Source organism: Leucoraja erinacea, unplaced genomic scaffold (assembly GCF_028641065.1).
Source record: "Leucoraja erinacea ecotype New England unplaced genomic scaffold, Leri_hhj_1 Leri_976S, whole genome shotgun sequence".
Lineage (NCBI taxonomy): Eukaryota > Metazoa > Chordata > Chondrichthyes > Rajiformes > Rajidae > Leucoraja > Leucoraja erinaceus.
This window is the reverse complement of record NW_026576923.1, coordinates 1-60,764: the sequence shown is the minus strand read 5'-3', so window position 1 is coordinate 60,764 and position 60,764 is coordinate 1. Positions and strand designations below refer to the sequence as shown.

Sequence of the window (60,764 nt, the reverse complement as noted above, 5' to 3'; positions counted from 1 at the left end):
CCACCACCAATCCACACTGGGGGGCTTTCCACCTCCAATCCACACTGGGGCCTATCCACCACCAATCCACACAGGGGGCCTATCCACTACCAATCCACACTGGGGGCCTTTCCACCTCCAATCCACACTGGGGACTATCCACCTCCAATCCACACTGGGGGCCTACACACCTCCAATCCGCACTGGGCCCTATCCACATTCAATCCGCACTGGGGGCCTATCCACCAATCCGCACTGGGGCCTACACACCTCCAATCCACACTGGGGCCTATCCACCACCAATCCGCACTGGGGCCTATCCACCAATCCGCACTGGGGCCTATCCACCTCCAATCCGCCTACACACCTCCAATCCGCACTGGGGCCTATCCACCTCCAATCCACACTGGGGGCCTACACACCTCCAATCCACACAGGGGGCCTATCCACCAATCCACACTGGGGCCTACACACCTCCACTCCGCACTGGGGCCTATCCACCTCCAATCCGCACTGGGGGACTACACACCTCCAATCCACACAGGGGGCCTATCCACATCCAATCCGCACTGAGGGACTATCCACCTCGCATCCGCACTGGGGACCTATCCTCCTCCAATCCACACTGGGGCCTATCCACCTCTATTCCACACTGGGGCCTATCCACCAATCGAAACTGGGGCCTATCCACCAATCCACACTGGGGCCTACAAACCGCCAATCCGCACTGGGGGCCTATCCACCTTTACACACTGGCGGCCTATCCACCTCTAATCCACACTGGGGCCTATCCACCTCGAATCAGCACTGTGGGCCTATCCACCTCCAATCCACACAGTGGGCCGATCCACCTCCAATATGCACTGGGGCCTATCCACCTCCAATCCACCCTGGGGCCTACACACCTCCAATCCACACAGGAAGCCTATCCACCAATCCGCACTGGGGCCTACACACCTCCAATCCGCACTGGGGCCTATCCACTTCCAATCCACACTGGGGTCCTACACACTTCCAATCCACACAGGGGGCCTATCCACCTCGCATCCGCACTGAGGGACTATCCACCTCGCATCCGCACAGAGGGCCTATCCACGTCCAATCCACCAGTCCGCACTGGGGCCTATCCACCAATCCACACTGGGGCCTACACACCTCCAATTCACACTGGGGACTACCCACCTCCAATCCGCACTGGGGGCCTATCCACCTCCAATCCGCACTGGGGGCCTATCCACCTCCAATCCACACTGGGGCCTATCCACCTCTAATCCACACTGGGGCCTATCCACCAATCCAAACTGGGGCCTATCCACCAATGCACACTGGGGCCTACAAAGCTCCAATCTGCAGTGGGGGCCTATCCACCTTTCCACACTGGGGGCTTATCCACCTCCAAACCACACTGGGGGCCTACCCACCTCCAATCCGCATTGGGGCATATCCACTAATCCACAGTGGGGCCTTTCCACCAATCCGCACTGGGGCCTACACACCTCCAATCCGCACTGGGGCCTACACACCTCCAATCCGCACAGGGGGCCTATCCATCTCCTATCCACACAGGGGGCCTATCAACCTCCATTCCGCACTGGGGGCCTATCAACCTCTAATCCGCACTGGGGCCTACCCACCTCCAATCCACACAGTAGGCCTATCCACCTGCAATATGCACTGGGGGCCTTTCCACTTCCAATCCACACTGGGGACCTACACACCTCCAATCTGCACTGTGGCTTATCCACATCCAATCCGCATGGGGGCCTATCCACCAATCCACACTGGGGGCCTACAAACCTCCAATCGACACAGTGGGCCTATCCACCACCAATCCCACACTGGGGGGCTTTCCACCTCCAATCCACACTGGGGGCCTACACACCTCCAATCCGCACTGGGGCCTATCCACCTCCAATCCGCACTGGGGCCTATCCACCAATCCACACTGGGGCCTACACACCTCCAATCCACACAGGGGGCCTATCCACCTCCAATCCACACTGGGGGCCTATCCACCTCCAATCCACACTGGGGGCCTCCGCACCTCCAATCCACACTGGGGGCCTACACACCTCCAATCCGCACTGGGGGCCTCCACACCTCCAATCCACACTGGGGGCCTATCCACCTCCAATCAGCACAGTGGGCCAATCCACCTCCAATCCACACAGTGGGCCTATCCACCTCCAATATGCACTGGGGGCCTTTCCACCTCCAATCCGCACTGGGGGCCTTTCCACCTCCAATCCGCACTGGGGGCCTACCACCAATCCGCACTGGGGGCCTACACACCTCCAATCCACACTGAGGGACTACCTCCACCTCGCATCCGCACTGAGGGCCTATCCACCACTAATCCGCACTGAGGCCTATCCACCTCCAATCCGCACTGGGCCCTACCCACCAATCCGCACTGGGGGCCTACACACCTCGAATCCGCACTATGGCCTATCCACCAACAATCCGTACTGGGGCCTATCCACCAATCCGTACTGGGGCCTACACACCTCCAATCCACACTGGGGGCCTATCCACCACACTGGGGGCCTACACACCTCCAATCCACACTGGGGGCCTATCCACCTCCAATCCGCACTGGGGCCTACACACCTCCAATCCACACTGGGGCCTACACACCTCCAATCCACACTGGGGCCTATCCACCTCCAATCCGCACTGGGGCCTACACCTCCAATCCACCTCCCGCACTGGGGGCCTACACACCTCCAATCCGCACTGGGGCCTATCCACCTCCAATCCGCACTGGGGCCTATCCACCAATCCGCACTGGGGGCTACACACCTCCAATCTACACTGGGGCCTATCAACCTCTAATCCGTACTGGGGGCCTACACACCTCCAATCTGCACTGGGGCCTATCCACATCCAAGCCGCACTGGGGGCCTATCCACCAATCCACACTGGGGGCCTACACACCTCCAATCCACACTGGGGCCTATCCACCTCCAATCCGCACTGGGGCCTATCCACCAATCCGCACTGGGGCCTATCAACCTCCAATCCGCACTGTGGCCTATCAACCTCCAAACCGCACTGGGGGCCTACACACCTCCAATCCACACAGGGGGCCTATCCACCAATCCACACTGGGGCCTATCCACCAATCCACACTGGGGCCTACACACCTCCAATCCGCACTGGGGCCTATCCACCTCCAATCCGCACTGGGGGCCTACACACCTCCAATCTACACAGGGGGCCTATCCACCTCTAATCCACAATGGGGCATATCCACCAAGCCACACTGGGGCCTACATACCTCCAATCCGCACTGGGCGCCTATCCACCATTCCACACTGGGGGCCTATCCACCTGCAATCCACACTGGGTCCTACCCACCTCCAATCCACACAGGGGGCCTATCCACCTCCAATCCACACTGGGAGACTATCCACCTCCAATCCACACTGGGTCCTATCCACCTCCAATCCACACTGGGAGACTTTTCACCTCCAATCCACACTGGGGGCCTACACACCTCCAATCCGCACTGGGGGCCTACACACCTCCAATCCGCACTGGGGCCTACAAACCTCCAATCCACACAGGGGGACTATCCACCAATCCACACAGGAGGCCTATCCACCAATCCGCACAGGGGGCTTATCCACCTCCAATCCGTACTGGGGGCCTATCCATCTCTAATCCACACTGGGGCCCATCCACCTCTAACTCACTCTGGGGCCTAACCACCAATCCACACTGGAGGCCCATTCACCTCCAATCCACACTGGAGGCCTATCCACCTCCAATCCACATGGGGGCCTACACACCTCCAATCCACACAGGGGGCCTACTATCCACCAATCCGCACTGGGGCCTATCCACCAATCCACACTGGGGGCCTACACACCTCCAATCCACACTGGGGCCTATCCATATCCAATCCGTACTGGGGGCCTACCCACCTCCAATCCACACTGGGGCCTATCCACCTCCAATCCGCGCTGGGGCCTATCCAACTCCAATCCGCACTGGGGCCTACACACCTCCAATCCGCACTGTGGCCTACCAACCTCCAATCCGCACTGGGGGCCTACACACCTCCAATCCACACAGGGGGCCTATCCACCTCCAATCCACACTGGGGCCTACGCACCTCCAATCCACACTGGGGCCTATCCACCTCCAATCCACACAGGGGGCCTATCCACCTCCAATCCACACTGAGGCCTACCACCACATCGCATCCGCACTGGGGGCCTATCCACCTCCAATCCACTTTGGGGCCTATCCACCTCCAATCCACACTGGGGCCTATCCACCTCCAATCCACACTGGGGCCTATTCACCTCCAATCCACACTGGGGCCTATCCACCTCCAATCCACACTGGGGCCTATATCCCACCTCCAATCCACACTGGGGCCTACCCACCTCCAATCCACACTGGGGCCTATCCACCTCCAATCCACACTGGGGCGTATCCACCACCAATCCGCACTGGGGGCCTACACACCTCCAATCTACGCTGGGGCCGATCAACCTCCAATCCGCACTGGGGGCCTACACACCTCCAATCTGCACTGGGGCCTATCCACCCAATCCGCACTGGGGGCCTATCCACCTCCAATCCGCACTGTGGCCTATCAACCTCCAAACTGCACTGGGGCCTACACACCTCCAATCCACACAGGGGGCCTATCCACCAATCCACACTGGGGCCCACACACCTCCAATCCGCACTGGGGGCCTACACACCTCCAATCCACACAGGGGGCTTATCCACCTCCAAATCACACTGGGGCCTATCCACCTCTAATCCACACTGGGGCCTACATACCTCCAATCCGCACTGGGGGCCTATCCACCATTCCACACTGGGGGCCTATCCGCCTGCATTCCACACTGGGGGCCTATCCGCCTGCAATCCACACTGGGGCCTACCCACGTCCAATCCACACTGGGAGCCTATCCAACTCCAAGACGTAGCAAATAATATCGAACCAATATCATAAGGCATACAATCTTCCTTTTCCATTTTTAACCAGTCTGGTTGCTGGTCTATTTCTCCCAACCAGAAATTCATATTTTTAATATTAACTGCCCAGAAATAAAACAAAAAGTTAGGTAAAACCAAGCCTCCATTACTTTTTGATTTACACAGGTGTCTTTTGCTTATCCTATGATTCTTATAATCCCAGATAAAATCATTAACAATAGAGTCCAATTTTTTAAAGAAGTTTTTTGCCAGGTATATCGGAATCGTCTGAAAAAGGTATAATAATTGCGGTAAAAAAATCATTTTTATGGCATTAATTTTGCCAACCATTGAAATAGGTAATGTTTTCCAGTATTGGATATTCTTATGTAATTTATTCAATAATGGGGGGAAATTTGCTTTAAATAATGATGTATATATCTTAGTTACATAGATACCTAGATATTTAAATTTTTCATTTACTACTTTAAATGGGAATTGTTGTATTATCTGTTTGTTATATTCCCTTATTGGCATAATTTCACTTTTATTCCAATTTATTCTGTATCCTGAAAGTGCACCGAATTGGTTTATTAGTTTTAATAGGTTTGGGATACTAATTTCTGGTTTTGTGATGTAAATTAATACGTCATCTGCGTATAGAGAAATTTTATTCACTGTGTCTTTAGTGTTATACCCATATATTTCCGGATGCCCCCTAATTCTTTCTGCAAGTGGCTCAATAGCAAGTGCAAATAGTAATGGAGATAACGGGCATCCTTGTCTACAACCTCTAGCTAGACTAAATTTAGATGACAGTCTTTGGTTGGTAAGTATTCTAGCCGTAGGATTTGTGTATAGCAGTTTTATCCATGTGCAAAATTTCTCCCCTAGCTGCATCTTTTCCATCACCGAAAATAAATAAGGCCATTCGACCTGATCAAATGCTTTTTCAGCGTCAAGTGAGATTATTGCTAAATCTTCATTAATAATTCTCTTGGTATATATAATATTAAATAATCTTCTTAGATTATAATATGAATACCGTTTCTGAATAAAGCCTGTTTGGTCAGGGTGTATTAATTTATTCATCACTGTACTTAATCTACGTGCTAGTATTTTAGTTAGTATTTTCTGGTCTGTATTCAGAAGTGCAATTGCTCTGTATGATCCCGGATCTTCCGGATCTTTATCAGCTTTAGGAATAAGCGTTATTATAGATTCATTTAAGGTGTCTGGAAGTTTCTGTTGGGTGTAGATATAATCATATAGTCTTTGCAAGCGTGGGGACAGCCAATCATGAAATTTTTTGTAAAATTCGGAACCTAGACCATCTGGCCCTACTGCCTTACCATTTTTTAGAGAGCCAATAGACTCCTCAATATCCTTTATCGTAATTTCCCTTTCTAATAATTCTCTATCGTTTGAATCTAAACCTTTTAAATTACATTTTGTTAAATAATCTGCTATTCCTTCTGATTGTGCTACAGTTTTAGTTGAATAAAGGTTATGATAGTATTGTAGAAATCTATCATTTATATCCTTGGGCATTTTTATTAATTCTCCTGTCTCTGTTCTAATTTTATGAATTATTTTTTCCCCTTCCATTTTTCGCAGCTGGCGTGCTAATAGTTTTTGTGGTTTGTCTCCAAATTCAAACTGTAATTGTTTGGTTTTTTGATAAAGTTTTATTACTTGTTCTGAGTACATTTTATTTAATTTATATTTCAGTACAGCAATTTTATTATGTTTTAACGTAGATGGCGTTCTCGCATTTTCTATATCTAGTTGCTTAATTTCACTTTCCAGTGCTTGTTGTTTAATCCTGTTTTCTTTATTATAAAATGCTTGGGCAGAGATTAATGTACCTCGAACATACGCTTTAAACGTCTCCCACATAAGAGAAGCAGGTGTGTCAGGGTTGTCATTTACCTCAAAAAATATTTGGATTTGTTTAATAATATATTCCTGGCATGATCTTTCGTTCAAGATTTGTGGGTTAAGTCTCCAATATATTTGTTTCTCGGACATTCCATTTAATTTAATCATGAATGTTACCGGTGCGTGATCTGAGATTATGATGTTATGGTATTTTGAATTATAAGTAAATGGGATAAGCGTAGAGTCAACTAAAAAGTAATCTATTCTTGAGTATGTTTTGTGTACTGGTGAGTAAAATGAATATTCCCGTCCGGTTGGGTTTTCTATTCTCCAGATATCCTTAATATTAGTGGTATTAATAAATGAATTTAAAAATACACTTGAATTGGATGTTGCTTTTTTTTGCCTTGATGATCTATCTAAGTATGGGTCTAATGTACAATTGAAGTCTCCTCCAATTATTAATTTGTATTGTGCAAATTCAGGAATTTTATTAAATGTTTTGTTAAAAAAAGTGGGGTTATCAAAGTTAGGCCCATAAACATTTAGAAGGATCACTTTTTCTCCATTTAACTCTCCAACCACTATAATATATCTGCCATCAATATCCACTATTATTGAGGAGGTCGCAAAAGGTATTCCTTTACGAATTACTATTGCAACTCCTCTTGACTTGTGGGAAAAAGAGGAATGATATGATTCAGCAATCCACTTAGCTTTAAGTCTGTGTTGAGATTCCTTTTTAAGATGTGTCTCTTGAAGAAATATTATATCTGTTTTGATTAGATTTAGGTGTGCCAAAACTTTACTTCTCTTAATTGGTTCATTGATTCCCTTGACATTCCAACTACAAAATGTTATTCCCTGACCCCTTCTTGTCACGTTAGCATCTTGCATATTGCTTCTGAGGTGGTCTATAACCGGGCAGAAGGAACAACACATAGAACCTGACCCTGCTCCCAAACCTCAGATAGATGAATTTAAATTCGAATACATCATTCTTCCGATCATATCTCCTTGCCTTGGTCTTATTTTTCCATTCAAACCTTGAGTTAGAGAAATATTTAAAGAAAGAAAAGTGATAGGGTTGGTTAGTGTAGGGTGAAGAAAAAAGAACTACATCTACAATTAGTGTAGTTAGTGATAGCCACACTAACGTGGCTAGAATTCTAAGGACTTCCGTAGCCTTTGTAAAGCTTCCGGGAGTTTTACTCGAGTCAAAGGAGCGGATGGAGCCAGTCAGCTCCTCTAGGGTCAGTGGTTGGTCCAGACTCTCCCGCTTGCTGTCCTCCAACACCTCCGTGATAGAGGACAGGAAGTTCTGGGAGGCGGTGCTGTCTGTGGCCTTTCTGTCATACAATTCCGTGTAAAAGGATTTGCAGACCCACAGCATGTCTGTCTGTCTGCGAGGATGCTACCAAGCCGTCCTCCTCCCTAAGGCTGTTGATCACAGAGCTCCCCCTGTGAACCTTATGGAAGAAGAAACGTGAGCACGTCTCATCCTGCTCCACATGGCGGACCCTGGATCGGAAGATGATCTTGGAGGATTCAGAGGTAAAGAGCCGAGCTTGCCGGTCCTTCACCTCTCTAAGTTCCTCCCTCACATCCACCCCCTCGACTGCAGAAGGAGCAGTTGTTGCAAATCTGTCTGGAGTTGGCACAATTCCCTCTGACTCTGTCTTGCTTTCTGAACCCCTTTGGCTATGAAGAACCTCTTAATGTTCTCCTTGGTTGCTTCCCACCAGAGTGTCGGGGAGTCAAAGAGAGGCCTCACCGTTCTCCAACATGCGTAGTCCCTCTTTAGCTCCTCAACGTTCTCTGGGGTCAACAGCTTCACGTTTAACTTCCACGTCCCTCTGCCTGCCTTCCGGTCCTCCTGTAGGTGACAGGAAGCCTGAAGGAGGCAGTGGTCAGAGAAGAACACCGGCGTGAGGTCGGTGTGTCTCACCGTGACGGCCTAACCCTAACCCTAACCTACCATCGGTGGATCTGTGCTTGCGATTCCGGAGGCTTTGGTGGGCGGTATTAAATTGCAGGTGAGGTTTATACCAAAGATCCTATAGCGGAGCAAGATGGGTTACTCTCACGCAAACGTGAGGTACGCTCATGGGCAGATTCATGGGTGATTATAGGACACATTTTATCAACCTGACTCCGCCATCTTGGTCCGCCATCTTGCCCCGCTTTCTTGCTCCCGCCTTCTTGCTTCCGGCCAAAGATTGGATCCACAGCGGGGAGAAGGAGTGCGGGGCCCGGGGCAGCGGGGAGAGAGAGTGGGGAGAGAGAGTGTGGGGCCCGGGGCAGCGGGGAGAAGGTGCGGGGAGAGAGAGTGTGGGGCCCGGGGCAGCGGGGAGAGAGAGTGTGGGGCCCGGGGCAGCGGGGAGAAGGAGTGCAGGGCCCGAGAGAGAGTGCGGGGCCCGGGGCAGCGGGGAGAGGAAGTGCGGGGCCTGGGGCAGCGGGGAGAGAGAGTGCGGGGCCCGGGGCAGCGGGGAGAGAGAGTGCGCGGGGCACGGGGCAGCGGGGAGAGAGAGGGTGGGGGGCCCGGGGCAGCGGGGAGAGAGAGTGTGGGGCCCGGGGCAGCGGGAGAGAGAGAGTGGGGCCCGGGGCAGAGGGAGAGGAGAGTGGGGGCCCGGGGGGAGGGAGTGTGGGCCCGGGAGAGAGAGGGGGGCCGGGGCAGGGGGGAGAGAGAGTGCAGGGCCCGTGGCAGTGAGGAGAGAGAGTGAGAGGGGGGGGAGGGAGAGGGTGTGCGGGGCAGGGGGGAGAGAGAGTGTGGGGTCCGGGGCAGCGGGGAGAGAGAGTGTGGGGTCCGGGGCAGCGGAGGGAGGGGGCCCGGGGCAGGAGGGTGGGGTGTGGGGCGGGGAGAGCGGGGGGGAGGGGAGAGGAGTGCGGGGCCCGGGGCAGCGGGGAGAGAGAGAGTGGGGGGAGGGCCGGGGGGAGTGGGGAGAGGGGTGTGTGTGAGGCCCGGGGCGGGGGGGAGAGGAGTGTGGGGCCCGGGGCAGCGAGGAGAGAGAGTGCGGGCCCAGGGCAGTGAGGAGAGAGAGTGCGGGGCCCGGGGCAGCGGGGAGAAGGAGTGTGGGGCCCGGGGCAGCGGGCAGAGAGGGTGCGGGGCAGCGGGGAGAGGGAGTGCGGGGCCCGGGGCAGCGGGGAGGGAGTGTGGGGTCCGGGGCAGCGGGGAGAAGGAGTGTGGGGTCCGGGGCAGCGAGGAGAGAAGTGCGGGGCCCGGGGCGGCGATGGAGAGGGGCGTAGGAGGGGGGCCATTGTAGTAAGGGGGCAGGAGAGATAGTGCCGGGGGGGATAAGGCCTAGTGTGTGTGAAGTTGCAGGGAGGTTTACAATGTTTCTTATTTACAATATTTCTTATTTAATGTCCCTTGTCTAGTCTGAAATAAAGTTCATTATTGGATTAGAAGAAATATAATTGTGTGTGTTATATACATTTATATAATTTTCATGTATGTGTGTTTATAAACATTTTATTCTTGAACAAGAATCAACAGAATTATGAACTAACAGAATTATGAATCTAACCCTATAATCACGCACAAAAAGTCCCCCCCCTGTCAATCACCCTGCGAGTCGGGTCGGTTCCGGTTACTACAAAATCAACTCAAACACTGCTTGTGAGCCATTTAAAAAGAAATGATTTAAAAAACATTAAAAAAGACAATTACCAGAATCAAATTTTATTCTTGACAAGAAGTTTGAACTGACAGATTTATGAATCTGACCCACACAAACTGTTGCCCCGCAACATTGATTACAGTGCGAGTCGGGTCGGGTTAGGTGGGCTCAGGTTGCTAAAATGGGCATGGAAAAATGCCCATGATCCCCTCCATAGCGTACTACACGTCAGTCCATTGCATTTAGCAGGAGTAGCCTATCTTGCTCCGCTATAGGATCTTTGGTTTATACCTCGCATCCACCTCACATCCGCACTGGGGCCTACACACCTGGTCACCGCACCTGACCGACCCACCTCGCATCAGCACTGGGGCCTATCAACCTCACATCCGCACTGGGGCCTATCCACCTCACATCCGCACTGGGGCCTATCCACCTCACATCCGCACTGGGGCCTATCCACCTCACATCCGCACTGGGGCCTATCCACCTCACATCCACACTGGGGCCTATCCACCTCACATCCACACTGGGGCCTATCCACCTCACATCCGCACTGGGGCCTATCCACCTCACATCCACACTGGGGCCTATCCACCTCACATCCACACTGGGGCCTATCCACCTCACATCCGCACTGGGGCCTATCCACCTCACATCCACACTGGGGCCTATCCACCTCACATCCACACTGGGGCCTATCCACCTCACATCCGCACTGGGGCCTATCCACCTCGCATCCAGTCTGGGGGGCCTATCCACCTCACATCCGCACTGGGGCCTATCCACCTCACATCCGCACTGGGGCCTATCCACCTCACATCCACTCTGGGGCCTATCCACCTGGTCGCCGCACTGGGGCCTATCCACCTCACATCCAGTCTGGGGGCCTATCCACCTCCAGTCCACACTGGGGCCTATCCACCTCCAATCCGCACTGGGGCCTACACACCTCCAATCCACACTGGGGCCTATCCACCTCCAATCCGCACTGGGGCCTATCCACCTCCAATCCGCACTGGGGCCTATCCACCTCCAATCCGCACTGGGGCCTACACACCTCCAATCCGCACTGGGGCCTATCCACCTCCAATCCGCACTGGGGCCTATCCACCTCCAATCCACACTGGGCCCTATCCACCTCCAATCCACACTGGGGCCTATCCACCTCCAATCCACACTGGGGCCTATCCACCTCCATCCACACTGGGGCCTATCCACCTCCAATCCACACTGGGGCCTATCCACCTCCAATCCACCTCTGGGGCCTATCCACCTCCAATCCACACTGGGGCCTATCCACCTCCAATCCACACTGGGGCCTATCCACCTCCAATCCACACTGGGGCCTATCCACCTCCAATCCACACTGGGGCCTATCCACCTCCAATCCACACTGGGGCCTATCCACCTCCAATCCACACTGGGGCACTGGGGCCTATCCTCACATCCGCACTGGGGCCTATCCACCTCACATCCACTCTGGGGCCTATCCACCTCCAATCCACACTGGGGCCTATCCACCTCCAATCCACACTGGGGCCTATCCACCTCCAATCCACACTGGGGCCTATCCACCTCCAATCCACACTGGGGCCTATCCACCTCCAATCCACACTGGGGCCTATCCACCTCCAATCCACACTGGGGCCTATCCACCTCCAATCCACACTGGGGCCTATCCACCTCCAATCCACACTGGGGCCTATCCACCTCCAATCCACACTGGGGCCTATCCACCCTCATCCGCTCTGGGGCCTATCCACCTCCAATCCGCTCTGGGGCCTATCCACCTCCAATCCACACTGGGGCCTATCCACCTCCAATCCACACTGGGGCCTATCCACCTCCAATCCACACTGGGGCCTATCCACCTCCAATCCACACTGGGGCCTATCCACCTCCAATCCACTCTATCCACCTCCAATCTGCTCTGGGGCCTATCCACCTGCCTCACCTGGCCGACCCACGTGGCACTGGGCCCACCCAACAATGCCACCTCACCGGGCCCATCCAACATCACCGCCGGATCAGACCTACCGAACATTGCCATCGGACCGGTGCTCTCCGAACATGGCTGCCGCACCGCGCCCTACTCACTTCGTCGCCTCACCTGGCTGGCCGATCCGCGCCGCCCCACCGACCATCCACCCACCTGGACCTCCCACGCATCACCCGTCGACCCCGACTCTACTGCCCGCAGACTCCTACCATCGGGTCCACCGCCGACCCTCGCCACTCCACTGCCCTCCAGCAGCCCGCAGCCATCGCCTTACCTGGAGACTGGGCCTGAAGCCTTCACGCTGCTAACTCCCACTCCCCTGGGTTTGACTGCACTGCGTCCTAGTGCCAGTCTCCCCAACACTGGTAACCTCAGTGGCTGGTCCCTGCTTTTCCCCGCCCATAATACAGTCCTCATAGCTCCCTACCCCTCTGCCCAACCGCCCCCCCCCCCCCATCAGATATCGCCTCGGTCTCAGTTTACTCACCTGCCTTCCTCCGGCCCCAACTCCCATCCCCGCCGTGTGTTCACCATCCCCCCTGTCCTCCCCCTCTCTGACACCGAGCGGTCGGTCCTCAGCAGAGGCATTAACCTTGTCCCCCTCCGTCCCCGCCTCAATGAGTTCCGCGCCCACCACGACTTGGAGCGCTTCTACCGTCGCCTCTGCCTCACAGCGTTCTTCCATGGGAAAGAGTTCTCACCCCCTATTGATGATCCCTTTTCCCGTCTCCAACGAACCTCCTTCTCGTGGACCGCCCCCCATGGCCATCTTCCGTCTTTAGACCTTTGTATCCAAAACTGCCGGTGGGCATCAACCACCTCAACTTCTCTACTCCCCTATCTCACTCCAATCTCTCCCCCCCTGAACGTACAGGTATGAACTCACTCCGCAACATCCCAGACTGGGTGATCAAACCCACCGACAAGGGAGGTGCCATGGTAGTCTGGCGCGTCGATCTCTACAAAGCTGAGGCCACGCGCCAACTCTCGGACACCTCCTCCTACTTACCTCTGGACCATGGGATGGGGGCTCACGAGCGAAATAGCTTAGGGCCTCTCTTTATCTAAATCCGGCCCTGATTATGGGCAATTTTACAAAGGCAATAAACCATCAAAGCAGCAACTCTTTGGGATATGGGAAGAAAGCAGTGCCCAGAGGAAACCTAAGTGGTAATGGGAGAACGTGAAAACTCCACACAGACAGTATCTGAGGTCAAGATTGAACTCTGGTCTTTGACACCATGAGACAACTGCACTAATGTGCTGACCACGTTGGCATATTGGGACAGTTCCATTTGGCCCATCCTAAACCCTTCATATTCATATTAGATAAAACAAAACATATTTTTGTTTTGTTTTTCTGAAAGTGCAGGTGATGAATTTATAAGACATGACATTAGGTGACCTTTCCTGGATTTATTTACCTATGTATGTTGCATTTGAAATGTAGTTCCCATATGGTAGTTTGGATTCCACAGGGTTTAGGTTTATGATTGTCACATGTTCTAAGGTCCAGTTAAATGCAAATGAAATCAGATAATATACATGAATACAATCAAACCAGACACGAGTACAAAAGGTAGCACAAATATTGTTGGTTCTCTTTGAAAGCAAGTCTATCCATTTGCAAATGAAAGATACATATCCTAGAAACATAGAAACATAGACAATAGGTGCAGGAGGAGGCCATTCGGGCCTTCGAGCCAGCACCGCCATTCATTGTGATCATGGCTGATCATCCCCAATCAATAACCCGTGCCTGCCTTCTCCCCATATCCCTTGACACCACTAGCCCCCAGAGCTCTATCTAACTCTCTCTTAAATCCACCCAGTGACTTGGCCTCCACTGCCCTCTGTGGCAGGGAATTCCATAAATTCACAATTCTCTGGGTGAAAACGTTTTTTTTCTCACCTCAGTCTTAAATTACCTTCCCTTTATTGCAACTTGATCAATGAGGTAAATGATGTTAAAGGCGGAGAGGCAAGGAATCTATGGTTGGGATTACAGAGATCTGAGTTTAAGTAGTTCAACTGGTCATCAGTGGCGTGGTGGGGGTCACTTGACATTGAGTTTAGTTTAATTTAGAGACAGTGCAGAGACAGTCTTTTTGGTCTACCTAGTCCACACCGACCAGAGCTCCCCGCACACACCAGGGATCATTTTCAAATGGTTTTACCACAGCCAACCTGTACATCTTTGGAATGTGGGAGGAAACCCATGCAGGTCACGGGAAGAAAGTACAAACTCAGTACAGGCTGTGCCGGTACTCTCGGAATCCTCGGATGTGTTGGAGGTTTGCCGGATCAGCGTAAGAGGCACGTCCATTGGGAGATACGGAAATAAGTTAGGTCTTTATTCTCTGGAGCGCCGAAGGTTAAGGGGGGACTTGATAGAGGTCTTTAAAATGATGAGAGGGATAGACAGAGTTGACGTGTATAAGCTTTTCCCATTGAGAGTAGGGAAGATTCAAACAAGGGGACATGACTTGAGAATTAAGGGACAGAAGTTTAGGGGTAACATGAGGGGAACTTCTTTACTCAGAGAGTGGTAGCAGTGTGGAATGAGCTTCCATGTTCCCTACAACTCACACCAACTTCAACAGATGCACCATAGAAAGCATTTTATCAGGATGCATCACAGCTTGGTTTGGGAACAACTCCATCCAAGAGTGCAAGAAATTGTAGCAAATTGTGGACGCAGCCCAGACCATCACACAAACCAACCTCCCTTCCATCGACTCTATTTATGCCTCGCGCAAGGCCAGCAGCATAATCAAGGATGAGTCACACACTGGCCACTCCCTCTTCTCCCCTCTTCCATCAGGCAAATGGTATAGAAGTGGGAAAACGCACACCTCCAGATTCGGGGACAGTTTCTTCCCAGCTGTTATCGGGCAACTGAATCATCCTGCCATAACCAGAGGGCAGTGCTGAACTACTATCTACCTCTTTGGTGACCCTCAGATTATCCTTGGTTGGAGTTGCTAGCTTTATCTTGCACTAAATGTTATTCTATTTTTTTGTATCTCTACACTGTAAATGGATTGATTGTAATCATGTATTATCTACCTTTCATTCATTACCTTTCCATATCACACGGTTCCCTCTCCCCTGGCTCTCAGTCCGAAGAAGGATCTCGACCCAAAATGTCACCGATTCCTTTTCTCCAGAGATGCTGCCTGACCCGCTGAGTTACTCCAACATTTTGTATCTTATCTTCAAGTTCAAGTTCAAGTTCAAGTGAGTTTATTGTCATGTGTCCCTGTATAGGACAATGAAATTCTTGCTTTGCTTAAGCACACAGAAAATAGTAGGCATTTACTACAAAACTGATAAATGTGTCCATATACCCTGATCTAAATATATACACACATGAATAAATAAACTGATAAAGTGCAAATAACAGAAAGTGGTTATTAATAATCAGAGTTTTGTCCGAGCCAGGTTTAATAGCCTAATGGCTGTGGGGAAGTAGCTATTCCTGAACCTGGTTGTTGCAGTCTTCAGGCTCCTGTACCTTCTACCTGAAGGTAGCAGGGAGATGAGTGTGTGGCCAGGATGGTGTGGGTCTTTCATGATACTGCCAGCCTTTTTGAGGCAGCGACTGCGATAAATCCCTTCGATGGAAGGAAGATCAGAGCCGATGATGGACTGGGCAGTGTTTACTACCATCTTTGGTGTAAACCAGCACCTGCAGATCCTTCCTGTAGAAATGTAGGATTGTTTTTCCATGGCAAGAATATGGATTTTCACTGCTCCTAAAGTAGTTGGATCTGAACAACACCTATATTCTACCACTGGTAAGAGGGATGTTGGGGGTAATGCGGAGAAGGCAGGAGAATGGGGTTGGGAAGGAGATATAAATCAGCCATGATTGAATGGCAGAGTAGACTTGATGGGCCAAATGGTCCTATCACATGACCTTATGAAGTCTTTAATCCCAAATGTAAGACTTTTCAATTGCTCTAATAAAATAAATATATATTGTTGCATCCAAATATATAGAAACATATATATATATATATGTCACATTAGACTGTCATTGCAATAACTCATTCAAAGTTAGTTCAGACATGTATATGAGGGAGTGTTGTATCGCTAGTAGACTGAACTTGAAAGAACATTCATTTTGGATCGGTCACTAGAAAGATACTCTAGAGGAAAATGCAGTGTATTTTAGAAAATTCATTTTTGTGTCATTTCTAAAATTAATTCTGGGCATTGCTGGCAGGGACTATACCATGCTGCTTGTCCTTGGGCAAGATGCTGGCAGGGTCAAGGTCTTCAACTGTTGCCATTGTTGCTGTGCAACTGGGTGGTTTCATAGGTCAGTTCAGTTTAGGACAATTTGCATTGATACAAAAAGGAGCGGCATTTGGGTTATTCCATGTACGGATGAAGACCTTCCTTTCAAAATTAACTAGATTTGGTCGCTTTCACCAATTTTCAAACCTAAAATGATGAAGTCACAAAGTGCTGGACTAACTCAACGAGTCAGCAGCATCTCTGGAGGACATGGATAGGTGACATTTTGGATTGGGTCCCTTCTGCTGTAGTAACTCTGGAGGACATGGATTGACAAAGTTATGGTCTGAAGAAGTCCTGACCCAAAATGTCACCCATCCATGTTCTCCAGAGATACTACAAAATGAAGGGACCCAACGTGATCTGCTCAGCACATGATGTCTTATTTTGGTAAACCAGCATCTGCAGTAACTTGTGTCTTAAAATGAAGAAGTGTTTGATTGGTTGGCAACTCAAACAATGCTGGAAAGAAGTGGACAAAATGGAGGGAGATGTTGTATTATGCGTTGAGTTATAGTTTTAAAACACTTTCAACAACATTCAATGGGGAAAGCTGCTGTAAGGGAAAGAGATACTTAGCTGTGGGAAAAGAATGATGTGTGACACTATCTAACGTGTGAGGTGGCGCAGCGGGTAGAGCCACTGCCTCACATCGCCAGAGACCGGGTTCGATCCTGACCTCGGGCACTGTCTGTGTGGAGTTTGCAGGTTCTCCTGGTGACTGTATGCGTTTCTTCCAGGTGCTCCCGTTTCCTCTCATGTCCCAAAGTCTTGTGGGTTTGTAGGTTTAATCCATCTCTGTAAAATGTCCACAAAGAGAGAGGAGCAGAATTAGGCCATTCAGCCCATCAAGTCTATTCTGTTATTCAAACATGGCTGATCTATTTTAACCTAATTTGAGGAAAGACATTCTTGCCATAGAGGGAGTATAGAGAAGGTTCACCAGAATGATTCCTGGGATGGCAGGACTTGCATATGAAGAAAGACTGGATAGACTCGGCTTGTACTCGCTAGATTTTAGAAGATTGATGTGAGATCTTATAGAAACTTACAAAATTCTTAGTGGGTTGGACAGGCTAGATGCAGGAAGATTGTTCCCGATGTTGGGGAAGTTCAGAACAAGGAGACACACACAGTTTAAAGATAAGAGGGAAGTTTTTTAGGACCGAGATGAGAAAATCATTTTTTACGCAGAGTGGTGAATCTGTGGAATTCTCTCCCACAGAAGGTGGTTGATGCCAGTTCATTGGTTATATTTAAGAGGGAGTTAGATGAGTTAAATAACATTCAACGCACGTCTACTCCACGGTGAGTCCCCTCGATGCGGCTGTAAAGTGGCTGCAGCCCAATTGTTTGCCTTGGCTTGGCTATTGAAATCATTGCAACAGTTGGATACCAGCACAAGAATCCATATGGCTCACAATGTCTATACTACCCCTCTGGAAACCAGTACCTTTGGCCCGCAACACCCATACTAGCGCAACAGAAAGAACCCCCCCCCCCCCCCCCCCCCACCTCACTGGTGAGCATTATTGTAATTGGTGGAGAGATGGAATATTGCGTTGGTGACCAGCCCTCCCGTGTGATGCTGGGACCCAACGGGTCCCACTTAGTCTAGTAAGTACTAAACCATGACTCTTGAACACCTTTCAACGTATTTTGAATTTCTTTTTGCAGCAAGTAAACATGCAACGACTAACGGGAAGAAAGTAAAATGTGATTGATTCCTGTTCTGCCTGCCAACCAATCAATTTCTAACAAATTACAGGTTCTACTTAAAACCTTCCTGGTTATTGACAATCCAGCAAAATAACATCTTACAAAACTGTCACATGGATTGTAAGATTGAAATTCAACGATGAGTTTCACGACACACTCCTGCGCTGGGCGGTCCACGTTGATATTGGTGACCTCATCAGTAATTCAAAGCGCAGGGAGATTGAACAGCGCCACCCAATAAAAATGGTGACATTTCATTGTTGTTTGTCAGGTATCACTTGTGGAAGTTGATTGACTTCATCCTAGAATCGTATAGCACAGAAACGGGCCCTTCACCCCAGCTCATCCATGCCGATCAATATGTTCCATCTAAGCTGGTCCCATTTGCCTGCGTTTGGCCCATGTCCATCTAAACCTTTCCTATACATGTCCCTGTTCAGGTGGCATTGAAGTGATGAGTCTGACCCCTGACAAGGGAAGATCTATTACCCAGGGGGACAACTTGAGTGGTTTGTGTGAAGGTGGGTGTGAACACTACTGAGTATGATGCTTAGCTAATGTGGGGAATGACAAGACATTTAGTTGATTGACAGGTAATGCTTTACAGACATGTTTACCTCTACAGCAATGGTGACATCATGTCAGGGTTTTTTTATAATGACACATTTGAAATGTTCATAACCATATAACCATATAACAATTTACAGCACGGAAACAGGCCATCTCGACCCTTCTAGTCCGTGCCGAACACGTATTCTCCCCTAGTCCCATATACCTCCGCTCAGACCATAACCTTCCATTCTTTTCCCGTCCATATAACTATCCAATTTATTTTAAAATGATAAAATCGAACCTGCCACCACCACCTTCACTGGAAGCTCATTCCACACAGCTACCACTCTCTGAGTAAAGAAGTTCCCCCTCATGTTAGCCCTAAACTTCAGTCCCTTAATTCTCAAGTCATGTCCCCTTGTTTGAATCTTCCCTACTCTCAGTGGGAAAAGCTTATCCACATCAACTCTGTCTATCCCTCTCATCATTTTAAGGACTTCTATCAAGTCCCCCCTTAACCTTCTGCGCTCCAAAGAATAAAGCCTTAACTTGTTCAACCTTTCTCTGTAACTTAGTTGCTGAAACCCAGGCAACATTCTAGTAAATCTCCTCTGTACTCTCTCTATTTTGTTGACATCCTTCCTATAATTAAGCAACCAATATTGTACACCATACTCCAGAATTGGCCTCACTAATGCCTTGCACAATTTTAACATTACATCCCAACTTCTATACTCAATGCTCTGATTTATAAAGGCCAGCACACCAAACGCTTTCTTTACCACCCTATCTACATGAGATTCCACTTTCAGGGAACTGTGCACAGTTATTCCCAAATCCCTCTGTTCACCTGCATTCTTCAATTCGCTACCATTTACCATGTACGTCCTATTTTGATTTGTTCTGCCAAGATGTAGCACCTCACATTTGTCAGCATTAAACTCCATCTGCCATCTTTCAGCCCATTCTTCCAACTGGCATAAATCTCTCTGTATACTTTGAAAATCTACTTCATTATCCACAACCCCGTCTATCTTAGTATCATCTGCACACTTACAAATCCAATTTACCACACCATCTTCCAGATCATTGATGTACATGACAAACAACAGTGGACCCAACACAGATCCCCGTGGCACCCCACTAGTCACCGGCCTCCAACCTGACAAACAACCATCCACCATTACTCTCTGGCATCTTCCATTCAGCCACTGTTGAATCCATCTTGCTACTCCACCATTAATACCCAACAATTGAACCTTCTGAACCAACCTTCCGTGAGGAACCTTGTCAAAGGCCTTACTGAAGTCCATATATACAACATCCACTGCTTTACCCTCATCAATGTCCCGAGTAACCTCTTCAAAAAATTCAATAAGATTAGTCAAACATGACCTTCCAGGCACAAATCCATGTTGACTGTTCCTAATCAGACCCTGTTTATCCAGATGCTTATATCTATTATCTCTAAGTATCTTTTCCATTAATTTGCCCACCACTGAAGTCAAACTAACAGGTCTATAATTGCTAGGTTTACTCTTAGAACCCTTTTTAAACAATGGAACAACATGCGCAGTACGCCAATCCTCCGGCACTATTCCCGTTTCTAATGACATTTGAAATATTTCTGTCATAGCCCCGGCTATTTCTACACTAACTTCCCTCAATAAGAACATTGATCTCTTGGAGGTTTTTAAAATCATGGGAGGAATAGATCTTAGATGTACAGAGGCACTTGCTCAGACTAGTGGAATCAAGAGCCACAGGGCATAGGTTTAAGGGGAAAAGATTTAATAGAAACCTGAGGGGTAACTTTTTCACACAAAGCGTGGTGGGTGTATGGAACGAGCTGTTAGAGGAAGTAGTTGAGGCTGGAACTATCGCAACGCTCAAGAAACATTTAGACAGGCACATGGATAGGACAGGTTTAGAGAAACATGGGACAAATGGTAGGTTATTTTGCCTCTGTAAATTGCCACTAGTGTGCAGGGAGTGGATGTGAAAGTGGAATAACTTAGAACTGTGTGTGTGTGTGTGTGTGTGATCAATAGTCTGCGTGGACTTGGTGGGCGGCATCTGTCAATGAATCAAACCCTCTATCTCTGCTCCTCTAAGATGACCCTCAAAAAGCAGTAGTAATCATCTCTGCCATTTGCTGTCATATCTCCTTAACAAGACTTGGTGTTAAATCATGTTTGCCGGGTTCCTGTGAAATGCCTTTGGATGCTGATGTAAGTCGGGGCCGTGAAAATGCCATGTCAGCAGTGGTGCAGTGCACATTCTGTCAAGGCAGCACTTTGAGACGGTAATCCACGCCTTTATTACCACTCGGCTGGATTAATGCAATGCACTGTATGTGGGGGTTAGTGGGTCCTCCATCGCCCGTCTCCAGATGGTACAGAATAATAATAATAATAATAATATTTATTTATATAGCACTTTTCAACAAAACCAGTATTTGAACCAAAGTGCTTTACAGAGATTGATTAAATTAATTGAACAGATCAATGCAATAAATCCATACAAATCAAAAAAAGAGAAAAAAGAGAAAAAGAAAAAAGACACAGAAACAGTACACTATAGAAATCAACATGAAACGTCCCCCCACAGCAGAATTCACTGTGAGGGAAGGCACCAAAAATATCCAGTTCTCCCCCTCATAGTCCACCCGAGGTCGGGGCCTATATCTGGCCTCCTCAGCCAGCCCGGTGTCTTCAGGCCCTCCTGCCGTGAAGCTGGACCATCGGCGTCGGTGAACATCCATCAGCGGCTGGACTGAAGCGGCCGCTTCCCCCCCGAAGACTGCAACGACCAAAGGTTCACAGGCCGCGCCGGCCGAACCCCCGACACTGGCGATCTCGGATCCCAGGCTCCGTGGTGCTGTCGACGGCCCCAGTGCCCCGGAGATTACCGCAAGGCGACCCGGTAAGGCATCGCCCGCTCCTTGTAGATGTCCCAGCATCTACACCGCCGTCGAAGCTGCAGTCCCCGCAGGAAACGCCGCTCAGCGCTGCTCCAGTTCGACTAGGCCGCACAGAGAGGACGAAGATGCGGTTCGGAGAAAAACCGCATCTCCGACCAGGTAGGACTGGGGTTAAAAATAATTTCCCCCTTCCCCTCCCCCACCCACCACATAAAAGAAGACCTCCAATAAAGACCTGATATGAACAGGACTAAAAATAAAAATAAATAAGGGTGAAAGGACGGACAGCAGGAGGAGCGGCCATACACAACGGCGCATCACCCCCGCAGTCCGCCATCTTGAATGCAGCTGTACGTCTTTTAACTGGCACACGTAAACATGAGCACATTTTGCACATTTTAGCCTCACTCCATTGGTTGCCTATTCAGTTTAGGATCCATTTTAAAATTCTTTTATTTGCTTTTAAATCCCTGAATGGTCTTGCCCTGCCCTACCTATCTGAGCTTCTACACCCTTATACACCCGCCCGCTCTCTCAGGTCAGATAATCAGCTGCTCCTGAGTGGGCCTAAAACTAAGCTGAAGCTCAGAGGGGACCGTGCCTTTGCTGTGTCGGCACCCAAATTATGGAACGATCTGCCTCTCCACATTGAACAGGCCTCTTCTCTGTCTGTTTTTAAATCACTTCTTAAAACCCATCTCTTCTCCGTGGCCTTTGATACCCAGTAAGATGTCGACTTTATTTACTTGATTTAATTTCTTATTTTGATTGCTTTATTGCGTGGTTATTATTTTTACTCATGTTTTATGTCTTTTAATTTATTGTTGTATTTCATACGTAATCTTTGCGCTTTATGTGAGCTGTTATGTTATGTTCTGTTATGTTGTCTGTTTATGATGTCTTGTTTATTCGTCTGTACAGCACTTTGGTCAACATTGGTTGTCTTATAAAGTGCTTAACAAATAAAGTTGGATTGGATTGGATTGGATTCATCTCTGTGATACACATTTGGCATTCTCCCAGCTTCGACAAGGTCATCGAAATGTAGACTGGCCCAAAAGACATAAAAATGCTCTTCAACATTACTTTGACCACCTCCGGTCATCTATTGTGGTATTCAGCAAAATGACCTTCACAGATAAACAATGTGATTTGGAAACTTTTTGTTGTTGAATTAGTGTAGAATAAAAATAAGTCAATACTGGAAGATCAGTGCTTCAGGTTCTACAGTAGGCTCAATCGAGGATGCTACAAAGTGAAACCTAATTCATTACATATGTCATTCAACGGGTTAGACACAGAGTGCTGGAGTAACTCAGCAGGTCGGGCAGCATCTCCGGAGAAAAGGAATAGGTGACGTTTTGGGCGCTAGGTACAGCAGGTGTTCAAGGGCTGTGCATTCTTGCCCTTTATCATTTGTACACACAATTTCAAGGGTTCTGGAGCATATTAGATGTATAATCTCCCATGTTGATGGAATCCTTCAATAGGATTGATTTACACAGCATGTTTCCAATGTATAATTAACATAGAAACATAGACAATAGGTGCAGGAGTAGGCCATTCAGCCCTTCGAGCCTGCACCGCCATTCAATATGATCATGGCTAATCATTCAACTCAGTATCCTGTACCTGCCTTCTCTCCATACCCCCTGATCCCTTTAGCCACAAGGGCCACATCTAACTCCCTCTTAAATATAGCCAATGAACTGGACTCAACTACCTTCTGTGGCAGGGAGTTCCAGAGATTCACCACTCTCTGTGTGAAGAATGTTTTCCTCATCTCGGTCCTAAAAGATTTCCCCCTTATCCTTAAACTGTGACCCCTTGTTCTGGACTTCCCCAACATCGGAAACAATCTTCCTGCATCTAGCCTGTCCAACTCCTTCAGAATTTTGTAAGTTTCTATAAGATCCCCCATCAATCTTCTAAATACTAGCTAGTACAAACCGAGTCTATCCAGTCTTTCCTCATATGAAAGTCCTGACATCCCAGGAATCAGTCTGGTGAACCTTCTCTGTACTCCCTCTATGGCAAGAATGTATTTCCTCAGATTAGGAGACCAAAACTGTACGCAATACTCCTGGTTTGGTCTCACCAAGACCCTGTACAACTGCAGTAGAACCTCCCTGCTCCTATACTCAAATCCTTTTGCTATGAATGCTAACATACCATTCGTTTTCTTCACTGCGTGTTGCACCTGCATGCCTACTTTTAACATCCTTGTTCAATACGTACCTGGGCCCCATCCCCGACCTCTACCTCCGTTACATTGACGACTGCTTTGGGGCCACCTCCTGCACCCACACACAACTGACTGACTTCATCCACTTCACTACCAACTTCCATCCGGCACTCAAATACACCTGGACCATTTCCGACACTTCCCTACCATTCCTTGACCTCACCATCTCCATCGCAGGGGATATACTTCTGACCGACATACACTACAAACCCACTGACTCCCATGGCTATCTGGACTACACGTCTTCCCACTTTGCCTCCTGTAAGGACTCCATCCCCTACTCCCAATTCCACTGCCTACGCCACAGCTGTTCCCAGGATGAGACTTCCACACCAGGGCATCGGAAATATCCTCGCTCTTCAGGGAACGGGGATTCCCCTCCTCCACCATAGCTGAGGCTGTACCAAGGTCTCTTCCATACCCCGCAACACTACTCTCTCTCCCCATCCCCGCACTCGCAACAAGGGCAGAGTCCCCCTAGTCCTCACTTTTCACCCCACCAGCCGGCAAATACAACAAATCATCCTCCGCCATTTTCGCCACCTCCAGCGTGACCCCAACACTCGCCACATCTTCCCATCTCCCCCCATGTCTGCCTTCCGCAAAGACAGCTCCCTCCGCAACTCCCTAGCCAACTCTTCCCCTTCCCTCCCGTACCACACATTCCCTGGGCACTTTCCGGTGCAACCGCAGGAAATGCAACACCTGTCCCTTCACCTCCCCCCTCGACTCCATTCAAGGACCCGAGCAGTCGTTCCAGGTGCGACATAGGTTCACCTGTATCTCCTCCAACCTCATCTACTGCATCCGCTGCTCTAGATGTCAGCTGTTTTACATCGGTGAGACCAAGCGCAGGTTGGGCGATCGTTTCGCCGAACAGCTCCACTTAGTCCGCAATAACCTACCTGATGTCCCGGTGGCTCAGCACTTCAACTCCCCCTCCCATTCCCAATCCGACCTCTCTGTCCTGGGTCTCCTCCATTGCCAGAGCGAGCAACACCGGAAATTGGAGGAACAGCATCTCATATTCCGTCTGGGTTGCTTGCGGCCCAATGGCATGAACATTGAATTCTCCCAATTTTGCTAGCCCTTGCTGTCTCCTCCCCTTCATTAACCCTCGAGCTGTCTCTTCCCATCCCCCCGCCCTCGGGCTCCTCCTCCTCCCTCTTTCCTTCCTTCTCCCCCCCACCCCCTATCAGTCAGAAGAAGGGTTTCGGCCCGAAACGTCACCCATTTCCTTCGCTCCATAGATGCTGCTGCACCCGCTGAGTTTCTCCAGCATTTTTGTGTGCCTACTTTTAATGACTGGTGTACCATGACACCCAGGTCTCGTTGCATCTCCCCCTTTCCTAATTCAGATAATAGTCTACTTTCCTGTTTTTGTCATTTTTCCTGTAATTGAATTTAGTGATGTGGGAGGAAACCTGGAGGAAACCCACACGGTCACTGGGAGAACATTGAACACCCATTCACACTAATGTTATGTTATACCACTCCCATCCATTCTTACACATTTGGGGCAATTTACGGAGTTCAATTAATCTACAAACCCGCAAGTCTTTGGGATGTGGGAGGAAAAGGGAGTTCCCGGCCAAAACTCATGCAGTCACGGGAAGAACATGCGAACTCCTCGCGGACAGCTGCTGCGATGTGGGTCTCTGGAGCCGTGAGCAGAAGCTCTACCAGCTGTCCCACTGTGCTATCCTGGAGCATGATGCCGCAACTGAGAAACAATGGGAACATTGGTGAGGCTTGGGACCCTTTACCACCCACCTTACCCTCTATCGAAATAAGTCCTTACATTTGTGCATGGGTATACTGCTTCAGAATGGTTCGTAGTGTGAAAGGACAAAATAAAAAGACACAGCTGGAGTAACTCAGTGGGTCAGGCAACATCCCTGGGGAATGTGGCTAGGTCTGTGGAATTCTCTGCCTCAGAGGGCGGTGGAGGCAGGTTCTCTGGATGCTTTCAAGAGAGAGCTAGATAGGGCTCTTAAAAATAGTGGAGTCAGGGGATATGGGGAGAAGGCAGGAACGGGGTACTGATTGGGGATGATCAGCCATGATCATATTGAATGGTGGTGCTGGCTCTATGGGACGAATGGCCTCCTCCTGCACTTATTGTCTATTGTTTATTGTGATGTTTTGGGTTGGGACAAACTTCTTCAGACTTCAGATGTTTCTACGTTGATGATCCAGTGGTGCATTCCCCAATAGCAGTTCAGGTAAGGTTGCATCTTTAATCTTACACCACTGTGAATAAATATCATTTCATTCAGGCTGGTTCTTGGCTTGAGGCTATTAAATGTTGTTATAGATCATTTGATTCTGATTCTGAGTTGGATGGGTACATGGATAATTCTGTTGAAATATACAGTGCAGAAATGGGCCCTTTGGACCAGTGATCCCCGTACACTACATGTGTAGGAAGTTGCTGGTTTAAACTGCTGGATAAATGCTGGAATAACTCAGCACGACAGGCAGCATCTCCAAAGAGAAGGAATGGGAAACATTTTGGGTCAAGACCCTTCTTCAGATTGGCTACTCAACCCAAAATGTCACCCATTCCTTCTGTCCAGAGATGCTGCCTTTCATCACAGTGGATGTTTGTGTTAATTGTTATGTAGTGTGTCTTGTTGCTTTTCTGGTATGACTATATGGGAAATCAAATTCCTTGTTTGTTTTTACATACTTGGCTAATAAATTAATTACAATTACAATGTGAGGGCCTCATCTACGAGAGAAGAGGAGAACTCTGTTCATTAAAGAATGAGGATATCTCGGATGTCTGGGTGTGGATCTCCTCATCTTGGGATAAATTTTAAAAGCTGGAGTAACTCAGTGGAAGAGGCATCATCTCTGGAGAGAAGGAATGGGTGACATTTCAGGGTCAGTCCCTTCTATCTTCGGTTTAAACTAGCATCAGCAGCTCTTTCCTGCACACTTCATCTCGTGAGCAGATGCGGCGTGGACTGAGGTATTGGGAGTAGGGGATAGAGTCTTTGCGGGAGGCAGAGTGGGAAGAAGTGTGGTCCAGGTGAAGCAGGGTCCCGACCTGAAACATCACCCAGCCCTTTTTCTCCAGAGATGCTGCCTGACTTGCTGAGTTACTCCAGCACTTTGTGTCTCATCTCTGGTATTTACAGTAGCAGCATCTGCTGTTCCGTTGTACACCACTCCAATATTGGTTCAGCAATTATACACCACTATTTTGACAATGAGAGGTTGAGCAATTGAAAGCTATTTCTGGACAGCACATCAGAGGCATTGCCTGTCCTTGGACCTGCTGATGGAAACTCTGTGATGATGTTTCTCATTTGTCAATTTAGAGACGGCTTGTGTTTGCCACCTGCACCTTCCATTACAAATTATGCTTTGGAAGAACATTGTGACATGTCTTGTTAGTTCTCTATCTGGCCATCAGCAATTAAACTGAGTGTAAATGTTGAAGCCTATTCTTTTGCTCCTTGAAACGGAGACCGCAGCATTAGTAAGGTTAATTAACTAGCATTTCTTGTTTTATTTTCTGGCACCTTAGACTGAACTTCAAAGAAATCAAACAAATTCTTCGTAAGTTAAATATTTTGGATCTTTTCCCTGATCAGAACAAATGATGTATAAATACCAATTCTTTTTATTGAGAAGGTCAGCTGAGGACTGTCAATTTAAAATTGCCATCTAATAATAATAATAATAAATTGAATTTATATAGCGCTTTTCAGGGACTCAAAGTCACTTTACAAGGCAAGGCAAAAAAACAAAAACAAAAAAACAAAAACAAAAACCAAAACAAAACAAAACAAAACAAAAACAGAGCAACAATTCAAGCACAGATGAAAAGGGAGGGGGACGTGGGGCTAAGGATAGTCAGAGGTAAAGAGATGGGTCTTGAGGCGGTACTGGAAGATGGCGAGGGACTCAGAATTGCGGATCAGTTGTGCAAAGATATGTCCGATAGATAGAAGCATTTGGGCAAATTGTGAGTGACACAATGAAAGGGGGACAATGGAGCAGTTGGTTGAGCTGCTGCCTCTCAACTCCAGAGACGCTGGTTCGATCCAGCCCTTGGGTGCTGTTTGTGTGGAGTTTGCACGTTCTCCCTGTGACCCCGTGGGTTTCCTCCGGGTGACCCGGTTGCCTCCTACATCCCAAAGACGTGCAGGTTTGTAGGTTAATTGTCCTCTTGTAAATTGTCCCTAGTGTGTCAGGTGGATAAGAATATGGGATCGCACAGAACTGGTATATGAACGAGCGTTGCAAATATGCAAATGTTTAACATACTATTATTTGTCTGTTTTAACATACACTGATTTTTCTGTTGCTGTTTATTATGAGTCCACAGAGTACTATGTTTACATATCTGCTGTGCTGCTGCAAGTAAGAACTTGATTGTCCCGTTTTGGAACATGGGACAATAAAACATTCGTGACTCTTGACTGATCTATATTACTAAATCTCTGATCTTGACCGCTTTTGGCCGACTGTGCTGCGATTTCCGAGGGAATGCCGCCACCTATGGCCGTCATTTTTGGCCACCTCGCTCAGACCCATATGAGTGCAGAGGATTTTTTCCTTCGATGAGAAATGAGAGAGATATCAATGTTTTTACAAAATTCCCCATTCTCTCTGCTGCCCCCGCTGGCGGCAGGGGGAGGGCCTATAAAAGCAGGAAGTGTCGTGCCTCACTTAGTCTCTGCCAGACCCAGGAAGCGAGAGGGTCGCGGATCACTGAGCTGCGAATAACACTGAACGCACGTCTACTCCACGGTGAGTCCCCTCGATGCGGCTGTAAAGTGGCTGCAGCCCATTTTAACAGTTTTTTGTTCACAAAATAAATTTTGGTTGTCGGGTGTCTGCAGCCCAATTGTTTGCCATGGCTTGGCTTTTAAAATCGTTGCAACAGTTGGATGGCAGCCCAAGCATCCATACAGCTCACAATGTCTATACTAGCCCTCTGGAAACCAGTACCTTCAGCCCGCAACACCCATACTAGCGCAACAGACATCCCCCCCCACTTGCGAGCAGTATTGGAATTGGTGGAGAGGTGGAATATTGCATTGGTGACCAGCCCTCCCTTGTGATGCTGGGACCCAACGGGTCCCACTTAGTCTAGTTACTATTAAAAATAGGATAACATAAAATTTGTGAGAACGGATGATCGATGGTCGGCTTGGGCCAAAGGACCTGTTTCTATGCTGTATCATTCTACTAATCAATCATTAAGAAAGCTGGTGGAAGCTGAGACAGAAGATGCTGACATGTTGAAATAATGAGTTAGCGGCAACATTATAATAAAGGACGGCTGATAGCTCAGAGGGCAAACACCAAAGATCAGTGGAAGCAACATAGCGATCTGTAAGCAAAAGACAGTGAGTAACAAATTGACACAAAATAATTGATAAAGTCATGAGCTTATGATCAACAATAGTTCAACCGAACTTTACTTGTCACATATGCAACTGCACAGTGAAGTTCTGATTGCATATTTTATACATGCTGGTGCCGCCATTTTTGGCGCCATTGCGAGTTCGATGTTCCCGCGAACCAATGTCCCTCTCCTCTCCTGGTCATCTTTGTGTCCCTACAATGCTGTCTGCAGCCTAACTTTAAGGCATTTTGGGGTGCTGGCCTTTATAAATCAGAACATTGCGTATAGAAGTTGGGATGTAATGTTAAAATTGTACAAGGCATTGGTGAGGCCAATTCTGGAGTATGGTGTACAATTTTGGTCGCCTAATTATAGGAAGGATGTCAACAAAATAGAGCGAGTAAAGAAGAGATTTACTCGAATGTTGCCTGGGTTTCAGCAACTAAGTTACAGAGAAAGGTTGAACAAGTTAGGTCTTTATTCTTTGGAGTGCAGAAGGTTAAGGGGGGACTTGATGGAGGTTTTTAAAATGATGAGAGGGATAGACAGAGTTGATGTGGATAAGCTTTTCCCACTGAGAGTAGGGAAGATTCAAACAAGGGGACATGATTTGAGAATTAAGGGACAGAAGTTTAGGGGTAACACGAGGGGGGACTTCTTTACTCAGAGAGTGGTAGCTGTGTGAAATGAGCTTTCAGTGAAGGTGGTGGAGGCAGGTTCGATTTTATCATTTAAAAATAAATTGGATAGTTATATGGACGGGAAAGGAATGGAGGGTTATGGTCTGAGTGCAGGTAGATGGGACTAGGGGAGAATACGTGTTTGGCACGGACTAGAAGGGTTGAGATGGCCTGTTTTTGTTGCTGTAATTGTTATATGGTTATATGGTTATTTGAGGCATTATACTGGTTTGCCCTTCTGCCCTCCTCACAACCAACATCTTCAGCTCTGTGCCGACTGATTAGCCATTGGGCAAGTTACCGTTCCAACATCCCTCTCGCTCGCCGACTGCGTCAACTCTTTGTAGAAACTAATGTGAACAAAGTATTTCAGAAGAAAGATTAGTATAACATTGAAACTAATAATGAGGCTTAATGTGGGAAAAATCAAGAGCTACTTAATCTTTATGGGCTGAGACCTAAGATATTACTTCGGAGTCACGTGAGTGACTACGTGAAGAACCCGCTCAGCGTGCATGCGCGTCTTTACGCCAGCAGGGCAACAAGCGGCGGCAGCTGGAGTTAGGCTCTCCCGCTGCAGTTTAAAAAACGGACCATTAGGTAAGTACACTGAGGTGTGGAAAGGAGTCTAACGGAGGAGGAGAGTTGTGTGTGTGTTTTCTGCTTACAGAAATGAGTGCACTTAAGAAAAAACTCTCAAAGAGAACTGCCCCCCGCTCAACTCCACCAGAGGAGCGTTCAATCTCAGGGGGGCAGCAACAGGCGGCAGGACCGCTCATAGAGCGCTCCACCATCCCCGACGCCGAGCCAAGCCCAGTCCCGCTAATGCCTGAACAGCGGACTGGGAAAAAATCCACCAGGAAAACCAACCGGCTGGTGATTTCCGATTCGTCGGACGGGGACATGTCTCCACCTAAACGGAGGAGAGACAGCCGCCTGAGCTGCATACAACAGCTCTTGGAGCAGATGCTCCAGCGGGATGCGCAGAAAGAGCGCTCTCACGGAGGGAGATCAGGCACCTCCTCCACAGTGTCTTGTGCACTACCCTCTGCTCCCTCATCACTGGAGGCTAGCATTGGTGACCAGGGCTGGGCTGGTCTGGAACAGGGGCTATGTAGCAACCCCATGTGCTGGAAGACCACTGGAACGGAAATTGGCGGCCAGCATAAATCATCTTTCGAATAAGCCCTTGCAGGAAAAGGTGCTTTCTTTTTTTTGTTTTTTTTTTTTGTTTATTTTATTAGAAGTTAATACAGTACAAAACAGTACAGTGGAACCTAATTTTAGGTGCCACCTATGTCATACCGTAATCCATTCTATGTACAACCTCTAGTTTTATGTTATGAGAAGGAAGTAAGCAAGACAAGAAAAAGAAAACAATAGAAAGGGGAAAACGTGGCAAAATAGATGGTAGAGAGTAGAAAAACGTGACGTGTGTATATAAAAAAGATAAATAAATAAAAAGTGGAAAGTAGAAATAGAAGAAAAGAGAATTTTTCAAATCTGTATTCGGAGATGTAGATCTATCCACGTCATGAACTGAAATCAGCAATCTTTACCATACCGCTGCATCACATGATTCTAAAAAGTCGATGAAAGGAGACCAACTCCTTACGAATTGGACATATTTCTCTATTAGTCGGAGTCTCATTTCTTCAAGGCGTGCTATGTCCATCATATTCCTAATCCACATTTTAACAGTTGGTATGGTTGTATTTTTCCAAAATGTAAGTATCAATTTCTTTCCAATTTTTAACCCATAATTAAAAAAAACATTTTGGTCTTTATTTAAATTGGTATCTTCTCCTATTATTCCAAATATAATCCATTCCATTTTGAGTTCTATTCTTGACATGAAAAGCTTTGTAAATATATCAAATATATCACTCCAAAATTTATTCAACTTTGTACATCCTACAAATGAATGTGTTATATTAGCGTTTTGAAACAAACATTTATCGCATCTGGGAGAGACATTTGGATAAAATTTATTGAACCTCGTTTTTGAATAATATAGTCTATGTAATAATTTTGAATTGAATTAAATTATGTCTTGCATTAATAGAACAGTTATGTGTATTCATCAAATACTTTTCCCATCTATCCTTCGAGATCTTTATCATTAGCTCATGTTCCCAATCTTCCCTTAGTGCTTCTGTTGAGGGTGATTCTCTATTTAATATTTACATTACTAAAACTCAGTTCTTGACCGCTTTTCCCGATCTGTGCTGCGATTTCCGAGAGAACGCCGCCACCTACGGCCGTCATTTTTGGCCACCTCCCTCAGAGCCCCCCTCTGCCGCATGTGTGCCGAGGATTTTTCCCCTCGATGAAATATGACCGAGATATTAATGTTTTTACATCATTCCCCATTCTCTCTGCTGCCCCCGCTGGCGGCAGGGGAGGGAGGGGCTATAAAACCCGGAAGCGTCCCGCTTCAACTCACTTTCTTGCCGGCCACGAAGTGAAAGGGTCACGGCTCTCTGAGCTGCAGCTCTGCTCCCAGGTGAGTGCTTTTTCACCCAATTGATATGTATGTTATTCACCATGCTCTGAAGTTTCTTGGCATTTTGTTGGAAAGAGTTTGTATATTTGTCTACTATCTATATTGTGTTTGAACTGTGAATTGAAAATAAAAAACATTTGTATATGTCTATATATATTGTGTTTGAACTGTGAATTGAAAATAAAAACCATTTGTATTTGTATATGTCTATCTATATTGTGTTTGAACTGTGAATTGAAAATAAAAACCATTTGTATATGTCTATCTATATTGTGTTTGAACTGTGAATTGAAAATAAAAACCATTTGTATATGTCTATCTATATTGTGTTTGAACTGTGAATTGAAAATAAAAAACATTTTTATATTTGTCTATCTATATTGTGTTTGAACTGTGAAATGAAAATAAAACCATTTGTTATTGATGTAAAGCGTTTTGCAAATTTGTTTCTCTTGGGTTTTAAAATTATTGCACCGGTTTTCAGGTAACTAAAGCATGATGTCTATTGTGTTTGAAATGGTGATGTAAATTGAAATGCATTTGTTGCAACGTTTTCAGGCCAGTAATGCGCGAAAGAACCTTTTTATTTCGATCAGCACTGTGTTTAAATTTAAAATTGGCGGACATTTTGTGATTGTGGCGGTTTGAAGATGGCGACGATGACGTCATTTCCGGCGATCGGTAAGATGGCGGTGATGACGTCATTTCCGGTGATTGGGAAGATGGCGGCGATGACGTCATTTCCGGTCGGAGGCAAGATGGCGCTGAAGACGTGCACGAGGTGTTGAATGATTCTACAGACTGGTAAGTGTTGTTACATCCACAGCGGCAATTGTGTTTCAGCAAAATCTGCAATTGTGAATGTGTGTGTGTGTGTGTGTGTGTGTGTGTGTGTGTGTGTGTGTGACGAATGTGTGTGTGTGTGTGTGTGTGTGTGCGTGTGTGTGTGTAAAAGGAGGAATTGTGTCCGGAAAATAACATATGAGAGTGTGTGAATGTGTGTGTGTGAATATATATGTGTGTGTGTGTGTGAATAGGTGTGTGTGTGTGAATGTGTGAGTGTGTGTGTCTGTGTGAATGTGTGTGTGTGTGTGTGTGAGTGAATATGTCTGTGCGTGTGTGTGTGTGTGTGTGTGAATATATATATATGTGTGTGAGAATATATGTGTGTGTTTGCGTGAGTGTGTGTGTGAATAGGGGGTTGCACGTAAGGTCACAAGGTAATAGGACTTGACGCACGGAGCCGCTCAAACCATCTGAAGACATCCGTCACTTCCAGTATATGTTATTAATGCAAGAAACGCGTACTTTCCTATCTGTTAAAAACCGCCAAAATGTTGAATTTGTGCTCTGAAAAAAAATGTGGAAGTTGGGGTAAGTGTGAGAGACATGTACCCAACATTAGAATTCCAAACGTGAAATGAAATAAAGGTAAAGGGATGCGAGAATTGAAGGGACAACAGCAGCTAAAGTGCTTGGTAAAGATTGGCTGTGCAGATATCGTAATTGAAAATATTGGAATTATCGTGTTTGCTCACTGCATTTCATCAACAGTAAGGCATTATTCGTGTTTTTTCTTGATTCCTTTGGTATTTAAAAATTCTCAGAAGTGATAAATCTGGCTGTAATTTTTTCTTCAGATGCGTTTTCATTTTGTAGGTAAAAACCCACTTGAGAACCATGGGCGATTTATTTTTTAAAAATACAGCCAGATTTATCACTTCTGAAACTTTTTAGATGCCAAAGGAATCAAGAAAAAACACAAATAATGCTTTAGTGTTGATGAAATGTAGTGAGCAAACGGCCAATGTTCGCTAAGCATTCTGTTTGTTGTCCCTTCAGCTCTCACTTCTATCTACTGTCATTTCTCCTCACTGTTGGAATTCTGAAGTAGGCTAAATATCTCACATGCTCATCCCGATTTCCATAATTATTTTCAGCGCAAAAATGGACATTTTCGGCGGGTTTTAACGGATCCGCTACGTTCAGGTTCAGATTCAGATTCAGTTAAACTTTAATTGTCATTGTCAGTGTACAGTACAGAGACAATGAAATTCGGTTAGCATCTCCCTGGAAGATGGAGTTGGAAATGATGGTAAGTGCCTACCTGCAGTTCATCGCATGTAATCCATTTGGTGTAGCGTAGCAACAGTACGGGTCATGGGTCGTGACCCGACTGCCGTGAAACCTCCCTCTCTGTGTGTGTGTGTGAATATATATGTGTGCATGTGAATATGTGTGTGTGTGTGAATATGTGTGTGAGTGAATGTGTGTGTGTGAATATGTGCATGTGTCTATATGTATGTGTGTGTACATGTGTGTCTGAATATGTGTGAGTGAATATTTGTGAGCGATTATATGTGTGTGTGCATATGTGTGTGAGTGCATGTGAATATATATGTGTGTGTGTGAAATAATATAATATTTTGTAGTTCAGAGCTTATTTGTTATGTTTAATAGTGTGATGGCTGTCAGGAAGAAGCTGTTCCTCAATGTAGATGTTACAGTTTTTGGTTTACATAAGTCGGACGTGACTCCAGAAGTCGGGCATCAGTCAGTCCACAAGCTGGAGAGTCAGTCCAAAGGCCATGAGTTAATCCCAGGGCAGTGAGTCCACATGTCATGAGTAAATCGCTCACTGCCCCCTCTACTCCACTGACACCTCAAGACGCTGCCCTCCGCCTGGCTATAGGATGCACCCCCTACTGAAGCCGTCCACAACCCTTGCATGAGGACACCACACCCCCTTCTCATCAGTTCACGACAACCCCCGCCTGAAGCTGCCCTTGGCTGCACGACATTTACCACCCATAGGGCAGTGTCTTGAGGTGGGGGATGAGTCTGTATATATATATGTGTGTGTGATTAAGTCTGTGTGTGTGAGTGAGTCCGTGTGTGTGTGTGTGAGTATGTGTGTATGAGTCTGTGTGTGTGTGTGTGTGTGTGTGTGTGTGTGTGTGTGTGTGTGTGTGTGTGTGTGTGTGTGTGTGTGTGTGTCTGTGTGTGTGTGTGTGTGTGAATGTGTGAATGTGTTTGAGTGTGTGTGTGTGTGTGTGTGTGTGTGTGTGTGTGTGTGTGTGTGTGTGTGTGAATGTGTGTGTGTATGTGTGTGTGTGAATGTGTGTGTGTGTGTGTGTGTGTGAATATGTGTGTCTGTGAATGTGTGTGTGAGAGAGAATATGTGTGTGTATATATATATATGCGTGCGTGTGCGAATACGTGTGTGAATGTGTGTGTGTGTGTGTGTGTGTGTGAATATGAATGTGTGTGTACGTGTGTGTGTGTGAATGTGTGAATATGTGAGTGAATGTGTGTGTGTGTGTGTGAATATATGTGTGAGTGCGTGTGAATATATATGTGTGTGTGTGTGTGAAATAATAGTATTTCGTAGTTCAGAGCTTATTTGTTAAGTTTATTAGTGTGATGGCTGTCAGGAAGAAGCTGTTCCTCAATGTAGATGTTACCGTTTTCAGTTTACAAAAGTCGGATGCGACTCTAGACGTTGGGCATCAGTCAGTCCACAAGCCGTGAGAGTCAATCAGTCTAAAGGGCATGAGTCAATCCCAAGGCAGTGAGTGAGTCCACAGGTCATGAGTAAATCACTCACTGCCCCCTCTCCTCCACTGACATGCCCCACATCCGCCTGGCAATAGATGCACCCCCTACTGAAACCGCCCTCATCCCCTGCATGAGCCCCCCCCCCACATTTCTCATCAGCTCACGAGAACCCCCACCTGAAGCTGTGCCCCTCCCTTGGCAGCACGATGTTTACCACCCCGCACCCCACCCTGACAGCCCCCACCACAAAAAAATGTTTTGCACAAAATCTTCAGTGTTCATTAACAACTGAAATTGTCTTTGGGCTGCTATTTGAACATCATGTCAGGAAATGTTATGTGATGTGGCTATTGCTGTAGTATCCTCTAGGATAGCAGCTACATTTCTGCCTGGTGGAAGAACGACACATTCTCGATTCAAGATACCCATCCAAGTGGCCGAGGATACATTGTGCAACATCGAGAAGAACTCTAAGACGGCACATTTCACGAGGCAAGTGAAAATCATTGTTTGGGATGAATGTCCAATGATTAGGGGTGAATGCTTTGAAGTTGTGGACAGAAGTCTTCAGCAACACCAAGCATGTTGGTGCCCCCTGCCAGTACAGGCCTCAGTGACAGAGCTGCCAGCCCTCAGTGACTGAGCTGCCCACCCAAAAATCCATTCCGCCCACAAACTCCATACTAGCCCTCTGGAAACCAGTACCTTTGGCCCAACATACTAGCTCAACAGAAATATGAAGGGAAATGTCAAAGGTTTCCTGAAGGATGGAACATCGCCCAAGAATGTTGTCATTAGTAGCATGCTTCGTTGAATGATGACTTCTGAGATAAATTCTCAGAATTTCCTTCTTAAAATCTGACCGCTGACTTTCTCTATATTAAAATTGTCTCTTGTTATCAACAGGAAATAGTCATCAAGAGGCAGTGAGCAGCAGAACACAACAAGACGCAACAAGACACAACAAGTAAAAAATTAATAAATCTTATCTTTAAAATTTAAATTGTTCTTATATTTTAAGAGTCATTCACATTTTAAACTTAAAAAAAACCTTTTTGCACTTTTAATGCTGTGTGTTCTTCATCACAATAGAACCTAATAGGCAGGAATGCCTGCTCTGTGGGAGAGCCACTAAGAGCGCATGGGGAGGAGATTGTTGGAGATGCACTGAATGTGTGGGTGGGAGGGGAATGGCAAGGAGCAGAGTGGGGTGGGGGGGTGAAGGTAGGTGGGGTGACTGAGTGAACTGCCAGCGTACAAGGCGTGAGTGACTGCACTGCCAGCCCACGAGCCGTGAGTTAGTGAACTGCCAGCCCACCAGCTGTAAGTGACTGAACTGCCAGCCCAATAATCCATTCAGTCCACCCTCTTCCCCCTTCTCTCTTACAGACTGTCACCTGTTGTGGGCAGAATTTCTGGCAGTTTCTCAGCCGCCAGCCTGCCAGGTCCGAGTGATTGTACTGCCAGGCCTCAGTGACTGAGCTGCCAGCCCTGCCCTCAGTGACTGAGCTGCCAGCCCTCAGTGACTGTGCTGCCAGCCCAAAAATCCATTCCGCCCACAAACTCCATACTAGCCCTCTGGAAACCAGTACCTTTGGCCCAACATACTAGCTCAACAGAAATATGAAGGGAAATGTCAAAGGTTTCCTGAAGGATGGAACATCGCCCAAGAATGTTGTCATTAATAGCGTGCTTCGTTGAATGATGACTTCTGAGATATTCTCAGATTTTCCTTCTTAAAATTTGACCGCTGACTTTCTCTATATTAAAATTGTCTCTTTTTATCAACAGGAAATAGTCATTAAGAGGCAGTGAACAGCAGAACACAATAAGACGCAACAAGACACAACAAGTAAAAACGTAATCAATCACCTCTTTAAAATTTAAATTGTTCTTATATTTTAAGTCATTCACATTTTAAACTTTAATAAAACCTTTTTGCACTTTTAATGCTGTGTGTTCTTCATCACAATAGAACCTAATAGGCAGGAATGGCTGCTCTGTGGGAGAGCCACTAAGAGTGTATGGGGGGGGATTGTTTGGAGATGCACTGAATGTGTGGGTGGGAGGGGAATGGCAAGGAGCAGAGTGGGGGGGGGGGGGGGAAGGTAGGTGGGATGACTGAGTGAACTGCCAGCGTACCAGGCGTGAGTGACTGCACTGCCAGCCCACGAGCCGTGAGTTAGTGAACTGCCAGCCCAATAATCCATTAAGTCCACCCTCTCCCCCTTCTCTCTCTTACTGTCTGTCACCTGTTTTGGGCACAATTTCTGGCAGTTTCTCAGCCGCCAGCCTGCCAGGTCCGAGTGATTGTACTGCCAGGCCTCAGTGACTGAGCTGCCAGCCCAAAAATCCATTCGGCCCACAAACTCCATACTAGCCCTCTGGAAATCAGTACCTTCGGCCCACAAACTCCATACTAGCCCTCTGGAAATCAGTGCCTTCGGCCCACAACACTCATACTAGCGCAACAGAAACCCCCCTTCCCACTGGCCAGCAATATTGGAATTGCTGCAGATGTGGAATATTGTGTTGGGTATCCAGCCCTCCCGTGTGAGGCCGGGACCCAACGGGTCGCACTTAGTCTAGTTCAATATATGGATTGCTGAAATTCATCTTGTTTGGCATCGGCTCTGCTGCTCGCAAATACTGTTCGTAATATGCTCACCGGAGCTGCACACAGTACTTTACTGTATGTGAAGAATTCTCCCGACCAGAAACGTCACCTCTCTTTGGATACGGAGCAACTAATCGCAGCAGAGAGCTTCCCTGGAGAACATGGATGGGCGACCCTTAGTCTGCAAAAGGGTTTATTACGCCCTTGCATGTTCTCCAACGATGCTGCCTCATCCGCTGATTTACGTCATCGTTTTGTATCGCCATTCATTATAAACCAGCACCAGCAGTTCCTTGTTATTACCTCGCCCATCTGTGTCCCCGACCTGCTGCCTGACCTGCTGTGTTACTCCAACACTTTGTTTCTTTTTGGTAAATAAGTATCTACGGGTCGTTGTGTTAAAGTACAGTAATTTACCCGTTGCTAAACTAGATTTATATCCATAATGTCACAGCTGTACAGTAAACGTGTTCTAATTAACACGCAAAGCCATACTTGTCGATGACCGACATCTGCCTGTAGATGATGCACCTACAGACTCCTCCTTCCGATCCTGTTCACTGATGCTGTGTGGATTTCCCATGTTCTCCCTGCCACCACGGAGAATTCCCTCGGGGACTCCAGTTACGTTCCAGGCCCCAAAGACACAAGTAGTTGACAGGGCAAATGGCCTCTATAACATTACCCTGATTCATCTAGGCTGCTGATTCAATAGTGGGCATTTGAGTGGCTCATTAGGGATACATTAAATGGGCATGCGGGGAGGAAATGGAATGCAGACATTACCCTGCCGCCCGGTATTGAACCGATGGTGCAAATGGTATCTAGGAAAGTCAGGAGCAATGATATCATGTAGAAGGTAACGTAATTTAGAAACGAGTTTTCACTTTAAACACTAATATCACAACAAACACTTTATTGAATTGGAAATTAAAACGAACGGGCTCTTATTCACCTTTTTAAATTCCTCCCTGAAATTTTTCTGGGACACCCCATAAATAAACGTATTGATGCAGGCACTCAGAGACCTCAGCATATATCCGGACAGTTCCGCAATGGAGTAAGTGTCCAAAGTTGGCCAGGGCGCGAAGAAATTCCGCCAGTGTATGAGATTGTTAGTAGAGGGACATTAAATGGGTCTCTGTTCGAGGAAGAACTGGAGGGCCTTCAGACCAAGTGGAGGAAGGAGGACTGAAGGGATTGGACTTGCAGGCAAAAATTATCAAATGTTGTCTAGAAACTGAAAGTTATTGAATAAATGAAGGGTGGGTGTGCTGCATTGGGCCTAAGGTGGGAATGGAACGGACAAGGAGGGATGGGATGGAATCGATGTGAGTGGAGACGAGTTCAACGGGGCAGGAGCAGGCAGAAACAATGGGCCTGCCAGGCCAGTCTGCATTGTAGATAATTGGGTGGTGATTAAGGCGAGCTGTGCGGGATTGGGGAAAGGGTTGTAGGCTGTGGAGAGTATATCGTCAGAGGCAGTCTTGGAGTGAATGGCCTGGTGATCGTCTGTGCGTCCATAGGCAAATTAAACCTCTCCCATCAGGAATAAGGTATAGAAGTGTCCAAAAGGCACACCACTATATTCAGGGAGAGATATTTCCCAGCTGTGATCAGGCAACTGAACCAATCTACCACAACGAGAGAGCAATCGTTAACTACTACCCACCTCTTTGATGATTCATGGACTATCCTTGATCGGACGTAGCTGCCTTTACCTTGCATTACACGTTATCCCCTTATCACGTATCTATACACTGTAAATGGATCGAGTGTAATCACGCAGTCTCTTTCTGCAGACTGCTTAGCATGCAACACAAGCTTTTCACTGTTCCTCGGTAAACGTGACAATGAAACATAGAAACATAGAAATTAGGTGCAGGAGTAGGCCATTCGGCCCTTCGAGCCTGCACCGCTATTCAATATGATCATGGCTGATCATCCAACTCAGTATCCCGTACCTGCCTTCTCTCCAAACCCTCTGATCCCCTTAGCCACAAGGGCCACATCTAACTTCCTCTTAAATATAGCCAATGAACTGGCCTCAACTACCGTCTGTGGCAGAGAATTCCAGAGATTCACCACTCTCTGTGTGAAAAAAGTTTTTCTCATCTCAGTGTTAAAGGATTTCCCCCTTATCCTTAAGCTGTGACCCTTTGTCCTGGACTTCCCCAACATCGGGAACAATCTTCCTGCATCTAGCCTGTCCAAACGTTTAAGAATTTTGTAAGTTTCTATAAGACCCCCTCTCAATCTCCTAAATTCTAGAGAGTATAAACCAAGTCTATCCCGTCTTTCTTCATAAGACAGTCCTGACATCCCAGGAATCAGTCTGGTGAACCTTCTCTGCACTCCCTCTATGGCAATAATGTCCTTCCTCAGATTTGGAGAACAAAACTGTACGCAATACTCCAGGTGTGGTCTCACCAAGACCCAGTACAACTGCAGTAGAACCTCCCTGCTCCAATACTCAACTCCTTTTGCTATGAATGCTAACATACCATTCACTTTCTTCACTGCCTGCTGCACCTGCATGCCTATTTTCAATGACTGGTGTACCATGACACCCAAGTCTCGTTGCATCTCCCCTTTTCCTAATCGGCCACCATTTAGATAATAGTCTGATTTCCTGTTTTTGCCACCAAAATGGATAACCTCACATTTGTCCACATTATACTGCATCTGCCAAACATTTGCCCACTCACCCAGCCTACCCAAGTCACCTTGCAGTCTCCTAGCATCCTCCTCACAGCTAACACTGCACCCCAGCTTAGTGTCTTAGAACTAAATTGAACTTGTCGTGGCAAGGAATAAAGAGGTGTCCGAAAGTTGGTGCCTGGAATCCCACAGTCGAGGTCAGCTCGCCATTCAACAAATGCATCTCCGTTGACGGGGGGTTTACTAACAATGTCCGGCTTCTTGATGAGAGGACGGGTGTCGTTGCGACGGGTGAGATCAGCGTGGAGGGCAGTGGATAATTCAAAAAGGTTGATGTCGCGACGGCAGTTCGAAGTAACATAGTCCAATGAGAGTAGAAAGCCGGGAGGATGAGGCCAAGTTGAGGGGAAATGTTGGATACGGGACAATGTTTCATTACTGGAAGTCGAATGGCTTGCCACAGAAAAGAACCGGTGACAGGGAAGCGGATGAGCTCTTCATTATGGCGGAGGTATATGTTGGGGGAGGGAGTGGGGGCTTCCGTTGACATGTAAATGCAGGGGTATGAAGATAAGGCTTCTGTTGTACTGCATGCTAAAGAGGGAGGCTAGGGGAGATGGTAAACACGCGACTATGGTGAGGGTTGTGGGTAGAGGGGAAGGGGGATCCAGGGATGCTCGAGTGAAGTGCATTGGGGAGATGATGGGGGTTGAGACTATGAATTGGAGTGAACGGGTGGCGCCATTACTGAGCTTCCCTGTTGGAAATCGGGAGGGGCTTAGAAGGATGATAGCTATTAATGACTATGATATAGTTGGGATCACGGAGACATGGCTCCAGGGTGACCAAGGCTGGGAGCTGAACATCCAGGGATATTCAATATTCAGGAGGGATAGACAGAAAGTAAAAGGAGGTGGGGTAGCGTTACTGATTAGAGAGGAGATTAATACAATGGAAAGGAAGGACATTAGTTTGGAGGCTGTGGAATCGGTATGGGTAGAACTGCGAAACACTAAGGGGCAGAAAACGCTGGTGGGTGTTGTGTACAGGCCACCTAATAGTAGTAGTGAAGTTGGAGATGGTATCAAACAGGAAATTAGAAATGCGTGCGACAAAGGCAAAACAGTTATAATGGGTGACTTCAATCTACATATAGATTGGGTGAATCAAATTGGCAGGGGTGCTGAGGAAGAGGATTTATTGGAATGTATGCGGGATAGTTATCTAAATCAACATGTAGAGGAACCAACGAGAGAGCAGGCTATTTTAGACTGGGTATTGAGTAATGAGGAAGGGTTAGTTAGCAATCTTGTTGTACGTGGCCCCTTGGGCAAGAGTGACCATAATATGGTTCAGTTATTCATTAGGATGGAGAGTGACATTGTTAATTCAGAAACAATGGTTCTGAACTTAAAGAAAGGTAACTTTGAGGGTATGACACGTGAATTGGCCAAGATTGACTGGCAATTAATTCTAAAAGGGTTGACGGTGGATATGCAATGGAAGACATTTAAACACCGCATGGATGAACTACAAAAATTGTTCATCCCAGTTTGGCAAAAGAATAAATCAGGGAAGGTAGTGCATCCGTGGATAACAAGGGAAATCAGGGATAGTATCAAAGCGAAGGATGATGCGTACAAATTAGCCAGAAAAAGCAGCATACCGGAGGACTGGGAGAAATTCAGAGACCAGCAGAGGAGGACAAAGGGCTTAATTAGGAAAGAAAAAAATAGATTATGAAAGAAAACTGGCAGGGAACATAAAAACTGACTGCAAAAGTTTTTATAGATATGTGAAAAGAAAGAGATTAGTTAACACAAATGTAGGTCCCTTGCAGTCAGAAACAGGCGAGTTGATCATGGGGAACAAGGATATGGCGGACCAATTGAATAACTACTTTGGTTCCGTCTTCACTAAGGAAGACATAACTAATTTGCCGGAAATAGCAGGGGACCGCGGGTCAAAGGAGTTGGAGGAATTTAGTGAAATCCAGGTTAGCCAGGAAGTGGTGTTGGGTAAATTGAATGGATTAAAGGCCGATAAATCCCCAGGGCCAGATAGGCTGCATCCCAGAGTACTTAAGGAAGTAGCTCCAGAAATAGTGGATGCATTAGTAATAATCTTTCAAAACTCTTTAGATTCTGGAGTAGTTCCTGAGGATTGGCGGGTAGCAAATGTAACCCCACTTTTTAAGAAGGGAGGGAGAGAGAAAACGGGGAATTACAGACCAGTTAGTCTAACATCGGTAGTGGGGAAACTGCTAGAGTCTGTTATTAAAGATGGGATAGCAGCACATTTGGAAAGTGGTGAAATCATTGGACAAAGTCAGCATGGATTTACGAAAGGTAAATCATGTCTGACGAATCTTATAGAATGTTTCGAGGTTGTAACTAGTAGCGTGGATAGGGGAGAACAAGTGGATGTGGTGTATCTGGACTTCCAGAAGGCTTTCGACAAGGTCCCACATAAGAGATTAGTATACAAACTTAAAGTACACGGCATTGGGGGTTCAGTATTGATGTGGATAGAGAACTGGCTGGCAAACAGGAAGCAAAGAGTAGGAGTAAACGGGTCCTTTTCACAATGGCAGGCAGTGACTAGTGGGGTACCGCAAGGCTCAGTGCTGGGACCCCAGCTATTTACAATATGTATTAATGATCTGGATGAGGGAATTGAAGGCAATATCTCCAAGTTTGCGGATGACACTAAGCTGGGGGGGCAGTGTTAGCTGTGAGGAGGATGCTAGGAGACTGCAAGGTGACTTGGATAGGCTGGGTGAGTGGGCAAATGTTTGGCAGATGCAGTATATGTGGATAAATGTGAGGTTATCCATTTTGGTGGCAAAAACAGGAAAGCAGACTATTATCTAAATGGTGGCCGACTAGGAAAAGGGGAGATGCAGCGAGACCTGGGTGTCATGGTACACCAGTCATTGAAAGTAGGCATGCAGGTGCAGCAGGCAGTGAAGAAAGCGAATGGCATGTTAGCTTTCATAGCAAAAGGATTTGAGTATAGGAGCAGGGAGGTTCTACTGCAGTTGTACAGGGTCTTGGTTAGACCACACCTGGAGTATTGCGTACAGTTTTGGTCTCCAAATCTGAGGAAGGACATTATTGCCATAGAGGGAGTGCAGAGAAGGTTCACCAGACTGATTCATGGGATGTCAGGACTGTCTTATGAAGAAAGACAGGATAGACTTGGTTTATACTCTCTAGAATTTAGGAGATTGAGAGGGGATCTTATAGAAACTTACAAAATTATTAAGGGGTTGGACAGGCTAGATGCAGGAAGATTGCTCCAGATGTTGGGGAAGTCCAGGACAAGGGGTCATAGCTTAAGGATAAGGGGGAAATCCTCTAAAACCGATATGAGAAGATTTTTTTTCACACAGAGAGTGGTGAATCTCTGGAACTCTCTGCCACAGAGGGTAGGCGAGGCCAGTTCATTGGCTATATTTAAGAGGGAGTTAGATGTGGCCCTTGTGGCTAAGGGGATCCGAGGGTATGGAGAGCAGGCGGGTACGGGATACTGAGTTGGATGATCAGCCATGATCACATTGAATGGCGGTGCAGGCTCGAAGGGCCGAATGGCCTACTCCTGCACTTAATTTCTATGTTTCTATGTTTCTATGAGGGGCGACCTCCTGTTTACTTACTGTTGTATTCCGGTGGCAGAAAGAAGACCAAGACGTGTTGATTATTACCTCTGCTGCCCGCAAGGTGACGACCAGAAACGTCATCTCTCTATCGATAGACACAAAATACTGAGCCAGCCATCGCAGCAGAGAGCTTTTCTGGAGAACATGGACAGGCGACGTTGCGGCCCGGCAAACTTCCTTACTCTGAATAGGGTTTCCGACCCGATACATCGTATATCCATGTTCTCCAACGTCACTGCCTTACTTTATCGTTTTGCCTCGACATTCGGTATAAACCAGCACCTGCAGTTCCCTTATTATTACGCCCCCCAGCGTAAACCTATTGTTACTCCAGCAGTTTGTGCATTTTTTGGTTAACCAGTACCGATGGGTCATTGGGTTAATGAACAGTAATTTACCCCGTGCAAAACTAGTTTTATATCGAATTCTAACACGATACCTATGTTTATAATTTTTCAATTGTGCAAATTGTTTTAGTTAAAACGCAATGCCATACTAGTGCGATGAACGACGTATTTGCCTGTAGATGATACACGTGCAGACTTCTCCTTCCGATCCTGTTCACTGATGCTGTGTGGATTTCTCATGTTCTCCCTGCCACCGCGGGGAATTCCCTCGGGGACACTAGTTACTTTCCACGACCCAAAGACGCAAGTGGTTGACAGGGCAAATGGCCTCTATAAACACTGCCCTGATGCATCTGGGCTGTTGATTCACTAGTGGGCATTTGAGTGGTTCATTTGGGTAATACATTAAATGGGCGTAAAGAGAGGAAATGGAAGGCAGACATTACCCTGACGCCCGGTATTGACCCGATGGTTCAAATGGTATCTCGGAAAGTCAGATGCAATGATATCATGTAGATGGTAACGTAATTTAGAAACGAATTTTCACTTTCAACACATATCAAAACAGACACTTTATTATATTGGAAATTAAAACGAACGGGCTCTTAATCACATGGATAAATTCCTTCCTGAATTTTTTCTGGGACACCCCATAAATAAACGTGTTGGTACAGGCACTCAGAGACCTCAGCATGTATCCGGACAGTTCCGCAATGGTAAATGGGTCGGTGTTATCTGTTGATGAAAGTTCCACCTTGAGGAAATTTACACTCAAGAGGCAGACAAAGTTTACCATCCACAGTAGGACGAAGCTACCTGATATGGCCAGCAATAGAATGATGGACTTCGTTCTGCTCTCCACCTCTTCATCCGTGCCGCCCACGTCCTTCGTTTTCCCTCGGAGACCGCTTCTCACTCTGTTGGCGTGTATAATATGCCTGATTGTCAGGGTATTGAGGAGTATGATCAGTAAAATTTGTACAAATGGGGTTAAAATGATTTCAATGGAAAAAAGTGCTGCCCAAAACTGTGAGGTGTAGAATTCTGGGGATATGCTACAGGACCAGCCCACGTTGTCAATTATTTCTCGAGGTACGTAGGCAAAATATATAGGTATATTTTCAATAATACAGAAGATACATGTCAGCGCTATCACCAAAGCCGCAGTTCTCTCGGTGCAATATTTTGTTCGTAAATTCTGAGTACATATAGTGACAAATCGATCGAAGGTGAAGGTCACCGTTAGCCAGACAGAGCAATCGATGCAAATAAAAATAAAGACCATTTTCAGTTTACAAACTTGAGTTATGTGGAGGAATGAATAAGGAAAATAACCATGTGAAATCTCGGAGAGAATTACCTCGAAGATCAGGACCATTAAATCAGCTACGGCCATGGATACCAGATAGCGGGAGATACATTTAGAGAGTCCACACTTTCCCCGGGAGAGAATGCCGATTGCCATCAGGTTAGCTGTAGGAAAGACGAAATTAAAATCACCAACATTCACTATTCCAGAAGAACATCAGTTTGACAGTTCAGCGAAGGTAAATGGATGATATCAGACTGTCACCGACCCCTTGTACTCGTGTCCCCCACACGTCTCTGATTCTGAAAATGACATCGGAAAGATGGACTTCGCAAACCAATAGTCAATAAAATGCAGTGCCCAAGGCTTACTGGATTTACAGTCTAGCGGCCTATCGCAGAACGATTATTAAAAGGTCTGACGGGTATAGTAGATATATATTAATGGTGAATTCCATTCACCTGACCACCGAGGAATGTGCAGAGTGAAGAATATTGGCCCATTTACTCATGAGCCCAGCGCCAAACCTTATGCTATAACCTTCCATCTGCAGGCAGAATGCAGCGTCCGCATAAAAACAAGAACAGTTTGATGATTACCGCAGTTGACAAGTATTGCGTTTAAATATAAATCGTATCGAGACGTTGCGTACACATGTCCGCGGTGAGTCGTGGCCGCACCCGCGTTGCTCACCAGCAGATTGATTTCGCGATACATATATGAATGCAAATACTGCATCCAATCCACGCCTCTGCTAAACTATATTACCCAACGCGCTTGCGTTATAAAGCGTCCTATTTTAATCGCCCATTTCCCTCGGCAAATTGACAGCAGGCGCACTGCTGCCGGACTGCTGAGCGACCTAGGATCGACACTGGTCACTAGTGCTGTTTGCACCTTCTCCCTGCGCTGGCGTAGGTTCAACTCCCTGGGTCAATGTTAGATGGATTGATGGATGCAGCATGGTAACATGTCCCCGGCACACCGGGTCGTGCAGATCATCCATCACCCGTTCACACTGGTTCTATGTTATCCAACATTCGCATCCACTCCCTACACACTGGAAGCAAATTATAGAACCCAGTTCACCTACAAACCAGGACGGGGCTGTAAGAGAAATCTAGAGCGTCCGGACCTCTGTGATGTGGAAGGAGCCAGAGGCGACAGTTGAATCAACGCAATTAGTGCAAATTCCACACAAGATCCCAGGTCCGGATCAAACCGTCTCTCTTGCGCTGTAAGGCAGCAGTTCTCCGAGCTGCTAATGTGCGGCACAGTTATCCGTTGTTCCACTTGCGATACACCGCTGGCTGGTAGGTTGCCTGTCCACATCATTTGTCGCCAGTGCATCGGGTCATGGCAAAACTTGGAGTAAATTGAGAAGAGAATGTGAACGGAAAATCAGCCGGTGAATCCGATTGCAGTTGGTCCCGATTGAACGAGCTTGCCGCCCTCCTTATCACAGGGGCAGCATTCACTGCATTCGCTATCTATCCACTTCCATTTGGAGATGAAGTATAATTACAGTCCTGTATTTTTCACAGCACTAATGGTGTCAGAAACATCCGCACCCGCTACAGATTGGTATCGTACATGTGTGGGTATCTTAACTTAGTGTGCGACGGACGGAACCGGTAAATATAAGCCGCACAATGCTGGATCTGTAACTCAATCAACAATTAATAGCACGGATTGTTTCAACAATAAAGGCGAGAGAGCGAAACATAGGTACAGAATAGTAAAGGACTTACCAGGAATACCAATGATGACAAGGATGGGGTAGAAGATGTTCTCTACCTGGTTGATTACCGGCAGTTCCATGTCCAGATATAATCCGCGTTTTCTGCCAGTGGTCTGACAAGTCGCTTATTTTAAAGGTAGCTGCATATTCTCCAGATAAATCATATGACTTCTAATCGGCAAATTAATTGGGATTAGTGTCAGTCAGTTAAACAAACAAAGTTAATATCATCACGTTAGCAACTGCTGAGTATGTTATTGCGCAACAACTGCCAGCAGTGTTCTACAAATTATATATTATGTTATTCCACTACAGAAATAGGAAGAATTATTAAGAACATAGTCTATTAGTCTATTCGCATTCTCTGATTCCTGCGTTAATGTAATGTTGAATTATCCACGCATATCCATATGCCGATCTAATAGCTTATTGCACAACACTCTAACATCTGCTTTCAACACCATTCCTGGCAGTTCGTTCCATGTACTCGCCACTACCTCAAAGTCAAAGTAGTCAAAGTCAAAGTAAACTTTATTGTCAATTCAATTATGCAACAGTAGTTACACAGAGGATCGAAATTACGTTTCCCCGTACTCCAAATGTGCAAGTAATATTAAAAAACACAGACAGACAACATACCAATAAAAATAGACAATAGACATACATTATTTAAAATATTAAATATTCACAGTATGCCAAAATGTAGCAAAACCTTTAACCATGAGGTATTTTAAAAAGGGTGCAACAATGAAAGGTGCAATATAGAAAAAGTGCAAATTTCGTACTGGAGACATTGAGCCAAAGTTATTTTCAGTTTGTTTGTCTTTGTTTGGGTACTGTTCATGGAATTTTCTTAAGCGTGTTGAGTAGTCTGATGGCCTGAGGGAAAAAGCTGTTTTTGAATCTGGTGGTTTTGCTCCGCATGCTGCGGTAGCGCTTGCCGGATGGTAGGAGGGTGAACAGTTTGTGTGCTGGGTGGGTGGTGTCTTTAATGATATTGGTTGCTCTCTTGCGACAGCGAGATGGGTATAGGTCCTGGATTGCTGGTTGGGGTGATCTGGTGATCTTCTCCGCTGTCCTCACCACTCTCTGTAGGGCCTTCTGGTCAGCAGCAGAGCAACTGCCATACCAGACTGAGAGACTGCTGGTAAGAATGCTCTCAATGGCACCCCTGTAAAAGGTCGTGAGGGCAGAAGGGGGTAGGTCAGCTCTCCTCATCCATCGAAGGAAGTGGAGGCGTTGCTGTGCATTCTTGACTAGGGAGATGGTGTTGATGGACCATGTCTGATCATCTGTGATGTGCACTCTCAGAAACGTGGTGCTTTTCACAGACTCCACTGCACTGCCATTGATGGTAAGTGGGGTGTGTGTTGTCTGTTTCTTCCTGAAGTCCACAGTTATTTATTTTGTTTTGTTGACATTGAGTTGAAGATTATTGATATCACACCAGTTGATGAGTTGTTGAACCTCCTCTCTGTAGGCTGAATCGTCATCGTGGCTGATGAGGCCCACCATGTAGTGTCATCTGCGAACTTGATAATGTGGTTCGAATTGTGTTTGGCCCAACAGTCATGTGTCATCAGCGTGAACAACAGAGGGCTCAGCACACATCCCTGTGGGACCCCGGTATTCATGATGGTGGACTCTGATGAGCTTTTGCCAACTCTTACTGTCTGTGGTCTGTCGGTGAGGAAGTCCAGTAACCAGTTGCATAGTGGGGTGCTGATGCCTATTTCGCCGAGTTTATTCACCAGATGTTGGGGGATGACTGTATTGAAGGCGGAGCTGAAGTCGATGAACAGCATCCGCACGTAACTGTTTTTGGTTTCCAGGTGAGCCAGGCTTAGGTGGAGTGCTGTTGCTATGGCATCATCAGTGGAACGGTTGGGACGGTGAGCAAACTGTTATGGGTCAAGTGTAGAGGGGAGACTGGATGTTATGTGGGCCTTGACCAACCTTTCAAAGCACTTGATCATGATGGACGTGAGTGCTATTGGCCGGTAGTCGTTCAGTGTTGAGGCTGGGGATTTCTTGCGTAGCGGTATGATGGTGGTGGCTTTGAAGCATGCTGGTATGATGGCTTGGCTCAGAGAGGTGTTGTAAATGTCCGTGAGACCCTCTGCGAGTTGGTCAGCACAGTCTCTGAGCACACGCCCCGGTATGTTGTCAGGACCTGCAGCTTTTCTGGGGTTCACCTTGAGTAAGGTCCTCCGCACATCAGCTGGGTCCAGGTGAAGTGTTTCATGGTCTGGGCAGGGAGGGCCTTTTGTTGGTGTGGTGGTGTTGTCCTCCTCAAACCGGTTGAAAAATGTGTTAAGTGTGTTGAGGAAGTCTGTGTTGTCCTCGCACGGTGGGGGTGTTGGCCTGTAGCCGGTGACAGACTGGATGCCTTGCCACCGGCGCTTGGGGTCCTTATTGTCCGTGAAGTGTGCCTGAATGTTCTGTCCATAGGCACGCTTGGCCGTTCTCACGCCCCGGTTCAAGTTGGCCCTAGCAGTACGAAGGCCGTCTTTGTCCCCGGACTTGAAAACAGCATTGCAGATGGCCAGCTTGGCCATGTGTAAACACCATGGTCCTGTGGCCGATAGCGCTATAATTAGAACCATATCGCTGCAGCCGGTAGCGCTTGGTTTAAAACCCCTCGCATTCTGACATCGCTCTGTTTCAACCTTTCGCGTCAAGTCTGTAGCGCTGTGTGCATTGTTTTACGCGTCAAGTCTGTAGCGCTGTGTGCATTGTTTTACGCGTTAAGTCTGCAGCTGATAGCACATTGTTTTGAGGGGGGGGGGGTTCTATCGGGCTACGGTGCGAATACTTCAGCTGATAGTTCCGTGATGCCTCTTTTACCCCACTCTGGCTGTCTGCCATCTCATTGGCTATTTCTTCATAGGACGGTAATGCAACAGCCCAGAATCACTCGGCCTCTGTAATAGCCCGTTTTACCTGCCATTGGATGCAATTTGAATTTGGGAGCAGCGCTATTGGCCACGATGTCTAGTTTCTGCCGGTGGAAGGGTCGAGCCGGAAATCCATGAGGTCGTTATTGACGGGAGGGTTCACTGACGGGCTGGGTTGTGATCAGCGCCGCGGGCGGGGGCAGAGAGAGGGGGAGTTGTGCTGCTGTTTGACGGACCCCGCGCAAAACGAGATAAGTTTTGTTTTTGTTCTCTCTCGTGCCAATAAACCTGGTTTGTAACTTAGAGGACGAGTGTGCATTTTTTTGTTCTACTAGTCAGATCCTTGAACGTGTTCCCTTGTAACGTCTCCACATTTGGAAAATAGTCTCCGCCTTTATTCCTACCACCAAAATGAATGACTCCACACTTAGCTACACCATACTCCCTGCCATTTCTCTGTCGACTCTCCCAACCTATGCGGGGCCTTCTGCAGTGTCCCTGCTTTCTCTACACTACCTGCCACCTCCACCTATTGTCCGATCATACATCCGCAAACTTGGCCACGACGCCTTCAATTTCCTCCTCCAAATCATTAATACACAACGTGAAGTAGCGGCCCCAGTACCGACCCATGCGGAACTACACTAGTCACTGGTAGCCAACCAGATACAGCCCCCCTTTATTGCCACTCTCTGCCATCTGACATCCAGCCAACCTGCTATCCATGCTAGTATTTGATACAATGGGCTATGTTCCGCAGCAGCCGCACGTGTACCAACTGATGAAAGACTGTCTGAAAATAGTAAGATTAAACGAGAACTTACCAGTTTGAAGTTTGATCTTTATTGTATGAGGAGGAACGTTGAGGGAATACGTGAAGAAGCCCGCGTACGACGCATGCGTGTCATCCTTCAAAGCAGCGGTGTGAGGTCACAGATACACTATAATGACCTAAAATAGTAAGATTATTAAAGAGATACCAGTTTAAGATATGACCATTTGAGGGTGGGAGCGGAGGGCACGTATTCCCTCAACGTTCCTCCTCATAAAATAAAGATCAAACTTCAAACTGGTAAGTTCTCGTTTAATCTTACTATTTTACTTCGGAGTCACGTGAGTGACTACGTGAAGATTTCAAAGCTCTGTGACCTCATGCCGTGGAAAACGAGTCCATGCTTCACAACTGCCTTGGTAGTTAGAGAGAAATTGTTAATTATATTCAAAACATTCATACCAATTATTTAATGGAAATGATAAATAATATCGAATTAATTCAAATCATAACCCTGTATTCTTCAGGGATAAATTATCATACAGAACTTAAAATTGTTCCCCGAAAAACGTTCCCATACTGCTAACTGGTTTGTTATAACATTTCTGAAACGTTTTCTCCGTCAACCATCCTGCAATCCTGAGGATTTGGTCCATGGATACATCAAGGCGTTTTGCTGCAGATGTAGCTGCAGCCCTGGTGGAGTGATAATTAAATATGTTACTGTCCACTCCCGCCTATCATAACCCATATTTCAGCCACCGCGAAATGGTCTGAGTTACACTCTATGGTACAGTATCTTATAGCTGATTAAACGCCAATTCCTTGCCTCTGATAGCCTTTTTACTTTCACTGTATAACAAACCCGTACTTTACTATACAGAGGCGTTTGTCCTCCAGGTAGGCCATCAATTCTATGACCTGCCCCACTGATCCTGGCCTATTTTGTTTAATAATACGGTCCTGGATCACAACCCCCAAACTTCGTGCCGCAATAGCGAAGCCATCCAGTCTTACTTTTAGCAATAACTGGAGCTTATGCACTGTGACTAGCGCTATCAGCATCACCATTTCTAGTTAGTTATCCAGATTTAATGGTGTAGCCGGCGATCAATTCCTTAGCAAGATCAAAGCCACACATATTCCAAATATAGTTGTATCTTATTTTTTGGTGGCTTGGTGTTAACATATCCTCTAAAAAATTTTAACTGCCAGAGGATGTGATCCCACAGACTGTCTTACTGTTTCTTGCCATCAATAACTTGACAATACACTTTTGGCACTATTCACAGTGCTGAAACTCAGTCCTCCATATTGCAGGCTGGTGAGCAACTGTAGCACCGCCGGAACATCCTTATTTCTGTGGTCCAGAAAGTTATCATGGCAGTAATTAGTCCATTTTAATATGACCTAAATACTGTTATTGAGTAGACCTTCTTCGTGCTGCTGTGATCATGTCCACAGTTCTTTTGATAGCCCCATGTCCCGTAGCGGTGTTTTAGAGTCTACAACCTACTAAATCAATATTTTCTATGACATGGATAGCTATCCTCAGTTACTGGATGCACCAGCAACTTAGGACTACGTCTTACCGTTATACATGGTTCCAGCACCATGTCCTGTACCCCCGAAAACCATAGTTGGGTAAGCCAATCAGGTACTAAGACATCCCGGATGCCGATTCCTGTTGAATGTCCCTTAGTACCCCAAATTTATAAAGTAGAAAAGGAGGTAATACATAAATGAAAAACCCTCCCCTAGTGCAGTGAAAACAGCATCTGTAGCTTCTGCCTCAGGATCTGGTACCAATGATACATACCTCGGTAACTGGTGATTTAACCCCGGATGCAATTCTAATATCCGGCCTTAAATACTTTACTGATTTTAGCAAATACCGTCTATCCAACATCCATTCAGTACTTCCAATAATTTTTCGTGGCCTGGTGTCTGCCACTGAATTAGTATCCCTGGTAGATACGTAGCCCATAACCAAATATTCCTTTGGACACACCATTGCCAAATTTAATTTGCCAATTCATCACAAGCTGGTGATATCTTTCCACCCATATGACTTATATATGCCATCACCGAGGTATTATCTATCTACCATCTACCATGCTGCAGTTTCATTCCTGAGCAATAAGATTTTAGCCCATGAAATGCACTTAACATTTCTAACCCTTAGTGTTATGTAGGTTAGCTTCTTATATATTCCATCTCCCCCATAGCTCGAGATGGTATCAGTTGTACCGTAACCAATTGCACTGGCATCTGTTTGTAATAGCACAGCCGGGTTGACCTCTGTGGCTTTCCATATTAGTAAGTCATTAACATATTAAATGTGTTAATGGTGTCAATTTTGACTTAAGTGGATGGACAATGAATCCCAGCTGTTCAAACAATTGATTAGTGGCAACCACTGCCTAACATGCCGATTCCTAAGTTATTCCCACAATAAGGATATCATCCAACTATACCATTATTCTATGATTTTGGTGTTGCAGCAGTCCCAACACTGGTTTAAAATGTTTTCCCCTGTTGGATATTGAATAGCAAGGATCTTAAAATTAATACTTGCCATAGACTAGCCTGCTGCACACTAAGTCTTTAGCACTGCTAAACGTATCCATTTTTAAAATTGAATATATTGCACACATTGTGAAGTATTGATAATCCATAATAATACGGCATCCCCCATCTTTCTTATTTCTAATAAAGATGTTTGAGACAAATCCTGGTGATCAGGTTTGGTTTATTCCATTACCAGCGTGTATATCTGTCTGGTTTATGTTGTACTGGAGGGTTTTGTTCGTGTAGAACTCTATCAGATATCCCTTAAAACTGCTAAGGGTATATCTGTCCATAGATATATTACACCAAGCTTCAACATGAAGTTGCAATGTCCCCCCCAAATTCCGTGCTCCCTATTAATGCTGGAGCCCCAAATTCACCTACCTCCATGGTTATTGGTGGTAACCAAGTTATTTTTCTTGGTTTCATATGCGGTTGTGGAGAGCCTAAAGGTTAATGTTACTTTGCATCTCCACAGTGGTCGCCCCGGCCAAACCCTAAACAGGACGCTGCTGCTGGGTACCTCTGCCCAATTCTTTGTAGTATAATTACAAAAAACACACTACCTCTCTTAGGATGCACATGAGGTTAATGTCTTCCCCAGAAATCCTTTGGATGCTTTAATCAGCCCCAAAGTCAAGCCTCCTCGCCAATTCTTTACCTGTTTAGACAGGTCGCCCCCCCCCCCAAATAACGGGGTCTATAGCCCTTTGCTTACATAGTATAGCGAACTAGGGTCTAGAGCTGGCTGAATGGCCCTTCAAACTGCACATTTCAAAAAAAATAGTGCTAATGGCATCCTTATGGTCACTAATTTTGTACACCTTTTTTAACATGCGGCCCAAAGCTGTTATGCCCGCCATGAGACCTTTCAGAGTATTACGGATTTTCCCAACTCCTAACAGCCTTCCCAACACGTCTGCAAATGCACCTGTAACAATGGCTACATTAAGAGCACCACAATATTCCCGGGGTATAGAACCCTTGCCAACACTTCAGCAAAATATTAGCTTGAAGTTAATGGGTGGACTCACAGTCCTTCAATACTCACAGCCATCCTTCTCGAGATCATTCTCCGTGAGTTTCTGCTGGCAGTACTGCTCATCATGTTCAGCAGGTTGTTCCCCCCCCCCTCCAATAGGGGACAGTGGCTCCATCACCTGCTCAGGTTTTACCCCGTCAGACCTTCCATACCCTCCTCAGAGGCGTCTGACATTTCATGCAGCCCATATGGGAAACTGCTGTGGGACTTATATTTATTTGCCCACTGTGGCTACCTCCAATCCCGGAGCCTGCCACTGTGGAGAAATTTACTCCAGCAAACCGCTCCAGCCGACTTACATGCTCTCGGGCACTAGTCGTCGCGGGTGCTTTAATATATGGGACCGCTCCTGCCGACCTTGGTGCTCTCTGGCACTAGTCGCACGCGGTATTTCCCGCAGCCCGTCCCCATGCCTACGGGCACTGGTCGTTCCCCATGGTCCTGGTACTCACGGGCACCTCTACCCATTCAGGGTGAAGTTTGGCACTCGCTCCCTTATGGGAGATGCTGGTGCCGACATTTATTGCTGCCTGCTGCTGGTCATTAAACAACAGCAAACTCTGTGTTAGCAGCCCTTCAGCTCTATACTGACATCAGTAGCTGGCTGCCTGCTGTTCAGCAACACAGTAGTAACGACCTGTGGCTGTGCCCTGACATCCTTAGCTGGCTGCCTGCTGTTCAGCAACACACCAGTAACGTCTGTAGCTCTGCTCTGACGTCCTTAGCTGGCTGCCTGCTGCTCTTCAAAATACAACAGCCACGTCTGGAAAAAAGAACCAAAAAAGGTAAGGGAAATTTATTCTTACCTGTACTGGTTTTCAGCAGGCCGTTTTGGGAGGAACGTCCTTCCTCCCGCAGCCCCACGGACCCCGTAGCGTAGGTCCTTGGGCTGCCGTCCCCGATGTCGGCTCTCTCTCTCTCCCGGGAGGTGCAGCCGCTTCAATCAGCTCCGGAGCCGCTCGCGACAGCATCTAAAAATAGACCCGACTTGGTCTGGAAAACCCCCGGGACGTGTTGCTTCGCTTCCCGCCCGGCAGCAGTCAATGTTGCCGGTGCGGGGAGCGACGTCGGGCACAACTGTTCTGTGCTAAAAATAGCCGTTTGGGAATCCTCTCCGGAGGATTTGCGCTATCGGCTGCTGCTGGCTGCTGGCTGCGCTGTTTCTGCAGTCTCCCCTCCAGCTCCTGCAGCTTCTTGTATTTCCTACCTGCAAGGTAAGTGGAAACATTTTTTTGCAGTCTCTTACCTGCTTCTTTGCATTTCCCTCTAGGGAGACGTCGTCTCCCACGTCTGACTCGTTGAATGCATGTATGCGATATGACACACATGCGTCGTACGCGGGCTTCTTCACGTAGTCACTCACGTGACTCCGAAGTAAAATCTAGGTGAACGACATCTACTGACCCTTCTTTGGCTGTCCTGCAATTTTCTTCTTCAAAGAATTCCAGCAAATTTGTCACAAATCCATGCTGACAAGAACTCCCTTTCACAAAGTAATGCTGACCGGGTTACTTGATAATGAACATTTAGGCACTCTGTAACCTCATCATTTATACTGGACTGGCCACTGAGGTCAGACTAACCGGCCGATAGTTCCCACTATTCTGCTTTGCTCCCTTCTTATGTAGCGACGTAATAATGGCAATCTTTACATCTGGACCAGTCCTGACTTGTGATTCATGAAATATGACTATCAACGCCTCCAATATCTCTAAAGCCACCTCTTTCAGAACTTATGGGTGCAGTTCATCTGGCCCAGGTGATTTATCAACTTTCAGCCATTTCAGCTTCCCTTGCATCCCTCAGGAATAGCCACGACTTACATCCCATGACTCAAATTTCATGCACGTTTCTGGTGTTTTCCACTGTGAAGACTGAAAATGTTATTCCACTTCTCTGTCATTTGTTTATTCCCCATTGTCACTTCTCCTGTATCATTTCCCAGCTGTTCAACGTCCACTCTTGCCTCTTTCTTACACTTTATATAACTGATGAAACTCTTGCTATCCTATTTTATATTATTCGCTTACTTTCGTATTTCATCTTTTCTCCCTGTGTTGCCTTTAAGGTTCTCTTCTATTGTTTGTTGAAAAGCTGCCCAATCCTCGGGCTTCCCGTGAATCATTGCTATGTTATACACCTTCTCTTTTAGTTTTCTCTACTGGCCTTGACTTCCCTTCTCAGCCACTGTCGCCTCTTTCTCCCACTAGAATCTTTCTTCTTCGTCGGAATGAAAAGATCCTGCGTCTCCCGATGATTCCCAGAAATTCCTGCCATTGCTGTTCCACCGTCATCCTTGGTTGGGTGTCCCTGTCAGTCAGCTTTGGCCAGCTCCCTCCTCATGCATGTGTAGTCCCCTTTGCCCAGATGCAATACCGACACATCCGATATCACCTTCTCCTTCACAAATTGCAGGTTAAAACTTATCATTTTGTGGTCGCGACCTCCTAGTGGTTCCTTTATCCTGGGTTCCTTGATCAAATTCGGTTCATTCCACAACACTAAATCCACAATTGTCTTGTCCCAGGTACGTATAGAGCAAGCTGCTCTAAACATCCATCTCGAACACACTCCACCAATCTCGGTTCCACGGAGTTCCCGCCGAAGCGACGTGGTGAAAACGCAATGTCGCAATCGGCGGGTTGAATTTGCTGCCTGCGGCCGGGAATCTGGAACTCCGGTCCACACAGTTCAGGCGGATACATCCCCATAGCTGACTTCCGATGCCTAATTTGCGGGCCTGTATCTGGGCTCCGCGGCGGATAAGGATCGCCACTCGACCGGCGCGGCGATCCTAGTCTCACAGCGGGGTCACCGTGCGCTCCCAGCCCATCGCGATTTAGGCAGATTGTCGGAAGCTGTCCACACACGCTGTCGGTCACCAGCTGACGTGTCGTGAACCGAACATAGCGCCGCCGACTCTCCGTGTGTCTCCGTACACCGGGCTGCACCCGCCGAGCTCTTCACCGACGCCCTGTGTCGATAACGCGATGTTGTAATCGGCGGGTAGAATCCGCCTCATGCAGTCGGCTCTCAGGAACTCTGGCCCGGACTGACCGAGTGGATCCATCCCCATAGAAGACGTCGGAGGCCGAATCTCGGCTTGTATCTCGGCTCCGCGGCGGCGTAGGCTGGACGTTCCGGTTCGCATCAACTGGTCGCGTCAGTCCGCTGCGGAGATCGCGGTCTCCGGGCATCTCACAGCCGACCGGGATTTCAGGAGGTTCCCGGCAGCGGTACATACACTCGGTCATGTCAACAGTTGAAGATTCTCGGCCCGATCGGGGGCCACCGACTCTTGTGGTGTTTCCAAACACGGTGCAGCAACAGCCGAGCTCCCCGCCGAAACCCCGTGCTGAAAACAGAATGTTGAAACCGGCGGGTGGAATCTGCCGCCTGCAGCCAGGGTTGTGGATCTCCGGCCCGGCCAGTCCGGCTGAATCCATCCCCATAGCCGGCTTCCAAGGCCCAATTTGCGGGCCTGTATCTGAGCTGCACGGCGGCTTGGGCTCGCCATTTCGGTGCTCATCGACTAGTCGCGGAAGTCCGCGTTGGAGAGCCGGGTCGCCGGGCTCCACCGATTTATCGCGATTTCGGCAGATTTCCCGGCAGCGGTACTCACGCCACTGATCACCGGTGGAGTAATCGCCGCACGGTCGAGGGGAAGCCGAGTCTTCCTGTGTTTCCTAACACCGGGCTGCATCCGCCGAGCTTCCCGCCGAAGCCCCGTGCTGAAAACTCAATTTTGCAATCAACGGGACGAAGCTGCCGCCTGCATCCAGAACTCTGAAACTCCGGCCCGGCCAGAACGTGTGGATCCATCCCCATAGAAGACTTCCGAGACAATAGACAATGGGTGCAGGAATAGGCCATTCGGCCCTTCCATTCAATGTGATCATGGCTGATTATCCCCAATCATTATCCCCGTTCCAGCCTTCTCATTTTAACCCTGACTCCACTAATTTTAAGAGCTCAATCTAACACTCTCTGGAAATAATCCAGAGAACCGGCCTCCACCACCCTCTGAGGCAGAGAATTCCTCGCAACTCTGTGTGAAAAAGTTTTTCCTCAACTCCGTTCGAAATGGCTTACCACGTATTCTTAAACTGTGGCCGCTGGTTCTGGACTCCCCCAACATTGTAATTGTAATTGTAATTGTAAATCTTTATTGTCATTTCCTGAGTATTCGCATACTCAGAGGAAACAAAAAAACGTTTCTCAACCAGTGTCCATTCAGTTTTCGTTACAAAATAAATAGCAATTAAAATTAAAATACATGTCATGAACAATTTAACCCTATAATAACATTCAATAACATTCAACAGCCGTTCCGACCGGCAGCGGCACAACAGTTGCTCTGCTGCAGTGTGGGGTGTTTGTGCGCGATACTTGGCAGGGGGGAAAGTTCATTTAACAGTCTTATAGCCTGTGGGAAGAAGCTGAGGAGCATCCTGCTGGTTTTGCAGCTGATGCTCCTGTATCTCTTCCCAGATGGGAGGATGGTGAAAAAGTCATGCGATGGGTGGTAAGGGTCTTTGATGATGGAGATGGCTCTGTTGATGCATCTCTTCTTGTATATGTCCAGCAGGAAGGGGAGTGGAGCACCAATAATCCTGCTTGCGGTCTTCACTATCCTGTCCAGTTGGTGCCGTTTGTACGCCTTGCAGCTCCCGAACCAGGAAGTGATGCCATATGTCAGTGTGCTCTCGACAGCCCCCTGTAAAAAGTCCGTAGATGTGTGGTGGGGAGGCCTGCTTTCCGTAGTCTTCGGAGGGGGTGAAGTCGCTGCTGGGCTCTCTTGACCAGAGCTGTGGTGTTGGCCGTGGACGTCAGGTCATCAGACAGGTGTAGTCCTAAGAACTTCATG

At 47.1% G+C, this 60,764-nt stretch overlaps 1 long non-coding RNA gene across 1 annotated transcript; it reads left to right on the top strand.

Annotated features, from left to right (window-relative positions):
* Positions 1-25,361: 25,361 nt before the first annotated feature.
* On the top strand, positions 25,362-36,771 carry LOC129695178 (uncharacterized). The gene is made up of 3 exons (XR_008723122.1): positions 25,362-32,721; positions 33,280-33,525; positions 36,639-36,771. It is a non-coding gene; the product is annotated as an uncharacterized LOC129695178 (long non-coding RNA).
* Positions 36,772-60,764: the final 23,993 nt, after the last annotated feature.